General features: G+C 38.3%; 3 protein-coding genes across 3 annotated transcripts; 2 read left to right on the plus strand and 1 right to left on the minus strand.

Moving 5' to 3' along the window:
• Window positions 1-3434: 3434 nt before the first annotated feature.
• Window positions 3435-8676, minus strand: LOC141605163 (uncharacterized). Its single transcript, XM_074423833.1, has 4 exons — window positions 8350-8676; window positions 7271-8242; window positions 4564-4641; window positions 3435-4002 (listed from the first exon to the last, which is right to left on the minus strand). The coding sequence occupies exons 1-4, from the start codon at window positions 8503-8505 to the stop codon at window positions 3670-3672; spliced, it is 1539 nt and encodes a 512-aa protein (XP_074279934.1). The 5' UTR covers window positions 8506-8676; the 3' UTR covers window positions 3435-3669.
• A 23142-nt stretch (window positions 8677-31818) lies between these two features.
• Window positions 31819-39159, plus strand: LOC141605172 (uncharacterized). The gene is made up of 14 exons (XM_074423847.1): window positions 31819-31963; window positions 32087-32411; window positions 33597-33688; window positions 35003-35022; window positions 35187-35421; window positions 35504-35599; window positions 35688-35803; window positions 35886-35966; window positions 36583-36706; window positions 36865-36914; window positions 37985-38075; window positions 38337-38372; window positions 38667-38764; window positions 38856-39159. Exons 2-14 carry the CDS (start codon window positions 32089-32091, stop codon window positions 38970-38972), a joined length of 1479 nt encoding a protein of 492 aa, XP_074279948.1. The 5' UTR covers window positions 31819-31963; window positions 32087-32088; the 3' UTR covers window positions 38973-39159.
• Window positions 39160-49576: 10417 nt separating this feature from the next.
• Window positions 49577-50232, plus strand: LOC141607117 (uncharacterized). The gene is made up of 2 exons (XM_074426476.1): window positions 49577-49830; window positions 49914-50232. The coding sequence occupies exons 1-2, from the start codon at window positions 49577-49579 to the stop codon at window positions 50230-50232; spliced, it is 573 nt and encodes a 190-aa protein (XP_074282577.1).
• The last annotated feature ends 21857 nt before the right edge of the window (window positions 50233-72089 follow it).

Genomic DNA, 72089 nt, shown 5'->3' on the forward strand with positions numbered 1-72089 from the left:
GATAATTTGGTAATGCTGTGGGCCAAATAAGGAATGTTACCATTGGTGTGATACGGTCTTATTAGATAAGTGTTACCATTGTTCTGATACGGAGGGAGTACTTAATAATTTTCATTTTCCACATGTCGAGTACGGTTTTAGCATATCCCTTTGTGAGGGTTAGTGTAGATACCAATTTATGGACTATACAACTAGTTGTATATGTTGTACGGGTAGAATTTGAGTTTTGTGATAAAGTATTCGAGCTGTTGTTTTGCACCATAACACGAGCTTTATGTTAAAGAATAATATGAGCTTTATTAGAAAGTATTCAACTCATCCATTTAAACATTAAAAACATGAACTTTGAATCAGTTCAAAAATGTATACATATAAGCTCGGATTTTTATACCTTGTTTGTACAATGCTTATGGCCACAACTAGATATATAATTCTATTTGTGGTGTAAATATCGTTATTCAATTATGCATTAATAATGCATTAATGTGATCTTTAGAGAAGATGTATGGACAACTACTCTCTCTGTCCCTGTCATTTATTTATCGGCACAAAGATCAAGAAAAGAGAAAAGATATGCTAAACAATTCACTTAGGCAAAAGACGCATCAGTTACCATACTATATTTTTTTGGTGTATACGTTACAATTTAGTTTGATTTCGAGTTGAATAGGACTATGTGAAGAAATCCAAAATTCCACATGTGAGGGTTGTCCCACATTGATAAAAGAGGAGAAGAATTACCACTTTATAAGATAAGGGGCTACTCCCTCTATTGCCAGTTGGTTTTGAGTGGAACCCTCTTGGGCCTATTGTATGTGGACTCTTTCTCCTCCGTTTGGGTGCGGTCCAGGCCCGTTGTTGGATTTAACAGACTATTAAGGGCAATAAAACTCTATCTCGTAAGTTTTAACTAACTCGAGACTTTGACTAAGTTAGAACAACCTTACACTCAAAAAGCAATCTACTAAATAAACTATTATGCTGACGTGTGTCCTTAGGGCACACATTAAGAGGCTTCTTAATGTGTGGCCCTAGGGCACACGTTAGAAAAACTCAAATATATTATAATAGCTTAGATGTAAGGAGTACCGTCTTCCTGAAACATTAAGAGGCTTCTTAATGTGTGGCCCTAGGGCACACGTTAGAAAAACTCAAATATATTATAATAGCTTAGATGTAAGGAGTACCGTCTTCCTGAAGGACATAAGAAATTTTCGTAATGTTATGCTCCATCTAAAACTTGCCATTTTTGCCCAAAAAAATATCAATAATGTACGTACATAAGGGGCATAGAAAACGCGATTTAGCTCTTTGTTCTTCATACCTTAACCAATAGGGCAAGCAATATGTTGTAATATATACACGCACTTAAATATATAATATTTGAAACTGACAGCAGGTTAGGGTTGACTTTTTTTATATTTAAGCACTAAACTTAATCATAGAATTTCGCTTGATCTAGTTGTTAGAGTATGAATCATAATGCGGTGAAAAGATTGGGTTGAATGCCGCCTTAATAGGGATATAAATGGAGTATAAGTTTAGCTCTTGTAAGTTGCAGTTGTAGTTAGTATATGGAGTAATGTACGCATACTTATTATGAAATGTGTAAAGCATGCAATTCTTATCAAACATATTCTAATCTAACAAAATTCTTCTACTTGGGACAATGTCTAGGCTGATTCTTGTACCGATTTTTATCGCCTGGGAAATATGATTACTTCTTCGAATCATCGACTTACTTCTGGGAGGGAAACATAAGTTGTTAAAGTTCGAAAACTTGAGTATTCGGCTCTGTTGTACATAATTCACCACACAAAAAAGAGATTACTCCTTCTGATTATTGCGACCAATTTGGATCCTCTCTATTACATTCCCTCCTCATTACCTCTCAATGTGTATTAAAATGACCAATTACAGGTAATGGACCATCAAGTACTTTTGAGGTAATGGAGGAGATCATAAGGCTCCGTTTGGCACGACACTTCAGGTAGCTTATTTGACCAAAGTAGCTTATTTGACCAAAATTTCAGCTACCTGATTTTTTTGCAAGTGTTTGGCAAGTAGCTTATTTGGTCAAATAAGGTACCTGAAATGAAATGCTACCTCAGGTAGTATTTGAGAAATCAGGTACCTAAAATAACTTTTTTTTTTCCATTTTGTACCCCTTTATTCTATAATATTAAATAATTTTCATATCGTTTTACGCCATTTTACCAAAATCAGCTACCTTTTCAGCTAGTTTGCCAAACACATTTTTATATAATCAGTTACCTTATCCGCTCCTAATTTTCAGCTAGTTTATCAGTTACCTTTTCAGGTTTCAGTTAGCTTTTCAGTTTTCAGCTACCTTTTCAGGTACCACAAATTACAAAATATGACCATTTCTCGGGTTAAAACGCTGCTGCAGATGTCGACTAGCTTATTTGGTAAAATCATAGGAGATCATATTCATAACCTAGGTTCAAATCCCATCAACAACATATTCGCCCTCTAGACCCAGGTTTAAAACGCCCCGTTTATTAAAAAGAAACTATCTCAAGCTATAAGACCATCTCACGCTCTTACACGTTAATTACCACGTACTCCCTCCTATTCGGCCTAATGTTCCCCTTTCATTATAATACTCCTCACATATATTAAGAAAAGGTGAATATTAGGTTGAATAAGAGGGAGTATAATTTAACAAATTCATTCATATTTGAATTAAAGACACAATGTGAGCACGAGTGCACGACTATATGACCTACCTATTTTTAACCTTCGATTTCCATCTCAACCCGCCTGTCAATCTAAATCGAAGAACTAAGGGTGAGATTATCAGTCAGACTCACCAAAGTCTTAAGACTCTGCCACATCAGTTTTTCACTAACTTTTATTATTTATTTATTGTTCAGACTCACCTCAGACTTTATACATTATCAGTCAGACTCACCTCAGACTCTACTTTTTCACTTTACTTGAGAAATTTTTCACTTTACTTGAGAAAATGTGGGGTTTAAGAAAAAAAAGAACAAAAATAATATAACACTTGTCATTCTTTCATTCGATGTCTTCTTTTAATAGTGGGGTCAAGACTCATGTAGAGTTAAATTGAGTCTTGGATTTCTAAGACTAATTAGGACTTTGTCAAGATTTTATTAAAAGTATGATAGATTATATGTAGTTTTGAGTGAGTCTTGTCTTAAGACTCACCAAAGTCTTGTCTCAAGACTACCAATAATCTTACCCTAAAGAAAGTCTTTCAAGTTTCAACTTCGTAATCTTCTAGTGTTTCCCGAATATTGTTGAATTGTTCAACCATACCCAAAATGACAAAACAATACCTCATAAACCAAAAATAACCCAAACCAGACTATAGTAATCACGGACCCGAATGACCCATGTACTAGGTCTTTAAACACAACCCTTCGGTATGAATAACAGTTGCAAGATACTGAGTAATAACAAAGTTTTACTCATCGACTCACTAATACACCTCTGCTACCAAATACAGAATTCGGGAAATTGTCGCATAATTCAAACACTAAATGAACATACATTCCATCTTAAACATCAATTACAACATAAACAGTTAGATAAGGTGTCCTCTACACATAAATGACTTCCCATTTAAATGAGCACTAACCCTAATTAACATAACCTCGACAACCTTCACGATTGTGTTTATCAGGATTGGATCCAACTCATTGGCTGTTGATTCTCGATGCCAGGACCACTCATACTGAAAGGCGAGGGCATGCTCATTTCCGGGGCTTCATCAAAGGCCATACTTGGAGCTGAAGGAGGAGCTAAAGGTTCGGGCTCAGATGTACTTTCTGGTGGGGCCACCATATCTATAGGCACAGTAGTCATCAGGGGTGACTCGATAAGAGCTGTAGATGCAGTTATATCCATAGCTGAGAGTTCTTCAAGTTGTTGCAGTGCGGTTATTGCATTAGGCTCACTCTGACTGGCTACTACAGGCTTGAGTACATCGACAGCACCTCTGATTTTCAATTGCTGCATGAAAAAGTATGTTTATTTATGTAGCTAATGACTAACGAGTAGAAATGCTAGCAATTAGCAAATTAGTTATTCGTGTTGGGTTGGGTCATCGCAGGCTCACAGCCTTGTTTGGATAGAAGGGCTTGGAAAGTTGGAAGGGAAGGAACGAGAAGGGGAGGGAGAAAGGACGGGTAGTCATCACACGCAATGTAGGAGGGAAACGGAGGGATCCATTTTCCCTCCCCTGATTCCCCTATAAATCTCTCATCCATCTTGCTAACCAACAAACGAAATTACCCCCCCCCCCCCCCGGCAAATCCTTTCCTTCCCTTTCCCTCCAAATTGCCCTGCGGCCCCGCCCAATTTAGTTTAAAAGTCGTTTTGGTGACGCTCTTGTCAGGTCATTTTGGGTTAAAATAATTTCAGGTTGTTTAAAGATTGAGTTGAGTGATTACAAGTTTCGACTATTGGGTTTATTAATATTTTTGTTTGAGGTCGACCCACTTTTCGGCCAGCTCATGCACGTCAGGAGGTTTGTTTTATCAGGCATAAGAATGACGTTAAAGGAAATATTACCATATCCTCTAGTTTCTTCAGCAGATCTTCATTGGCCGTCTCTTGACCCTGCCCATCTGTGCGCTTCACAATAGCCGTCTAGCAAAAACATACAATAAATGGAACATTAATATAAACTCTTTTTGATTCTAACGGAAGGCAAAACATGTTGGCATCACGTACTTCAGAAAAATGGAGGGAAATTGCACCTTGTGACTTGCATAGTTGCATGCACAAGGTAAGCACTTCCTGACATCATATATTATTTACGCTGACCATGAAAATAACACTTACGTATCTATCATAGTACTTGGTAAATGGTAATAGTGATTTTCAGGACTTTGATACGTAGCTTAGTTTTAAAAGTCATGAGGCGCTTTAGACAGCAAACGCAAGTGGTGACAAGGCACGAGGTGAAAGTGAGTGCCTCATAGAGACATAGACACAAGACAAGGTATTTTCTTACGCAAATCTGTATTCTCAATATAAGGTCACGAATTTGTATTTTCAATATGAGAAATTGTGGAACAATAACGTTTTATTTTAAAAAGATTTAACATGTGATAAATAAGTAAAAGTCAGAGATATGTGACAATGGTAAGGGGTTATTGTGATTGTATGATGAGGTTGTATAGGTTGCCTTTACGATGGAAAGATAGAAATTAAATCGTGATGATCAATTCTAGGAATTGGATCAAGCCTAAGATAGAGATATGAAATCTTGCATGTACAAAAAGATAATACTCCAAAATAAACTCAGGTGCATTTTTGAGTGCTATGTACATTATGTGATTGATACATCCTACTCTTCAATTCTCCACGGACCCTTATTTTTCGCACTAAAGAAGGTTTATGTCTTAATAGAAATGATAAAACTATCCACAATGGTGAAGTTAACATGAATATGATGTGAGGTGCCCGTACGTACTGAAGCTAACAAACCAAAGCAACTAAATTTCAAATTAGAACAGAGCGTTCGTTTCAATTTCTACTTAGAAAGGTAGGTTACACTTCTGGCATACAAATATACAATGGCCAAATAAATATGGAGTAGCATAAATATAATAAAGGTTACACATAACAAATGAAAATAACAGCACAATTAATTGCATAAAAGCACGTTTAAGACTTTCGACACATTAGAAAGTGCTTACACACATTCTAACATGAGACGGTCTCGTGATGAGATTCTCAAGAGACCACTTTACTCCGACACTAAGGTTAACTGAAATTTTTTTTAATACCGCCAATAAACATTGTATTGACAATTTTTCATATTGTTTGGTGTCTCATCATCAACGATGAACCTTTTAGTTGGCAACACAATTTTGATCATTATTGATCATTTGACAAGTGTAAGCGATTGTTTTGGTAAAAGAGTAAAACTAAAATGTGGTAATTCAATAATTGATTACTCCGTATAAGACTTTCCAACGAGACCACTCAAGTTTCTATTCTAACTCTTCAAACACTCACACAAATCAAAGAACTCAAAAATTGAACATAATTTGCCAAATAAGAATTATCAAGTCCACAATGAAAATACTTAAATTTATGGCTAGATTTCAGGACAGCGGTATGTTAAGGCAAAGGCATCCATAGAGTAGACGGGTATGAATGTACACTGCTTAAATACGACAAAGTTGCATGGAGTTTAAAGAATTCCAAGCAAGTAGCAATAAATCAAGAGAGAATAAGCATGAAATCCAATGTACCAATTACTACCAAACACAGTCTCACCGTCTCACAAATGTAAGCACGTTATGTCAAACACATCATATCTAGTCCTTCGAATAATTAGTGAAGAATAAACAAATAAACACTACACATCTACTCCTTTTAGATAACGAAATTCATGAACATTAGCAAATTATCAAGTTTCCAACAGAATATTAGCAAATTCATAACCAGCTTCTAGTAAAAAAAAAAAGTGAAATAATTTGCATGCTATCCGCCTATGCAATTCAATTTTACAGGTTTTTGAAATTCATAACAGAAGATATATTATTATCTTGTGTAATTCGGAGACTCTGTGAAAAGTACTAGAGTCACCCAAAAAAGAAATTTTGAGCGAAAATGTACAATTATACAAAGCTAAGTAGAATAATACTTAACCAAAATTAGCATCCATTCATATAAACCCTTGGAAACATACTCGTAGTAGAATAATACTCACACACATAAGATATTTTGACAACACACAGCAAAGCATTCCATTAGTTAACCTAAATTAGCATCCATTTTCAGAACTAAGACATCGATAAGAAGCACTAATATAAAATCTGAACCACAAAATATTTGCAAGGCACGAGTTCATCTTTTTTTAGACAGAAAACAGAAATACCGCAAATCAAATTCAAATTTTTCACATTTACTACAAGTGAGCCGGTCACTTGGAAGATTTTTACTCCATTGCTTATCGCTACGCAAATTTATCTGGATTTTTTTGTCCATTTTACCACTCCAACTAATTCACCAAAACATAAAATTACTAACTAATTTAGCTCGCCAAACAAAGAGCCGATATCAGTGTATCACTAATATTGAAATCAACAAATGACCGTTCATCCGTGCAGCCATGCATTGCATGAAAGTATGAAACAAAAACATTGCACACACACACCACCTTATTTGAGCAATTTACGAGCTAATCACATATTCGAAATCCAAAATTCAAACATAAAACCAAAACACAACACAAGGATCGAAAAAATCAAGGGACACTAACCTTCTTAGGCCTCCCTCTACGCTTGCCATTATACACCTTCTTCTCCACCTTACCCACACTCACAACCCCAACCCCTTTCGGCTTTCTCCCCCTCCGCTTCATCACACCTCCCATCCCAACCCCGACACCAACACCAACTCCAAGCCCAAACCCTTTCGGCTTCCTCCCACGCCTCTTCACCACACCCACACCAGCACCAACACCTTTCGCCACACTCCCATTCACAACCCTCTTCCCCCTCTTCTTCCCCTTAGGCCACCCCCTCTTCTTCTCAACCGCCACGACCGCCATCACATTACTACCCCCAACCTTCATCCCAAGATTCCCAACACCCTTTGGTCTACCTCTCCCTCTCCCAACCCTCGCCGCTGCCGCCACTCCCCCATTCACCACCGCCTTCACCTTAGCCGGCCTCCCACGTCTCTTCCCCACCTGTCCATTACTCACCACCGCCACGTCAGCCACCGGCGCTACAAACGGTACGACAACCTCAACCGCCGGATTCCTCTCCTTCGCCGGCCTTCCTCTACGCCTCTTCCCCAAACTCGACCCATTCTCCACAACCTGATCCAAACCCGGACCCAAAACAGAAACCGGTTCCGGTACAAATACCGGTTCAGACACGGGTGTTTTAAGCTTAGGTGGACGACCCGGTTTACGCTTCGGCGTAACCGTACCCGTATCCGACTGATCAACTACAGAAGGTGCAGCATAAGGTGGTTGTGATTCATAAGGTTGTTGTGGTTCAACAGATCTGGGTAAATTAGTAGCAACAGAAGGTAGTTGGTAAGAATTTTTAACCATAACGAGTTGACCCGCGGTTTTTAACCGTTTCAGGTGGTGAGTCAACAAGGCCGAGTGAGTGGGTGGAAGATTAGTGTAAACTCGGTCAATATACTTAGCTATAGCTCTCTTACTTGACCCACTTTCTTTTCCTTGTGAATTCTCCCAGGATATCGCCGCCGTAATCATCTGTAAACAAACAAATAAACAAATAAATTACGAGTCGAAACAAAGAATAAAAAAGGTAAACAAATGAACGAGATCTGGGGTAATTAATTTAATTAATAATCAATTACCTCGGCGTAAGAGGGATGGGAAGGAGTGGAGTTGGCCACCGGAGTTGGGTATAACTCGGCGGAGTACGGTGATTGTTGCGGTTGTTGGTACGGTGGTGGTGGTGGTTGGTGGAATTGAGCAGCGAAAGCAGCTGCTTGAGCCACTGATGGGTCCATTGATTATAGAGAGAGAAACAAAGATTGGGATTTTTTTTTTTAGGGTATTTTTTTAATTTGGGAAAAATAATATTTTTGTGATTAGATTTATTGATTGATAATATATTATTATTATAATAATATAATATAATATATAATATTATGATATTAAGGGAAATAATTGTATGAGGTGAAAGAGGAGATGGGGATGGGGTTATTTATGGAGGAGATGATATTTGTTTGTTTGTGATGGTTGGATTGGAGTTGATCCAACGGTAGGGAATGGTGGGTTAATGATGTGTATGAGATTGATGAGTTGGAATTTTGGTTTAGATGTGTTTGTTTGTGTGCTAAGGCCTAAGGGGGATGAGGGTTATTTATTAGGGTGGAAAATTCACGCGATATTTTTGAGGTTTGACATTTTACATCGGTTGTTAATGTGATTAATTTTTTTTTCCAAATTGTAGTTCTTGGAAAGATGAACGCTTTGAAAAAACAATCGTTATTTTCTGAGCTCGTAAACACGAGTTATGGCCTCTTAGAGTTTTATGGTTCAAAAAATTGGGTATTTTGCACAAAGTTTCAGTTGGGTACAGCGTGAATTTTCCTTTATCAATCAATCAATCAATACTATATTAATTCCAGAAATCAAGGGACTTCAATGTAATTAAATAAATTTATACAAATTAATTATACTATATAGTTTTAAATCAATAGCACTGTGCGATGGACCTGAACAAGGGACTTCAATGTAAATATTATATAGTTTTGGTTGAAGTATAAATTTAGAGAACACGGAGTATGGTAATTTTCCTTAAAATAAACATGGCCCACTTATGGTGTTAATTAGTATAAAGATGTTAGTTATTTTAACATAAACAAATATAATATAAGTATATTATATTTTGGAAACTATTAAAAAGTAAATAAATCAAGCTAGATTTCCAAAAAAAATAATATTCCATAATTATTTCGACTTAATTAATTTAATGCATATATGTAATATATTTAATGTATATATGTAATAATATATTTATTTCGAGTAGTGAGAGTAACAAAAGTAACAAAAGTAACCTTAATTGGATATAGTAATCACTCATTGGATACTTAAAGAGTAAAAGTAATCCTGTTAGTAGTGAAAAGAATTGTAGTAACATTGGATATAGTAATATGATAGTAATCACTCATTTGAATAGTCAAAGAAACAATATTAGCAGCGAGCGGGAGTAGTGAAAATAACAGAAGTAACAACGGGAGTAGTGAAATTATCAATATTAATGTACAAGTAGTGAAAGTTACAATAATTACGGCGGGAGTAGTGAAATTAAAAGTAATAATAACGAACGTAATAAAAGTAACAATAATTCTAAGAACAAAAGGAAGTATATATGAAAAATTAGCTAAGCAATCGATTTAAGTAAAATATTAATAGCGGGAGTAGTGAATTTGTCTCATAATTTATTTCACTGTAATTTTAAGATATACTCCGTATCATAGAAAAATATATTAATGATATTTATGAGTTATGCAACTTTAAAATAATTTTAGTTAGTTATGATGGGGCATATTCTGCACCGCTGACCAAGTCAACATATTGAGCAAGGTCAAAGATATACACAACTTAACCTAAGAAACACTATTCATCTGGTATTATCTTCATTATCTCTCTACAATATACATTCAGCCAAGTAACAACTTATCCCTTAAGTTTACTGATTTGAGCGTCGGAGTGAGTACGCTTGGCACAAAGCCAAGCCCTCAGTTCGTTCATTGTTGCAGGAGAGGCCGAGAGGAACAATTAAGGAAAGAAGAATTCAACCAAAGACGACATTCTACAAGCTACGAGTGGTAACGAATATCTGCTCTGGAATTACACCCGGAACAATTGGCGCCGTCTGTGGGGATACGCTACTAGAAGCTAGTCACATTCATTCCCAAACAAAAAAAAAAACAACAAAAACCCACCCAAAAAGCTAAGAAGATGTCGAAACAACAAGACGCAGTCGTGACCGACGAAACCGCATTCTACCAAGATGATACCTTCAACAATTCTGGAGTCGTGCAGCCCTTCACCGGCGGAGCAATCCAACCGGAGTTCGGGATGCCAATAATACCGGACACGCCGCGCCCGAAACCAGGTCACCATCATGGGACATGTGGTTGACGTAGCAAAACCGAAAATGCTCCGGACTTAATTAGTAATTTGCCCGCTCACACCGTCACGCCGACAAGAGCGGCGGAAACCGTCCAGAGACCGGGGCCGAAATGTGACTCCGAGAAATTTGAACGGAGCACTAGGAGAAGCTGACCCAGTCAAGTCGCCGGGGGAGCCCAAAGTGGGCGTGGTAGACCTAAGTCCTTCCCGTACTCATGGGAGGACAGCGTCCCCGCAACACGAACGAGGCTTACCCCAAAGGAGCCAGAGGAGTCCGACTCAGCAGAGTTGGAGGAGAAGTCCGAGTCGAAGAAGGAGCCCTTCCCGCTACGAGGGGAGGAGCCGGATTAGGAATGCGAGGAGTCGATCGCCGCGTGTCGTTCGACACGTGGTCGGGCACCCCTCGGCGCCTACGTCCTAGAAGTCCAGGTGCCAACTAAGCTCAAGTTGCCACCCATATCATACAAAGGAGATAGTGATCCAGCCGACCACGCCGAGGCTTTCGAGTCTTACATGTCGGTATGGGAGCAGCCCGATGAGGTCTGGTGCCGAGTTTTCCCAACAACTTTGCATGGGATGGCCCAATGTTGGTACAAAGGGCTTCCCGACGGCTCGGTATACTATTACGCCGACCTAAGGGACGCCTTCTTAGCCCAGTACTCTTGCAATAAGAGGAGGGCCGTGGAGACGTCGGACCTCCTAACTATCAAACAGGATGGGGGCGAGTCTCTACGAAGCTATGTGAAGAGGTTCGACGGAAAAGTCCAGCAGATTCGAGAAATTAATCCCAAATTGGCGGCTTTCGCGCTGATGAAAGGCCTCCCAAGGGGAGACTTAAAAAATGAGCTCATCAAGTGCGGAGGCCTGGGCTTGGATGCCGCCGGGAAGATGGTGCGACCAAGCCATCAAGGTAGAAGACTATCACAAGACCTGGTAGGCCCCAAACGAGGCCGAGCACTCGAAAAGAAGAGCGCCGGGAGGACAACCCGGATGAAAGACGCCGTGACAACAACGGGTCACGGTCCGATGAAAGACGCCGTGAGAGTAATAGGTCACGGTCGGACAAGTCTGCCCGGGAAACGAACTCGGCGGATGCGGGGAGCTCGGGAACGTACTACAAAAACGGTGCGATGATCACACCCCCCTAGTCGTATCGGCCGCCGAGGTCTTCGCGTTGAGCAAGAACGAGGGCCAGAAGTGGGAAAGACCCCCTAGGCCGAGGAGTGACGGTGACACGAGCCAGTACTGTGAGTACCACGGCCACACCGGACACTTAACCAACGATCGCCGACATCGAGGAATGCCATTGAAGAACCGATCCGGAAGGGGAGCCTCGGCAAATATGTTGCGGAGGCCAAAAACCGGATGCTTGGCGGGTCAAATAGCAAGTCCGTCTTTGAACGGATAGGAGTAATCCATGTTGTCATCAGGGGCAACGGGAACGATGGGTCCGCTCATGGGCACAAACGGCACCTGAATGAACCATATCAGGCCATCAACTTTGTGCCCAACACAGCCACCCCCGCTCCCAACATCCCCGATATGACCATCGGGCAGGAGGACTACGAGGGAGTCATCGCTCTTCACAGCGACCCACTTACAGTCCACCTGGACATAGCCAACCACTTGGTGAAGAGGTGCACGATTGACACGGGCGCCTACACGAACGTTATGTACGAGAGAATGCTTTCTCGGCCTCGGTCGAGGGTTGAAGATTTGAGCCCCGCACCAACCCGTTGTACGGCTTTTCGGGGCCGGTCTGGTACCCACAGGGTCGGTCAGTTGCCGGTGAGGTTCGGCGGGGAGGTGCGACCAAGAATGTTATGTCTGAATTCATAGTCATCGACGGCACGTCTGCCTACAACGTTCTCATAGGTTGGGTCACTTTGAGCGAAATCGACGCTGTGATATCCATCCGGGCCCTGACATTGATATACATCTCGGACCGGGGGGAAGCACATAAACTCGTCTCGAAGAACGAGAAGGATCCCGGCGTATGGGAGATACACACTAACGGCCCTTCCACGACGGATAGCTCGAAAGCCAGCATCGTTATTTTTAGCCCGAACGGAGACGTGTTTGAGCACACCTTGAAGCTTACCTCCTTGACCTCAAACAACGAATCCAAGTACGAGGCGGTGATAACCGAGTCAAGCTAGCCGAAACCGCCGGGCGGAGCATGTCGTGGTGAAAACAGATTCCCTCTTATTGACCAACCAGATCAAAGGAGAGTACAAGGCTCGGGACTATAGGACGACAAGGTATCTAGAGAAGGTGAGAGCCGGCGCTTCAAAATTAAAATCCTTCCAGATACAGCACACTCCCAGGTCCGAGAACGACCGAACCATCAGCATGGTTGAAGGAGCAGAGACAGAGGAGGTGGAGATTGATCCAGGCCGCACCGTAACCGTCGGTGTCAACCTGGAACCAAAATTCCGGGCCGAACTCCTGGACTTGCTAAGGAAGAATAAGGACGTCTTCGCCTACTCAGCGGCCGAGATGCCGGGTGTGAGCCGGGAGGTAATTACTCACAAGCTAAACGTACTTCCCACCGCTCGCCCCGTCAAGCAAAGGATGAGGAACTCCTCAGTCGAGAAAGATGAGGCCATCAAAGCCGAGGTAGATAAACTACTTACGGCGGATTTTATTATGCCTTGCACTTATCCTGAGTGGCTAGCCAATGTTGTGATGGTAAGGAAATCATCGGGAGCATGGAGAATGTGTGTAGATTTTACCAATCTTAATAAAGCATGCCCCAAAGATTGTTATCCTTTGCCTCGAATAGATAGCTTAATCGACGCCACGACGAGGCTACACCATGCTTTGAGCACGCTAGACGCCTTCTCGGGGTATCACCAGGTATTCATGGCCGAGGAGGACATGCCTAAATGCGCATTCATCACCGCTAACGGCACATACATGTACAAAATGATGCCGTTTGGTTTGAAAAACGCCGGCGCAACGTATACAAGACTGGTGGACAAAGTGTTCCAAAATAAAAAAGGACAAAACATTGAGGCTTACGTCGACGATGCTATTGTGAAAAGCAAGTCTGACAGCGAGCACCTGGCCGATTTACACGAAACATTTTGTTCACTAAGGAAATACAAGATGAAGCTCAACCCAATGAAATGCAACTTCGGTGTCCGGCGGGTAAATTCCTCGGTGTACTTGTCGGTGCGGAGGCATCGATGCAAATCCGGACAAAATCCAAGCAATCCTGACCTGCGGAACCAAGGAATCGAAAAGAGGTTATGATGCTGACCGGGAGAATGGCGGCTCTCGCCCGTTTCATCTCTCGGTCGGTAAACAAGAGCACCCCATTCTTCAAAGTATTGAAAGGGAATAAAGACTTCAGCTGGGGGGAGGAACAGAGCACGGCTTTCAAGCAACTGAAAGCTCATCTTCAGACTCTCCCAACTCTGTCCAGGCCGATACTGGGGGAGACGCTATACCTATACATAGCAGTTGCCTCGGCCACGGTGAGCGCCGTGATCATCAGGGAAGAAGACAAACAGCAACACCCAATCTACTTTGTCAGTCATACGCTGTTGCCCGCCGAGAGAAATTACCCACTAATTGAAAAAGCAGCCTTCGCCGTCGTCGTTGCCACAAGGAAGTTAAAACCCTACTTCGACGCACACCCCGTGACGGTCCTAACCGATCAGCCATTGGAGAAAGCTTTGGAAAAATTCGAACAATCCGGCAGGCTCATCAAATGGGCAGTGGAACTCTCTGGTTTCGGCATCCAGTACAAACCAAGGCCTTCGATAAAGGGGCAAGCACTTGCAGATTTCCTGGCCGAATGCACATATCAAGAAGAGCCAAACCCAGGCATATGGGAGGTTTACACCGACGGCTCCTCCACGACGAACAGCTCAGGAGCCGGCATCCTTATCATCAGCCCAAACGGGGACGAGTTTGAGTACGCCTTGAAATTCACCTTCTCGGCCTCGAACAACGAATCCGAATACGAGGCAGTGATAACCGGAGTCGAGTTAGCTAGGGCTGCCGGAGCAGAACACATCGTGTTGAAGATAGACTCACTGTTGGTTACTAACCAAATCAGAGGGAGTTTGAGGCTCGGGACGACGGAATGGTAAGGTACCTAGAGAGGGTAAAGGCCGACATAGCAAAATTGAAATCTTTCCAAATCCAATGCGTTCCCAGATCCGAGAACAACCGGGCCGACGCTCTCTCCAAACTTGTCAGCTCAACCATCAAGAATGTCGGCCAACCGTCTTGGTAGATATCGAGAATGCGAAGAGCATCACCGAGACCGTCGGCATGGTGGGCAACATAGAGACCGAGACAACGTGGATGACTCCGATAATGAAATACAAACTTACAGGTGAATTGCCGGAGGACCGCAATCCCTTGGCCAAAATAAAAAGGATCGCCGCCAGGTACTTGGTGTTCGAAAGGGAACTGTACAGAAGATCCGTAATAAGACCACTCTTGAAGTGTGTCGGTCCAGCCGACGCATAACTGATACTGACAGAGATTCACGAAGGCATCTGTGGACACCACATGGGGGCAAGAACACTAGCCCACAAAGCTCTCCGAGCCGGCTACTTCGCCCACCATGCTTCAAGATTCCGAACAAAGACCAAGAAGTGCACGAATCGTCGGATGCATGCCCCGGTGATACACGCTCCCTCCCGGGACCTACAACCGGTGCTTAGTCCCCTTCCTTTCGCACGATGGGGGATGGACATGCTAGGGCCGTTCCCAACGGCCTTCGGAGGAAGGAAGTTCTTAATCGTCGCCGTTGATTACTTCACCAAATGGGTTGAAGGCAGTGCGATCCCAAAAGACCACGGCCGTCGAAAGGTAATCTGGGAAAATGTTATAACTCGCTTCGGGTTACCCCAAGTTATGGTATTTGACCACGGCGAGAGTTTTGGAGCGACTGATAATGAACTGGTTAGAAGAGCTTGGCATCAAGTTTGCGTACTCCTCCGTCTCCGCCATCCACGAGCAACGGGCGGAGGCGACCAACAAAACAATCCTCAACGGTTTGAAGAAGACAGTCGAAGACCTTAAGGGAAGGTGGGCCGATGAACTACCCGGCGTCCTGTGGTCCCTTCGAACCACGGAGAAAGAAGCAACGGGGTACACCCCCTTCCACCTAGTCTACGGTTCCGAAGCAGTCCTACCAATTGAAGCAACGGTGCCAACATTCAGAACGGCTACCTTTAACCCAGTTGAAAACGAGGAAGGCCTGAAAGCCTCCCTAGACCTGGTCGAAGAAAGCCGAGATACAGCACGCCTCAACTTGGCCGTATATCAAAACCGGATGAAAAGAGCTTACAACCGAAGAGTCCACAAAAGGGACTTAAAAGTGGGAGACCTAGTCCTAAGGAAGTCGGCTGCCACCAACAAAGGAAATATTCATGGTAAACTGACGGCCAACTGGGAGGGTCCCTACAAAGTGGTCGAAGAGATGAGGCCGGGTACATACCGGCTGACAGACATGGGAGGTGTGCCTTTGATGAGCTATTGGAACACCGATAACTTAAGAAAATACTTTGTATAGCGGCGGAGGTGTCCAAACCCATTGTGGACACCCCAACGCACGATCATAACAAACAAATGAATCACCCAAGTTTTCCATCAAAGTGTTTGTCCCTCCACAAATTGCCACCAAAGCGGGCACTCAAAGAGAAGAATTGCTATCGAGCCATAATCCCGATTACCTCGGCCTTAGCCGAGAGCGACGGGGATACAATGACCGATACGCTAGAAGAATTGCTATCGAGCCATAACCCCGATTACCTCGGCCTTAGCCGAGAGCGACGGGGACACAATGACCGATACGCTAGAAGAATTGCTATCGAGCCATAACCCCGATTACCTCGGCCTTAGCCGAGAGCGACGGGGATACAATGACCGATACGCTAGAAGAATTGCTATCGAGCCATAACCCCGATTACCTCGGCCTTAGCCGAGAGCGACGGGGATACAATGACCGATACGCTAGAAGAATTGCTATCGAGCCATAACCCCGATTACCTCGGCCTTAGCCGAGAGCGAGCGACGGGACACAATGACCGATACGCTAGAAGAAATGCTAAAGACGTTACGCAGGTTGAGATATGCATTCTAATCCGACTCGGCCATGCCGACGGTAAAAACGAAGGCACTCAATTAATAACGCAAGAAGATAAGTAAAGGTTCGTGATCAAAGTCCCGGCCAAGCCGAGGACCCAAAAGATAAAACTTTATTGAAAATGATTGCAAGGAGAGTACAGACGACGGCCGTCCCCTTAAGGATAGCCTAAACTCTACCTACCAAAGCTTTACAAAAAGCTAGGAAACAAAAAACAAAAGGTTACAGACTTGGGATTTGAAGCGCCAAAAGATGGCAGGGAGAGAAGGCTCAATAATTGGCCCCCGAACAGCTAAAGCTATCCGAGACGCCGGGTGAGTCTGGTGATGACCGCCCGTCTCCCTATGCCTGTTGCTGCCCTCCATCAGCAGCAGCAGCATCTTCGGTGGCCGGCTCAGAAGAGGGCTCGACATTTTCAAGTGCCTTTAGCCTGTCACCCTCCTTCACCTTTGCATCATAGGCCGCCTTGGCCTCAGCTATCTAAGCCGCCTTCGCCGCCTCCGCCTTCTCTGCAGCCGCCTCCTCCGCAAAGACATCGCCATCTCGTCCGTAAGGCCGGTCAAATTTATCCCACGGGAAAGAGCCCTCGGGGACGAGTCTTTTTATTGCCTCCCCGGTCGCCTCCTCGACCTGGTCCCGAATCACAAAAGCACATTTTAGGGAGAAGATCATCTTGAAGCATTTCAATATCCTTCTCCTTTTGAGCAAGGGCGACTGCGCGTCCCTCGAGCGCCTCCGCCTGGTTGTGGAACAGATCCTTCCACTTTTCCTCCTTGGCAACCACGGCGTCATAAGCACCCTTGTACTGTCCCGCTCCTCCATCATCTTGGCGGTGGCGGCATCGCTTCCTCAACTTTGGCCCTCTCGGCCCCTAGCGACTTCTCGATTTTCCTCCACGCGCTTCTTGGCGAGCAAAGAGATCCGATTTAGCCTTCCCGGCTTCCCCTTTGCGCGAGAGAGATCAAGTTTAAGCTTTGCGATCAGTGGCGCAGCTTGGCCCATGGTCTTCTCCTGCTCCAAGATGTAGCAGCCGGCTTGTTGGGTCCACTTGGCCATCCTCTTATATAATTTCACACCCTCTCGCCACAAGCTCGGAGGGAGGAATCTTCCGAGCCGAGGAGTCAACGATGACATTTCATCACCCGCCTTCTCAATAGCCTTCTCAGTGTCGCTTCCCTAATTGCCGTTCAGTGAGAACGGCGGCTGCCGAAGGAGGATCTACAAAAATTTACACAGAGCATCCATGTCACCATGCATTGACACATCAGAAAGCCGGTCATCTGGGATGTCCAACGAACCAGCTAAATCCGAACCACAAGTTAGATCCGTACCAGTCTGGACCCTCTTCGTTCGAGGGCGGGTGAGTCGATCTTCTCCCGGCAACGATGGAAGCAGACGGAGGCTCTTTTCTCTTCTTCGGAGGAGAAAGGGCCTTAGCAACGGTCACCGCCCCATCAGTGATTTCGATGACCTCCACAAACTCCCGAACCACCGGGGTCGAAGAGGAGCGCACGACGCCGCCGCCAACCTGGACGCGCCTTCTTTGTTCTCTTTGGCACACCCCGAGAACCCTTGCCTGGCCGCCGCCGGATCCGGTGACTTGACCGCTTATCCATAAGTTCGTTGGGAGACGGTCTACGATCACGCAAGTCGGCCCGTAGGATCTTTGTTTAACGACCTTCCTGTCCTTGTCAAGCCCTAACCTCTGCAAGGTCCTCTCGGATGATCCTGGCCAAACCGGTCAAAGAAATCAAACAAAGGTTACATAAAAGAAGTAAAACAAAGCTCTGAAACAAGGGCATAACAGGCAAAGATGGGCCTCACACCGACCCCACTCACCCCGGGCCGAGGGCCGGTATGAGGCCGACGTGGCGAGCAACTCATCCTCGAAGAATAATGCGAGTCGGGGCGACCATCCCTTCTCGGATCATCAAGCAAGCAGCATCGCCCGCTTCTCATCCTCTCGCAAGAGGGACCATCGAAGCGTCCATTTTAACTTTACCCGGGAGGTACACTCCTCATACTCTTCCCGATTCTCACACCGCAAGTAAACGGGGTTCGGAAAGACCGAGGCAGGGGGTAGTCCTCCGGCACTTGAACATACACCCATCGCCGTTGCCGCCTTTGCAAGAAGTAAGTTTGGACACGGAGACGAAGCTCGCTCCGCTTTGCACGCTATACCATCCCACTTTACCAAATATTGACGGCCGTAGATGATGAAGGCGGCGGAATAAGTTGACTGTCGGGATCTCCCCCTAAAAAGACAGAGCCACACAAAGCCAACTATCGTCCTCATGGCCGGCGGATGTAGTTGGGCCACGGCGACGTTCATAGCTTTGATGATGGCCATGACGTATTTATTCGAGAAAAACCGCAGCCCATACTCCAGTGCACGATGTACACGCCGGTGTGACCCGGTGGAGGGCAACAGACCGCCTGACCCTTCTTAGGGATAACGATCTTGTACCCCTCACCGAAGGAGAAATGGCCTCCGAAAAATCTCTCGCCGGAACAATCGGCGAACTTATGGGACCAAGCACGGTCAAGACCCGGTCGTGCGGGGCTCGCCATGATCCAGATAGACAGCCTCCCACCATCGAAGGAGTCCTCTCATCCTCATCAAAGATCGTCATCCTCATCCTCCCGTTCCTCCAAAATTGGTGGATCGACTACGGGAGAAGGAGACCTAGGGCCCCCAAACCTTATCGGGATGGCGTCTAATATCCCCTCCCCATCAACACGCAACGGGGAACCCTCCGGCGCAGAAGTGCTAGTCCCGGCGTCAGCAGAAGACATAATAGCAATAATTATTTAACAAAATAAAAAGTGTGAAGAAATTTGTTTGTTTACCTTGAAGAAAAACACTCGCCGGAGTAACAACTCTGAAAATTAGAAGACAAAGAAGCCCTTGAAAGTTTAGAGAGAAGAAAATTTTGGAGAATGAAATTGGTGGCCAATTTCACGGAATAACTTCCCTATTTATAGGGAAAAGCCCATGAAGAAGGACCAATCAGAGCACAGCCCATGAAGCGTCATCCAATCAGCGAACAGACACGTGTCGGACATGCAACCACGGGATGTCAATCGTTGCAACAGTTGAACGTCAATCAATGCAACAGTGACCAAGCGTCTTCAGCACGCTCATTCATATCTCTCCGCCTATTCACCTTCCTCAACAAATTCCCAAGCATCTGTTCTCCGCCGGCCACATGATCAACCAAGCTAAGTAGCGCCGGCCGGGGGCAATCAAAAACAACCGGCACTCTCAACCCTGGTCTCGGCAAGCGTCACTTTCTTTTCCACATCGGATGCCCTTTACACATCCATGTGGAGGGGGGATATGGTACGGCCTAAGAAAGACCAGGCCGAGGTAAAAGAAGCCGCCGCAGAAGAAGCCGATGCAGAAATTTTTTTACAAATTACTTACGCAGAATATACGCTCAAACGTACATCGGAGCCCATACCACGGCATAGACTACGCTGGGGGCAAATTGATGGGGCATATTCTGCACCGCTGACCAAGTCAACATATTGAGCAAGGTCAAAGATATACACAACTTAACCTAAGAAACACTATTCATCTGGTATTATCTTCCTTATCTCTCTACAATATACATTCAGCCAAGTAACAACTTATCCCTTAAGTTTACTGACTTGAGCGTCGGAGTGAGTACGCTTGGCACAAAGCCAAGCCCTCGCCGTTCATTGTTGCAGGAGAGGCCGAGAGGAACAATTAAGGAAAGAAGGATTCAACCAAAGACGACATTCTACAAGCTACGAGTGGTAACGAATATCTGCTCTGGAATTACACCCGGAACAAGTTAAAAATATATTTTAATGCTAAATACAGGTAGCACGGGCGAAGCCGGGCACCCATACTAGTATATATTAATTCCAGAAACGAAGGAACTTCAATTTAATTAAATAAATCTATACAAATTAATTATACTATATAGTTTTTAATCGTTAGCGATGTGTGATGAACCTGAACAAGGGACTTCAGTGTAAATATTATATAGTTTTGGTTGAAGTGTAAATTTAGAGAACACCAGAATATGGTGAATTTTCTTAAATAAACAGGCTTTACTTATGTTATTAATTAGTATAAAGATGTTAATTATTTAACATACACAAATATAATATAAGTCGTTATATTTTGGAAACTATTAAAAGGTAAATAAATCATTTTAGATTTCCAAAAAAATATAATATTCCCAAAATTCATTATATTTGTAATTTAATTAGTAAATAATAATGATTGCTCTTAAATAATATTCTTATATAATATTTCAAATTTATTTAGGTATATAACTTTAATACAACTATATAATCATCAACTAATATGATAGTAACCACTAATGTGAGTAGTAAAAGTAACAATAGTAGCAACAGTAGTGAAATTCATACTATCAGCGACGGGAGTAGTGAAATTAACAGTAATAATGCGGGAGTAGTGAAAGAAAAATAATGACGGCAGGAGTAGTGAAAGTAATAGTAGTCACAACATATGCAATGAAAGTAACAATAGAAACAACGGAGAGAGTATGGAAAATTAATTAACAATTCGATTTTAGAAAAACTTTAATTTATTTAAATATACGAGTTTGATAAAACTAACAGATTAACAGTAAAAATAGTAGGAGTACTAAAGAAACAGTCGTAACTGAAAAAGTAGTGAACATAATAGTATTAACAGGTGAAAGTAATAATATTAACAGCGGGAGTGGTGAACGTGTCTCATAATTTGTTGATTAATTTTACATCTCATCATAATTTCAAGATATAAATTGTAAATGCATGTGTTAACCAAATTTATGGAATCATATTTCATAAAAAATAAATTTTAAATGGTAAATAAAGTTAGTCTGGGCGTAGCCGGGCATCAAACCTAGTTAGGATGTATTTAAGAAACCAAAAGAGGAAATAAATTTTTAATATATGCATTAATTGTATTGGTTAATGTGGGTTGTATTTAGCATTACCCAAATGGTGTTTATTTTATCTGGTCTAACAATGGTCGTTGTGGAACGAACTGAATTGTTATTGGTTTTAAAATGAATCGTCTTCTTTAGTGGTAAGTGTTAGAATGTCTTTCTCAAATATATGTACTCAATCTAACCATCGTTAAGAGTAGCGAATATGTGGTATGACAGTCGTTGCACATAAAGGAAAGGGAAAATGCACGCGGTGCCCTTGAAGTTTTAAATTTTGCCCGAAATATCCAATTTTTTGTTCCGGAAAACTTTAAGCGGCTATAGCTCGTGTCTACGAATTCAGAAAGTGATAATTTTTTTTTTTCAAATCGATCATCTTCCCGAGAACTACGATTTGAAAAAAAAATTGGCGTATTTGGATCCCATGGCTAGGAGTTTTTGTACGTCAAAGTTTTTTTTACCGTACAAACTTTGAGTGACCATATCTCTTGGTCACGAATTCCAAACACGACAATTTTTTTTTTTCAAGTCGTAGGTCTCGAAAATATAATCAATTTGAAAAAAAAATCGTTACTTTCTGAGCTTGTAAACACGAGTTATAGCCTCTTAAAGATTTCCGGATCAAAAAATTGGGTATTTCGGGCAAAATATCAAAGTTCAAGGGCACCGCGTGCATTTTCCGTAAAGGAAATTATGTGTCTTAACAAAATTATTTAACAACAAAAACATGATTCACTTAGTAAAAATCCTCCACTTAAAATGACGGTTTGCTTTTAAAATCAGCATAAGTAATGATGGTTCGTCTATTCGATAGCTTTGCAAGACTGGTCCGTTGTTAGGGATGCCAATTTCACCTGCATCCATCAAAATTCGATCCACCCGATCCTAAAAGATGGATGAAAACCCGATTTAAATGGATGATGGATGGATGACGGATGAAACGGATGATGGATGACGGATGGGTTGGATGAAGAAATTCCACCCGTCATCCACCCGCCATCCATCCATCACCCGATTTTATTATTTTTTATTTAATTTTTTTTACATATAACACATTATTAAGATATAAAATATTTAAATTTTTATATTTTTCCACTCTCAATATAAATATTTTGTGAACCTACCCACTAGAAAGTTACACTAAAATAATTATCTAACTTTATTTTTGTAGCGAAAAAAAATCTTCATTTTTTTTAACTTGAAATATATAAATACACAACACCCGTTTATCACCCGATTCACCCGTTTCATCCATGGATGATGGATGGATGGATGACAGATGATATGTTTCACGGATGACGGACGGGTTGGATGAGATTTTAAAAGGACGGATGAATTACGGATGAGGCTTCACCCGACCCGAACCCGATCCATTGACATCCCTATTCGTTGTAGATGTCATTGTTTTCTTCTGAATTAATTTATTAACTGCTCTCTTCTTTTTTGTGCCGTTTTGAAAAAATTCTCCGACGTTACGTGTCATGTATTTTAGATTTCATCATCTTTCTTCAAAATTAAAAATTGTCAAACGTATTTGAGTAAAACTACTCCCTCCCTTCAACTCCACTTTGCAAGTTTGCTTTATCACGTTTGCCAACGCAGCTTTTACGCGATAAATATCATTAGCTACGAATTTGCAAAAATTATAAAAGTTAGATATTTTTAATGCACTCTTAAAGACGAATCTAATAAGATCCCACATGAATATATTTTCACTTATGTATCGAGAGAAAATTGAAGTTGAATGTTTGCTTGTGAATAGTGCGCAAAAGAGAAACTTGCAAAGTGGAGTTGAATTGAGGGAGTATGACTTAACATACTTTTATTTTGGAGCTTTTTACTTGGCTTTGGTGGTACATTATGTTTTCGGCTAAGTGATTTCAAGAACTTTTTTAAAATTAGTTATATCAAATATTATAAAGATCTAATCAATTTTTTGAGAAAGGTTTCTCAAGTATTAAGATAACCTAGATACTTGATAAAACAAATATATAAGGTTATCAAACATTAAAATAAATTGGTAGGAAATATTTAAAATGTTTTGAATATTGATGTGAATTGTTACTAGTTTTTAATGTCATTTAAAAGGTGTAAGTTTTAGCCCAACTTAAAATATAAATGAAAGATGATTTCAAAAAAAATATATAAATGAAAGAGATCTAAACAAATAATTCAAGAGTCGAAAATTCATGATTGCCCAATCGTAGAATATGGACTACATTAATGTTAACGAGTAGTTTACAAGTAACGTAAATCAATTGCATTTAGTCTTTACTGACTTCACGGGAACTTCACGTAGTAAGACTTTTGTTATTGTTGTAACCCTCGTGAATAAACAGTTTCAAATGATGAACTATGTTAGCTAACCCCAAGTACGGTTTTGGGATTGTGCTTTGTTGTTATTGTTGCTCTGATAGTGAATATGAATGATATCACTTTAAAGTTGTTGGTTACCCATGATTTTAAATTCACAATTCATTCTTTCTCGATCATAAGAACATAAAAATAAAAATATTAAAGAGCGATGCTATTATTGTCTGAAGGTAAATTTTTTTTTTTTTTTTAATTAACAATCTATTATGATGTTGGAGATAGGAAAATTCAAATTACTCCAATCATTTTAAAAAAAAATATTTAAAATTTATCCAATTTTTTCTAAAAACCATTGTAATGAAGAAATTGTAATTCCAATGATAAAATATATTGAATTTACTAAATAATGTGTTTACTCATCAATAAGTAGTCAATTTAACAATTAATTTTCTTACTTATACAGTTATTTTTCTAAATAAACTTTTGTTCTAAAATGGAGGGAGTATTAGATTGATCATCCATAACTATTTATATATATATGGTATTTACTATATAGTAGATTGACAGGTTAATAACATTTTAGAAGTCTTAAACATATCAAAAAAATAAATTCAAAGATGTATTTACCAAATGGGGTACCTACCATAGTTATTATCTACTTAACATAGTTAATCCATATTTCACATGTAATATGCTATAAAAATTAAGAGCATGTTTGGCCTAACTTGTTGAAAATGAGTTGTTGTTTTTTAAAAGTGTTTTTTCAAAAACAGAAGCACCAAATTGTTGCTTCTATTTTTATGGGCAAAAAGATGGTTTTTTAGCTTTTGAGAAATTCTTGTTTAGCTTTTACATAATGATGTGTTTGGCCAAAAAGTGTTTTTAGGTCTAAAAACACTTTTAAGAGTCAGGCCAAACACACACTAAATACTCTTTCACGAAGACAGTCGATAAAATTGATTACATTCATTGGCAAATATCATGAAAAAAAAAGTTATATTCTATAGTTTAATTTCGCATAAGTGACAGTTTACCCTTTTAACTTTGTTCAAAGGTGAAATTAGACTCCTTAAGTTTCAATTGTAGCAATCAATCGCCTTAATTATAACCAAAAGTGAAATTCAACTCCGATTTTTATTTTTCACTTAAATCTGAACAAAAAATTATTTTATATATATATTATACAACTAGCTAGTAACACATAAATGTTACTAATATTTACTTTATTAATTTATATAAATTTAATTAATCATCAGCAGAATAAATTTACATTCATCTATAATAAACAAAATATAAATGTGATAAAATTTTATTAACTATTCTTACATTTATAATAAATTGTCTATTACAATTATATATTGAATAAAAGTAATAAGATTATAAAAATTAAATTTTGTAAGTATTTGATTATAAAAGTAATAAGATTATAAAAATTTAAATTTGTATTTGATTAGTTGGATTATAAAACGTATTTTGGTGGAATTTAATGGGAGGTTTATTTCACTTTTGACTAAAGTTAAGGGGGTTTGAACTTTGAATGCTACAATTATCAAAAAAAAAAATCTTAAGAAAATCTAAGTAAAACTGCGACCACATCTATTTTTTAGAGATTTTATAAAATTATACTCCAATCTCTCAATCACGTATTTACCGTATTATTATTTGTTAGAGAAATTTTAACTAAAGTTAAATAAATGATTGGAATTGAGTAAGTATTTTTTAGTGCCTATTTTAAAAATGATAAAATATGTAATGGCCTAATTTTAAAAAAATTCATAAAATCTCATAACCTATATTTGTATGTCTTAACAAATCCTAGTGAGTAGTACCTAAGGGGATTCAAACTTTAACTTAGCATCCACAATACGTTTATCTTAACTACGAGTACTGGACTAAAACATATTTAGATATAAAAATGTTTAAATTTGTGAATAAAAGCAGAAAATACTCCATGCCACAACTTAAGTTTGTATGAATTTTTTTGAAATTTATTTAAATATTGATACGAGTGTTTTATAGCGTTTGCAACACTATAGGTATATTTATGCGTATAATGAAAACACAATTTTATTGTTCTCATACCAATTGGTTTAAAACGTAAGTTTTATGAGTATTCAACGGAGAGAAGTAGTATTTGATTTAAATTATGGTAACTTACAGTTTAAAGAAACGTAAAATAATTGCATGAGGACTATAGTGACCTCACGAAAACTTTGTGTGAAGTGAGGACTTTTATTATTCGCTAAAAAGGTTTAACTGAATGTCAAATCCTCGATATATGTGATACGTTAGTCATTTATGAGAGGAATAGTTAATCTTTCGGGATATGTGTTTCACATAACTAATGAATTACTCGTTAAAGATAATTTAATGTTATTCGTATTGTCTGGGGTATAAAAATACTTAATTATAATTACATATACACGCGAGACTCGTGATGATTTCAATAATAATAATAATGTTAAGGTTGGCTCGATGCCGCTTCCTTAGACGTTTGATCCGTGGAATGATTTCATCCTCTCGGTCTATACCTAAAAGCAAGAACAAATCTAGTATAAGGGGTACCGAGGAAAGCGCCCCCTCCCCCCCCCCCCCCAATATGCGAGTCAGATTCCCTTTAGATCACTAGGTTAACCAGGTTCATTGTGAGGAGTCACTTTAGCCCGACTATTGTAGTGAGATAAAGTGCTTAGAAAATGGGGATTAGGTTAAGATTGGATACCTTGCCCTATGAACAATAACACTTATTTTTAGAGAGGAGATAAGAGGCATGATTTTTGAGGTGCTTACGTGGGCATTCCATGTGGGTTTCGTCCATTGTTGACGTTATTCCCACTCGAGGTTATATTTATTTGGCATGAGGTCGACCCTCGGGGCTCGGGTCGAGCTTGGCGGCGAGCCTATGTTGTGTCATTTGATGGCGATTGATATTGATATTGGCTTAAGTAGTTTTAATTTAGGCTTGGGCCTCGAGATTAGCATAACAATATTTTCATGGGCCTCGATAAGGATTTGAGTCTAAATTGTCCACCCCGTGAATAGGCCCAACCAAAGATGACCGAGAGCGACGGGTTGGCTTTGGTTCTTTCTTTGCGCACAATTCTAGGCTAAACTTTTGGTGGTTGAATTGTCTTTTCACGTGGGGCCCAACCTGGTTGAGGTGATCGGACTTAGCATTCCATACAATAAACTAGATATTAGAATTTTTTTTTTTGTGTTTTCTAACGATTTCAAGGTAGAGAAGTATATAAAATATAATCAACAACATCTATCTCCTTTTATAAGTTTTTAAAGACTATGTCCATAAAGTCTCTTAAAGTTTGAATATAATAGCCGTAATAAAGGATTAGTAGAAGAGTAATTGGAATCCAATGTTGTACCGCTCCTAGCGCCTTTTTGCCGCTCCAAGCAGCTAGAGATCAGGATGTTTTGCCGCTCCAAGAGACTTTTCCCCTGCATGTCAGTTACTCTTTTTGCTTGCTTTCGTGCTTTGACTTTGATGTTTTTGGCTTTGACTTGCTTTAAAACCAACAATCACATAACTTCATTAGCCCAATACCAACCTCTGTAGAAGCTCTCTCCACATAACAAGAAATCAATTCAATTACCCCACAAAAACACATAAGTCCATCACAAAACCAACATCAAACACATATGCAATAAAATCCACGAAAATGCTTACCAATCTATCAAATAGCCATCAAAATGATCTTTATTAACCTCTAATAATATAGACTAATCACTCATTCCTCATAAGCATGCACCATCGCTAGACTTTTGAAATATGGAAAATAACTCAAAAAGTTTGGTTTATATCAAGTCAATTTTAGATCACTTAATATGATTGCTTGGGGTTACTTTGAGGTGCTTGTTAAACTTCGAGTTAGGTTAAGTCGTGTAAACTCGAATATGTAATTTGTACATTTTTATAATTATGTTTGCATAATAAGCTATCAAATGTCCATTAATATCCATATCATTTTCCAAAAATTACCTTGTAAGACCGTTATGAAATAACTGTAGAGACGGTTTTACGATATTATAAGGTTATTTAACAAGATTAATCCAAACTATTAGTGATATTATGAAAATAATCTCAACTTCATTTAATCTCATAATAAGTCATAATATTAACCTCATCTTCTCATACTACACTCGATAACCGCAGTTTTGTTAGTCAGGTCTCTCAAAAAATATCATTAAATAATGATGAGTCTAACTTAATCCCTTTCACCTCCTTAACTCCTTATCAAGAAATCACGAATCACCAACCACAAAAAACCATTAAATTCCATTGTATGTCCTCCATCACCATTAAACCACCTAAGCATCACCGCCACCACTACTTTCACACCATATTTGCAGGACCACAACCCTACAACCTTTTTTCGCTTATTCCATGTTCAAACTCCAATCCTCGCCATCACACCCACTTCCTTCCTTCCCCTTCGCACCCACCTCCCTAGCTTATCTCCGCCGCCAATGCGAACGCCTCTACCTTACTTATCCCGCATCACCGGCACATCCAAAACAACAACAACAAAATGAACAACAAACCTAGGTCTATTGTGTGAAGGAGTGTTTTATTATTATTGTTGTTGTTGTTGGTTTGTTATTAATATTACTACTAGTATAGGTCATGCGTAATGCGTGTTATATATAGATTATATTTTTGGGGGTTTTATTTATAATAGAAAACTGAAGTTATGAAAGGTGTATTTTTATGAAATTTATATATTTTTTAACCATAAAATTAAGGATTTCATTTTATAAATTTTCTCCAATTATTTTAATGATTTTTCTTGTCACAAAGTTAATGGTAAGTATGTGTCAAGTTATTCTCTAAAATTCTAATTATTGCATTTAATGAAAATTTTACCAACTTATAGTTAATAGTTTAACATCAATTTTATTTAATTTTGAGGAAATAATCATAATTTTGAATTTAGTTATTAGCTTAAAGTTTAATTATAAGATTATATTTTAATGAAAAAATATTAATTTAAAGAAAGAAAGTTTTACTTGTTTCTTTATTTAGATACAAGCATTTGAAAGGAAACTAAGAGAATTTTTATCCTCTTAGTAAGGGGGGTTATTAGCACCACATTTACGACAGTCAACTTCACATTATATGTAACATGATATAATAGGTTAAGTAAAAATTAAGTGATTTTATTTTAGGTTACAGAATAATTTGGCTTATTAAATATGAGTAACTAGTTTTGAAGCCCGTGGAAACCACGAGATCGCTAATAATTTATTGTTTTAATCGGCTTAAAGATTATGGAATATGAATTGTTTTCTTGACCAACAAATACTTAAGCGTTAGTTTAATTTCTCTTTATTTATTGAATGAATCATAGTTTTTAGACCTCTAATTATAGATGAGATTTTAATGTCCCGCGTGACAACTTCATAGTGCCAATAGCTTCATACTTGACCAATAAAAAGTTGATCAAGGTAACATTTTAAAATTATTGTGTAGGTGTTGCAAGTACGTACTAAATTTTCAGTACCTAACAACGGCTATACTTCTTGTATATTACAATAATTTTATATTCCCTCAATTTCAATGGATTTTATGTTCTTTAAAATTATCTGTTATATTTTAAAAAATATGTAGAATACTCTACAACATCAAATAATTAAAAATCAAATATTTGTGTCCCAAATTATTCCGAGTACGTTGTACGATTATATTTATGCAAAACAGAAAGAGTAAAGTAAAAGAATATATAACTTCAGAATTTTGAACAATTATTAGTATAAGAGCAAAGTTAATTATGTATCTTATGAATGACACAAGTAACAAATATTTACGTATATACAATATGTTACATAGTTGCTTTCACTTTGTTCAACCAAAGCTATAAATAAATAAACATTGTTATACTTTGTAAAAATTATTAGTTACAACTCTAAAATATCTCCTTAAACTATATTGGAAAAAATCTCTAAGCTTATTGACTTCCTCGCATAATGTTTTACACACTTTGAGTTATTTGGTTTAAAACCCATTGACCTCTTGACCAAAAATTAAGGAAAAAAATGTGTTACATGCAAAATTATTGCAGCAAAGATAATCCGGGTGTATTCACAAAATTTTTGGCAATAAATCTTCCAAGAATTGTCAGATGTAATGTTTTATGTCGCTTCAATGCAAGAGAATATAATTGTAGACAAAAATATGGCAATGTGTATGAGTAGTATAAATAAGGAGAGGAAAGCTAAAAAAAAATCATTATTTAAGAAAAAGAATTCGATGTTAAATTAATATGTAGAGTGAAATAATTATTGATTATTATTATATCTATAAAGACGAGAGAAATCTAAAAAGTTTATTAATATTAACATTTTATTGTACAATTTAAATTTTATTTTATTTTCTTTAATTACATGCATGTGACACAAGAAAATTCAAGATGACTTTTGATAGGAGATATGGCTTCGTGAAATGCTTAGTTTTATATTTTTATAATAATGTATAGATTTACCATTTTACGTTAAAATTGGTCGTTTTAGGTACCTTTAATTTATATTGTAAATATTAATTTATAGATTAATGAATTAAATCAATGCTAATTAACTATAAATTGAAAATCCATGTCACATTAAAATTTGCCACATCACATTATAATTTGTCAAATATAATAAATTTTCACGAGATTTTTAAAATAAATTGTGCAAACGACAATGGGTATCTACCCGTCTTAAGAAACTTGACAAATGGATAATGGTACAAACAACGCATTTTACATGTTTGTGTGCGCGACAAAAAATTTCATATGGGTAAGGTATCAAAGACACATGTACGCTATCAGTCGTTATCATATGAAAATAATAGAAACTAAAATAATTGAAAGATCTAGCATGCATACCAATAATTGAACATTATCTTAGAGCAAAATAAGTCGTTGAACATGATTAGATAAAAAATTATGAGTGAAACTTGTAATTTAGATTGAAGTCTATGGTTGAACACGTAAATTTCACCTCTTCTCCTCCATTTTACCTAGTTTAACTCCTCTCTTCCATTGTATTTTCTTTCTCTTTTCTCTTCTTAGAATATTCTGCATTTGCATATTCATCTTTTTCAACCTTAATTTCCTCAACTATTTCATAAGTGACAGAAATATGCAGCAAAATCATCTTCAAACTTTTAATGAGAGGGGGTGGTTATCGCAAACCCTAATTATTCGAATATGAGGAGAAATGAGAGGGGGTGGTTGAGGATACGAGGAAGAGAGAAAGATGAGTACAAGGGAGAGGGCGAGTCATATATGAATTATTCTATAAATACTATCATAGTTTGAATAGTTAAGGATAACCACATTCCTAATGAATATAGTTACCCAAAAACAGCATATAAACTATAAATCAAATTGCAAGTATATAGCGAATTAACCATCTAAGCAGAAAGGCGGTTATAGTACAACATTAATACCCCAACAAAGATACTAGATCTTTACGTATGCTTGTCATCTTATTTGCAATCGATTCAACAATCACAACAATATAATGCCAAAAAAAGATTTGTTGGAATCGCAACAAAAAATTATACAAAGCCAAAACAAATCTGGATACGCTAACATGCACATGAAACGTAAATCGGTAAATAATTGAAATATCTTGGGGAACCGTGCGCGTACCAACTAGTAAGTGAAAATATATTCACGTGTGATCTTGTTTGATTCATCTTTACGGTACATTTCAAATATCTAACTTTTATAATTTTTGCAAAAACGTAGCTAACGATATTTACCGCGAAAAACTATTTGTGTTTTCTAAATTTAAACGGGATGATTTAAGTACAAAAGAACATGACATAAATGACATTTTCCAAGTTTTTGTGTTTTGGCACACCCTCGGTTGCTCGATCAGTTCACCTTAAACAACGATCATCAATACTCGCAATACTGTTGATCAACTGCCATGAAATCCTCCATTAATTTTCTCAATCAATTGGTAAGTATCATCAATACTTTATTTGCACTTTGTTCAATTTAATCAATTACAATCGTCAATTACATTTCTATAATGTTATCGCAAACCCTAATTATTCAAAATCGAACATACAATCAATCGCAGATATGAGTTTGTGGAAAGGATTAATCGACTCATTGAATTCAATCTTCGCGTATTCGGAACCCGTAGACGAAACGCACAATATCGCAAACCCTAATTCTTCAATTAATCGATCAATGGAAGTAGGTGTAGATGGGAGTAAGGTTACGAATGAGAGAATTGCTGGTAAATTGAAAGGATACTTTGATTTGGCGAAAGAGGAGATAGCTAAGGCAGTTAGGGCTGAAGAATGGGGTTTGATTGATGATGCCGTTTCGCATTATAGAAATGCTCAGCGTATTTTAGCTGAAGGTGCTTCGACGCATGCTCCTTCGTTTATCTCGTGGAGGTATATCTGGTTGTCTCGGTTAATTTTGCTGATTTTTGCATATTGTCAGTGATCATGTTATTAGTAGATCTTTATTGTATGTAAATCGTATTAGTTATGGTAGAATATATGTAAATATATTCGTAATTATTTGTAGCCATAGCCTTGTAATTACGAATATATTTACATATATTCTACCATAAGTCATAACTAATACGATTTACATACAATAAAATATCTACTAATACTTGTCATTGTTTGGTTGGTAGCTTGGTACTTGACAACTACTGTGTCTGTATTGTTGAGGTATATGTGATCAACAACAACAACAACAACATTACCCGAGTGCCTCAATGGCTCCCGCAAATTGCGGGGTAAGGGGGGGTCGGATGTACGCAGCCTTACCCTTGTGTTAGAAACACAAAGAGGCTGTTTCCGAATGACCCAAGATGAAAATTGCGTCGAGAACTGCATCGAAGGACTGCTACTTCACAAAAGAAAGAAGCGCTGCCACTTTAGTAAGCCATTTTGCTTTACTCCATCATAATCCAGAACCAAAGAGTAATGAGTCTTTGGCTCCATTGGAAATATGGAGAAAGTTGAGGTATATCTGATCGTCGTATGGAAATTGTGTTAGCTTTTGCATACCATAATTGATCTTTTGTTGTATTCCTCATGCCCCATTCATTTGTATTCTTTTTTTTATTTTTTATTTTTTGTGAGGGGTGTTTTAATCAAAGGTAAACAAATGATTGAGACGGATGGGGTAGTTTAGTTAGTTACTCAGCTTAATAATCACGTGGTTGGAGAGTTTATGGAGATTCTTGTAATGATAACGCGGCTTCAGTTTTCATATTGTAGGTTTGCAGTAGCATAATGATTGCAAGTTCAAGACTAGTGTCTGTAGTTAATCTCTTCTTTTAGTTGGCTAAAAATGTGATATGGAGTATTTTATGTTTGTCCCTTTATTTTTTTATTGCTACAAACTACAAAAGGTGTTTTTGTCACTTCACTCCCTGTTCGTGTTTGTATTTCTTATTTAGTGGTTTTGCCGTCGCTGAATGTTGATAGTAGTCCCTTTTGGCTGTTCACGGAACGCACTTTCAATGTTGGATATGATTTTTGTGTTTTATTTATCCTGTGATTTTGATAGCGTGTGATAGTTCATAGTAAACATCCTAATTTGTTTATCCTTTTTTTCCACAGTGAGAAGCAGAAAGTGAATTCATATCATCAGAAAATATCAAAATGGCAGAGTGACGTTTCTGAAAGATTACAAGTCTTGAGTGCTCGAACAGGTTTGCATTTTGTATGTTGTATTTCAGTCAACAATTCGCTAAATTTTGGGAAATTATCCACGGTAACTCGGAGCTTGAACTTTGAACTATTCACACATGCAGCACTTACACTCAAGTGTTTTATGAGATGACCCTTATATTTGTACAATTTTGGCGAAAAACTTGTTTAAATCATGTTTTGAAGTAATATAACAAATTTCTATTGCCAAACCTTTTTCTCTCTTCCTCACTTGCTGGCTACCTAACTCTTCCAAAGCACCCCTTTCTCAAGAGGTTGAGTTAATTAACATTAATTATCATGCATGAAGTAATATATTTATTACACTAAATATTCTCTTTGCACTTCCCATTTTGAAGCAAAACCACGAGAAGAGTAGGATGGGATGTATTATGCTTTACTGCATCAATCATGCTTACCAGATTCGTAATACGCTTGATACGAATACACAATTCCCTCAAAGTAGAGCAATTCAATAAAATTATAGCCAAACACCATAATTCGATGTAATTCGAATTTGTAATTTTTTCGAATTGATTGGCGATTCTTTAGGCAATTAACGGTATCCGGTAACTCAGGTTTCAATTAAAGTGCAGAATGAAAACAAAAACTACCAGTCACATTGGGCCTTCTGTTATGAGTTTCATAGTGAGCCATGTGCGACGAACCAACTCACCATTGCTTAGGGCCAGGGCTTTAAAAGGCGAGGTTAGGAGGGAAAAAGAAGCGTTGTGGGAGGGAGGGGCTAGGAAAAATAGTTGAGACTTATTGGGAGGGGAAAAAAGTATGGAGGTAGCGGTGGGGACTGGGGAGGGGTGTCGTTGGTTACACCACAGAGAAGAGATGAGCAATACTGGGAGGGTGCGATGGGAGAAGGGGAGGGGTGGGCTGGTTCTGGTGGGAGGGGACAAGGGAAGGTTGAGGGTATTGGACTTGAGAGATGGGAGAGCTAAACAAAAAGGGTTTGCTAATTTTTTCATTGATAAAAATAACGGGTTATCAAAGTGAAAAAATGGTGGTAATTTTTTTGTTAATAAAACAACAGGTCTTTCGTATTTAATAGGGATTTTAGTTTATGGTAACTGAAATGGTTAAAAGAAAGAGATGGTCATTAGTAGCAATGTTATTTTGGGTACCTTCTCATCATATTATTGAGAATTTGAAAATTGCTCAAACATGGCTGTTACATTTGGAAAAATGCGTAACTTTAGGGTTGTCAACTTGTCATAAATAATTTCCCTTTTTGTTATGTATGCGATTCTTTATTTTTTTTTTAAAAATGTGGTTGTTAATGTATTCTTTTTGTTGCTTTTCAGGTGGCACAACGACAAACAAGGTAACACTGATTCACCTTTTTGTTTATGGAATATCTTCTGTGTGTTTTGGGTTGTAAAATGCTACTATATCATACTCATACTTGTAAATTAGTAATGCATTATGTATTTTCTCGGTTACTTTACTGCTCTCTTAATTTGAATTGGTTTGCTCATTTATTTCCAGATAACTACTTCTCGGCCACAAAGAGCTAAAGTTTTGCCTAAAACAACAAATGCTGTGAGTGATGTGCAACAAAGACCAACTATCACCAGGAGTAGTTCGTTAGTAAATAATCGAGCAGATAAACCCACAACTTCTAAATCAAGCCAAGATACTGGTGGTTATGATGCTAAGCTTGTAGAGATGATAAACACTGTGATTGTGGACAGAAGTCCTTCTGTCAAGTGGGATGATGTAGGTACGTAATTCACTTTTGTTTCCATGTTTTCTTTATGTTTTGTACGTGGAAGAACGCTTAGTTTTTTTTTCCTTAATTGCAGCGGGTCTTGAGCTAGCAAAACAAACTTTATTTGAAATGGTTATCCTTCCTACCAAAAGGAGAGACTTGTTCACAGGTCTTAGAAGGCCTCCCCGAGGTAATTTATATGAATGTTGCAATTAGATTTACTAATCCTATATATGCATGTTGGGAGTTAACTTGTGGGCCTGTGGGTTTCTGTCCAGGTCTACTGCTTTTTGGTCCGCCGGGTAATGGAAAGACAATGCTTGCTAAAGCAGTTGCGTCAGAGTGTAATGCAACATTCTTTAATGTGTCTGCATCTACCCTTACATCTAAGTGGGTGGGTCTCTTCGCTAGAGGGCATTCTGTTTACTTATTATATTCCTGGATAGCATTGAATATAATATTATAATGCTGACCAGGTTGGTGAGGGCGAAAAGCTTGTGCGGACTCTTTTCATGGTTGCTATATCGAGACAGCCTTCTGTAATTTTTATGGATGAAGTAAGTTTCTAACTTGGCCATTTGTGTTATCATTGGACGTCTTTTTGTTTTCTTTAGTTTTTTTTGGTTTTGATGGGGTTAGTAGATCTCTAGCATTCTTTTCTTCAAAATGCTTTATTGGCTTTGAAAACTTACTCTACTAAAACCGTAAAACCCATATATATGCTGGCATCTTGTCCTGTTTGGAAATTTTCTTCAATACTCGTATTAGTTTTAGAACATCCATGAGTTCACTCGATTCTAGGTGGTAAACCATTGGTGGGATGCTTTTGGTGGTATAGTGACGTAAACAGTTAAACGAGAGTTACTTAGTTGCACTTTTAGGACGTTTTTTCTCTATGTATGAATGATTTACTAAAATTCAAACCTTACGGTTGGCTGACAAACATGAGACTTGGTCTAAATCGCTTTGAGATCTCTGGTAATGGGAAGATCACTTGTCTTTTTGATTTAAAATTCATCTTGATAACTTTATGACTATCATCTCTAGTTGTTGATGTCATTAGTCTTGCTAACTCTTTTGTGTGTTCTAGTTCTTTCATATCCTATTATCTGTCAGATTTTGCGTTTCTCCACTTGCTTGATGTTCAATGGGATATGTTTTGTTTGTTTGAAGATTGATAGCATGTTGTCCGCAAGGGAAGCCAATGAACATGACGCCAGTCGGAGATTGAAATCAGAATTTCTTGTACAGTTTGATGGCGTCACGTCTAATTCCAATGATCTTGTGATAGTAATTGGTGAGCGTTTACAATATTAATAGTACCTGTGTTGGAAGGATGAGTTCTCCACTAAACAATACAAACTTAGTACCTGCGAAGGAGGATGCTAGCATATCTTTACATTTTTATGACTTGCTCTATTCTGTGTTCTTTTTTCCTTTGTTTTTTTTGTCTAGGTGCGACTAATAAGCCTCAGGAACTTGACGATGCTGTTCTGAGAAGATTGGTGAGTGTGCCCCCACCCCCGCATAAATGCCCGATTAACCCTTTTCTCTCTTTCTTTATTATAAGTTCTCAACAGTTTTTAAGTTATATACTCTTATCGTTATCTATAATTGTGAAAAACTAAAGCTGCCTGATGACATAATGACTTAAGACTTCCATATTGCCATATTGTCTGACTACAGATTTGCTTAAAATGTTCTTATGAGTTAATGTTAGTTTTACGGCGAGGCTGTTGCAGTTTTCTTATGTTTGCATATGTATAAGATTTGCCGAGAACTTCGGGGTTGAGTATGATTTTACAAAGGGCTGGAAACTGAGTCGAGTTGTGTCAACTGCCGCTCATAGGACTCTTCATTTTTGTTTGTTTATTTGAATTGAATATAAATCAGGTGTTCATACACTAGCTGTAATAATCCTATCGAAAAAATGATAAATACAGCAACTGTAATATTCATGATGATTGATGAGTTGCAATTTGCAACATGTTTTCATATATAAAAGTTGCTGTAGACTTTACAAGTGAAAAATGTCCAGAGACTAGAGTTCAAACTTTTTAAATTATATTATTAGTCCCGAGATTCGAATACGCTTGAGCCAAAACTGATCAAAAGTTGGTTTGCACGTACTTATTTGTATCTTGGCTTTTGATGTGAAATACATGTTCATGCATGCACCTTTTTGTTATTTGACCAAAATTTGACCTAGTTCGATCCTCAGTTAACACATTGGTTCATTTGCAGTCGTAGTTCTATTTCGATCTTGCCTGTTTATTAAAGTTGATTATCTATGGTTGCATGTCACACTGGCTTTCCAGTATGTTTTTTTTATACTGTATACCTTGCAGCTAGTCAATAATTTGTTACAATGGTGGTTTTAAAGACTTATTTGGCGTATTATTTGGGCTGGAGAGGTTTTCTACTTCTGGCCTTATGCTTTACTGATTCATCTTTGACTGTGGCGGCGTTGCTTGGCTATTTATTGTTTTACTTGAGATTTTTCAAGTTCAGTTCAGGTATAATTTCTTACATCTTCAGTTGCTTCTGTAACCACTTTGTTGAAACTCATGGTCAGGTAAAGAGAATCTACATTCCGTTGCCTGATGAAAATGTGAGGAAGCTTGTTCTTAGTCAAAAATTGAAGGGCCAAGCTTTTTCCTTGCCTCGTAAGTGTTTCTGTTCTGTGTCCTTTTGGCTGACTGTTCTGGAAATTGGTGTTGGCAGTTTCTTATGCATTTCATGGATCGTTGCACATTTATTACTACACGTACACTTTTAAATGACCAAGTGTCTAATGAACTAGGATATTTAGTTATTTACTTCAAAGCCTTTGTTTGTGTCATCCTTGAGACTTGTTCGACATGCTATTGTTCTTATTGATGGCCTTGCATAACCTAAGTACTGAATTTTCTTCTGCATTTTGATAGGCCAAGACTTGGAAAGACTTGCGAGAGTCACAGAAGGTATGATGTACTTGAATCTCAAGTTCTCATTTTAGAACGGTCCCATGAGAAAAGTTATATCATGAAACTGACATATTGTAGGGTAGTTATATATTGATTTCAGTTTCTAGCTGGTTAATGGGTGAGATATTGTTAAATAGGCAGTGCCCAAGTTATATTAATATCTGAGACTGTTGAGTAATAAAATAGAATAAAATATCTCTCTTCCTGAGGGCCTGACCACCCTTAAATGAGCGACGGTTTTGTAACTTTGTTGTCTCGATATTCTGCTTTTAAATGGTTTCTATATCTTAGGATACTCTGGAAGTGACCTACAAGCATTGTGTGAAGAAGCTGCGATGATGCCAATAAGAGAACTCGGTTCGAACATACTTACTGTCAAAGCTAATCAGGTAGCTAACTCGGTTCTATCATGCAGTTTATTGTGCTTCATAATTTTTATTTTTTGAGCAACCATTGTATCTACCTATAATATGATAACAGGTTAGGCCCCTGAGATATGAAGATTTCCAAAAGGCAATGTCTGTAATTCGACCAAGCCTTCATAAGAGTCGATGGGAGGAGCTTGAACGATGGAATCAACAATTCGGGTCAAACTAACTTTATTGTATCATTCCTCTTCCCAAATTGTAATTTTGCTGGGAAAAATATGCATCTTTTTTTTTCCTTGGAATGTTGAGGTGGGTTTGTGCGATCTTACCCTGATTCTATTCGATTGTAAATATAGTCATCTGTAATTAAAAAGAAACAGTTTGTTTCTTATTTAAGAGAACTTTCGCGGACTCCATATGTTACTCCACCTTACTCCGTAGTAGTCGATATTAATTCGAATAGTGGATCTAAATGGAAACTGTTAGTAATAAAAAATGAAGGAGCATGTTAGCTTTGTAGCACACCATCTTCTGAATCCCGGTCTGAAATCTGCCTACACTTTAGGCCTCCATTGATTTGGGAGCGTGCTCTGGTTCATGACTCACAAGGGTCATATTGTAGAAGCCTAGAGGGTTAGATCCTGCTGGCTGCATACGGAGTACGAACTACTATGGAAAACAAAAACTGAACAGTTGGTCTTGCTTGGGACGGTCTCTTCAAAGAGAGATCCCTTCATGCAAAAACAAATCTTCAAACAAATCCTGCTGGTGTCGCATACCCTATACCAAAACACTGCGTTCCACTGATTTTGCACGACATATATTCAAGTGTCATAGGAAAATTGAGTATTCCGATCAAAAGAAATTATTAATTATCCTCGAAAATTGTAATTAGGAGATTCAAGTGTCATAGTAAAATTGAGTATGGTGCAGCTATTTTCTGTTTCATTAGTTTGCAGAAAGCTACGTATTTTGTTAGTCTCAAACTCTACAGCTCGTATTCTATCTATGTATTTCAATCTCTGCGAAAGTATTATCAAGATTATTAATTAATCTTAGTAGAATATATTTTTTTAATTATCAAGATTATATTTTATTATCTTTTAGCTCAATTAGTATTAGTAAACACTCTATCTTTACTGCTGCCAAAAAAAAAAAAGTATTAGTATACTATCATTCTTGTTTTTGTCAAACTCTTCTACTACTCCTATTCCATGGACTTTTTTTGTAGATGTATTATATTAATCTTGCAGAATCATTATTAACATTATCTTTCTTTATCAAAATTAATCTTAGCAGAATAATAATATTATTATTATATAACCAATCATCAACGAAAACATATGTAAAATTTTATCTAATCTTGTAACAAATTAATGAACAAAAGAGTATTAGAACACCAACTCTTGTGATTATTAATTAACATAAAACTTGATCTCAAATACTCCCTTCCGATTACTATATAAACCCCTCTAACCCCTTCATTCATGCAATCATCCCAAACCCTCTGCAATCAACTCCGATCCACAAAGCCCTCAAAACTCGAAAACAAAACAATGAAGACCATAATGGTAATCCTGGCTATTCTAGCTTTGTCATCAGTTGCTTTCGCCCAACAACAACAACAAGTCGATGCACAAACACAGAATGATTTATATAATCAACAAGAATGGTTTTTCCGACACCACCCTTATTTCATTCCACACCCTTATTTTCATCATCCTCATTTCCCGTCTCTACCACCAACGTCAGCTCCTCAAGTTCCAGCCCACGGTAACTTGAGTCCTTGCGTGGATGATTTCCGTTCGTTCTTGTCGAGTCACAAGTACTCGATGAGTTCTGGTTGTTGCTCTGCTCTTAAGGATGTCAAGATCCCTCCTGTGCAAAGGCTTGTCTCACAATACTGCTCCGGCGCTGCAGCTCCAAGTTCTTAAGCATCAAATTAATATACTCCCTAGTTTATAATCTAAATTTAGGAGTTTATATTATAGGATAAATAAATTTGAATAAATCACCTAGTTAGTGCATGGTGATATTAGGAAAAACAGTTGTTATTAGTTTAGCTTGATACTATGGAATAATAATACTTATTTAATTCCACAATATTTTTTTATGGATATTTACTTCTGCTATGTTATAATTTAATTTAATTTAATTTTGACCGTCTTATTAAGCTAATTTTAAAATGAACAATGATATGTCCATATACTATATTTCCTGTGTTCCATTGATTTCGGAGTATGCTCTTTGAGTCATGGCTCATAAGTCATGACTAGGGTCGTATTGTAGAAGCCTAGACAGTTAGATCATGATGGCTGCATACGGATTATTACGAAAAACAAAAAGTGAAAGGGAAATGAATTCATAGCAAAAGCTTAAATTAGCCTTCTAAAGAAATACAGTAAAACAAAAAATAATCTACTGCAGTTTAGTAGTTGCAAATTGTACAATTGTTTTGGTAATTGGCTAGTGGCTCATTATACAATAAATCTTCAATTGTTGTTTGAATTTGGGATTTGTTGTATTGTCCTTAGTAGGACAATCTTAAAAAAATTTAACCATTAGACTAAGACTCGTTCTATTATGTTATCTTGAGTTAGAGCATAGTTTTATAAATTGAGTTTTTTTTATGGTTCTACACTGGTCATTACCAGATTCTTGTTTTGGTTAAATTACACAAGAACTAGTTTTTGTACCGTGCACAATTTTCATTTTTTAGAATAATATTTATTATTTTTATTGTCATTTTGGTGTATTCTAAAAACTTTGACCCTATTTTTATCCGGTAAAGAACGAAAAGATGGACATCAAATTTTATTCTTTATTAAAACATATTCCAGTGTTAAGAGTAATAATTTAATGTAAACACGCAAAATCTCTAAATAAATGGATTGTAATTATTTTATCTATAAATTTTAATACGTAGAAAGCGCTATGTTAAAATACAGATTATTTTATCTTACTAATTAGGCTACAATTACAGGTTTATTTTCTTAAGTGCAATGAAGTTTGCTAAACTTCTTTGACAAATACATTTACAATTTTTCGCAATTCGTCAGTTTTGAGACATTTTCGTTGTGAATTCGATGGATTTCCAATGTATTGGCAAAAATATTAGAGAATGACTTTTGTATATCCTTTACTTGGATGAAAGTATTCATATAACTTATCGACTCACTGGTGGTTCAAATAATATATCTATAGTCTATTTTGTCCACTTTTTTATAAGCTTGTTTTTCTAATTATTTGTGTCATTTGCTATATATGTGTATACATGTCACCAACATGTTATATACTCTTGTCGCAACTTTTTTTTTATGGGAATAAAAAACAACGAATAAAAGTAAAAATATCATATGTTTTTTTTTTCTAAATGACATTATCAATAGTGATTTAAACATATATTATTTAAACAACCATTTGAACTCGTAAGAACTCTTATCGCTCTTTCTTAGTTCATGAAAAAGGAAAATATACGCAAATCAATACAACAAAAAACATTTCTCGAAGAAATATTGTGAGCGTTCGAAGAACATATTTGATGAAAAACAGAAAAACTGATTTAAAGGCTTGAAACAATCAAAATTTGAACAACGAATTCGAGAATAAAACATTGGTTTCCAACCAATAACCATGCAAAATATTTCCTCTACATTGACACTATTAAAAGGTCAAATTAACATCCTTGTATCATACTTCAACAATTCCACCCAGGCATTTGATTTATTACTGTTTTACAAAATATAAATGGAAGAAAAATGTTACACGAAAATTTAGTTGAGCGAAAGAGTGAAAGAAAATCTAGTACAATTTACAAAATTTGCCAATTAATATTTCAAGGTAGAATATATTATGTACCACATATAAGAGATTCATACTACCATTTAAATTTAACATACACACCATAATAAAAGGGGAAAACCGACAAATATTCAAACCAAAAGAAAAGTTAAAAGAAAATTCATAACCATTATTTTCCAAATTCATGCAATGTTGTTGATACGTGAGTATGCATGTCATCCTCCTGCAATTTTAATACAAACACAAGAGATTAAGTAAATAAGATTCTAACTATTAATTCAAAATATAATAAAGATAAAAACGAAGTAATTCATTTAGTTCTCTATGTATACTACCAACTTTTTGAATACAAAATGAAAATTAGGATTATTGTAATAGTTATATAAGAACATAATTCTCGCATTAATTTCAACAATTTATTTGAGGTAAGAAAAAAGATTTTGTGATAATAAAAAGTAGTATTAATTTTTGTGATAATAAAAAGTTATAATGGTGATGGAAAACCAAAAAGTCATCTTATTAAATAAAAAGATTCATTTTTGTGATAATAAAAAGTTATAATGGTGATGGAAAACCAAAAAGTTATCTTATTAAACCAAAAAGTCATCTATTACGGATGAATGTAGAGAATGTAAAGCTGTTGTTCTTATTATTGTGTGGAGATATACATACGACTTGATATATATACTAAAGTACAATGGTATAAACAATGGTATCAACAATGATATGGAATATATCCAAATATGGCAAAGGAGATTGATTGCCATATTACTTCTACTAGCCGTTGGATGCTTATGGGTAGTGTGTATTGGGTCGGCCCATGTTACCCCCCCTCAAGTTGGTGCGTGTAAGGTAGAGACGCCCAACTTGGATAATAAATCTTCAAATGGTGTGCGTCCAAGAGCTTTAGTTAGAATATCCGCTAGTTGCGATTTCGTGTGCACATAGCTCGGTTTGATCAATCCTTTGAGAATCTCGTCTCGTATAAAATGACAGTCAACCTCTATATGTTTTGTTCTTTCGTGGAAGACCGGATTGTTGGCAATATGGAGAGCCGATTGATTGTCACATAGAAGGTCAATCGGGTCTTTGATATGGACGCCCAGAAATTGGAGAAGGCCGATGAGCCATTTCAACTCGCAAACTGTGTAGGCCATGGCCCTATATTCGGCTTCGGCGGATGATAGGGAGACGGTTGATTGTTTCTTTGTTTTCCATGAGATAGGCGAACTTCCAAGGAACATGATATAGGCGGATAAGGAGCGTCGGGTGGTCGGACATGTAGCATAGTCGGCATCGCAATATGCATGTAAACGGAGATCGTTATCAGCCCGTAGTAGAAGGCCTTGACCCGGATTATTTTTGAGGTATTTTACCACTTGAAGGGCAGCGTGCCAGTGTTCGAGCTTAGGTGAGTGCATGAACTGGGCAAGAATATGGACGGAGTAAGTAAGTTCGGGCCTTGTAATGGTTAGATAAACCAAACGGCCAACGAGCCTTCGGTATGGTTGTGGGTCGGCCAAGGGAGCCGTGGTCGTGGATGCAAGACGGTGGTTAGGTTCCATGGGTATGGAGTGAGGCTTAGACCCAAGTAACCCAGATTCGGTGATGATGTCGAGAGCGTATTTCCGTTGCGATATGAAGAGTCCGGTTTTGTTGCGGGCAATCTCTAGGCCCAAAAAATATTTTAACGGACCGAGGTCCTTCATATGAAAGCAACCACTTAAGTAGTCTTTAAATCTCTTGATTACTTGAGTGTTATTCCCACAAATAACCAAATCATCAACATATACTAGAACATGTACCTCGGATGTGGCAGCGATTAGGGAGAAAAGGGAATGATCATATGGAGATTGTTTAAACCCGTAGGAGATCAATGCCGAAGGGAGCTTGGCGTACCAACACCTCGGGGTTTGACGAAGTCCATAGAGCGATTTTCGAAGACGACACACTGTCCCATCGGATGTGGCTTTATACCCGGGAGGTAATTTCATGTATACCTCTTCGTGAAGATCACCGTGAAGGAACGCATTATGAACATCCATTTGATGAATCATCCAATTCTTTGCTGCGGCGATCGTGAGAAGGGCTCGAACTGTTACCATTTTGGCGGTTGGAGCAAATGTTTCTTTAAAATCAATGCCTTCGACCTGTCGGTTGCCCATAACTACGAGACGAGCTTTGTAGCGTTCGATAGTCCCATCCGCATTATATTTTATCTTGTAGACCCATTTGGATGCGATAGCCTTTTTGTGAGGTGGGAGATGTTCGAGAGTCCATGTGTTGTTGCGTTCGAGAGCATCGATTTCACTTTGCATTGCATCACGCCATTGAGGTACCTGCATTGCTTCTTTAAAAGAGGAAGGCTCGTGATTGTCGGTCACAGCCGCTAAGAAAAGTTTGTGGTTAGTGGAAAATTTGTCGTAATTAAGAAAATGTGAAATAGGATAACGCGTACCAGATGACGATGTGGAGACAGAGAGAGCGTGAGTCGATGGATTGATAGGCGGTCGAACATAGCCGGTCATGCGGGAGTTAGGGAATTTGAGTCGGTGTCCTTTGCCCTTAGGAGGGGAAGTGGGTGTCGTGTTTGTCGTGGTAGGTTGGGAAACGTCGGGAGTGTCGTGAAGGGGGTCAGAAGTGGTGGTGGGTGTTGTGTGGATGGGAGTGTCGTGAGGAGGGTCGTTTGGGGTTGGAGTGGATGGGGTAGTGTCGGGATTAGAGGGTGTGGTAATCGGGGTAGTTGTTGGATTTTCGTGAGATGTAGCCGTGGGTGTAGTAATCGTTATGTGATCGATAGGAGTAAGGGTGTCGTGGAGAAATGAAGGGTGTTCGATGTCGTGGATGTTGATGGATTGGTAGGGAAACTCGTGTTCGACGAAGATAACATCGCGAGAGGAGAAATGGACTCCCGTGTCCAAATCGTAAACCTTCCAACCCTTTTTGCCATATGGGTAGCCTAAGAAAATGCACTTGCGACCCCGAGGAGCAAATTTGTCATTGGAGCGATTAATATTTCGTGCATAGCAAAGACACCCAAAGGTTTTGATATGGGTCATGGATGGGAGTTTCTGAAACAACATTTCATATGGGGTTTTCCCATTATGGATAGAGCTCGGTGTACGATTTATAAGGTAGACGACGGCAAGAATACATTCACCCCAAAAGAGGATAGGTAAACTTGCTTGAAAAAGAAGGGCCCGTGCAACATTTAAAATGTGACGATGTTTGCGTTCAACACGGGCATTTTGTTGTGGAGTATCAACCATAGATGTTTGAAAAATTATCCCATTTTCATTAAAAAATTGTTCAAAACAGCGAAATTCAGTGCCGTTGTCGCTTCGAAAAATTTTAATTTTCTTATTAAACTGTCGTTCGATTAAAGCAAAGAAATTAAGTAAGGTTTTTCGAGTATCGCTTTTCCGTCGAAGTAAGTAAACCCATGTGGATCGAGTAAAGTCATCAACAATGGTTAAAAAATATGTTGACCCACATGATGCATTTTCCGAGTAAGGACCCCATAAATCACAGTGTAGTAAATCAAAACTAGCATTAGCAATACTTGAACTGTTCGGAAAATGTGACCGAGTTTGTTTAGCACGGAGACAAACGTCACAATGTTTACTATGAAATGAAGAAACAGAAGAGTTTGATTTATTGGAAATAGGCAAAAAACGAGAAATGGCAGTTGAAGGGTGTCCCAACCTACGGTGCCACAATTCAATAGTGTCGATGGCGGTGGTATTATAGGCTTGGACCGGATCCTGGAGCACTCTTTTTAGAAAATATAATCCATCGACTTGCTCACCCGCTCCAATCACCGTCTTCGAGGAACGGTCCTGAATCAAACAAAGTTGTTGAGAAAATTGAATAGTAAGAGACGAGTCAAGTAATAAGCTTGAGACGGAAATTAAATTGCAATTTAAATGTTGAGCATATAACACATTACGTAAAATAAGACGAGGTGATAATTTAATATCACCACTTTGAGTGGCCAAAGCTACGTTTCCATTTGGTAATCCAACACTCAAAGGGGCGATATTTCGGACATTAGAAAAATGAGAAAAACAGCCGGACATATGATGTGAAGCACCTGTATCGATTATCCAAGTTAAAGAAGAAAAATTACCATTGAGACGATCAGAGGGTTCGAATTTTCGGGATTTCCACCATTGAGTTATTTCAGCCAGGTCGTTGGGATTTAGATTATTGAAGTCCAATTTATCAGCACCTAAAGACAAGCTTCCACGAGAAGATGAAGCAGCAGCAGTACCGTTCGAGACCGGTGCACCCGAGGCCATATGGGCCTTCGGTCCAGGCCCTAAAAGACCAGCACCCGAGGAGCCTGAACCGGTATTACCGCGGGCAGGAGCAGACCCGAACGTCGCAGAAACAGAGGACGAGTTTCCTTTGATTTTGGCATATCTTGCACGGCCTTGTTCATCGGGGACGAACACGGCCTGACTAAGGTCAGTTGCACCAGGGGGTAGATAAATACGGTCCCTAGGGCGGTCCCCCCACCATTCTGGAAATTCACCAGTGACACGATAACATTTTTGCCATAAATGACCATTACGTTGACAAGCTAAGCAAAAAGGTCGAGTGCCTAAGTTATTGGAACGGGACTGATCCCGATGTCCCCCATTTCGAGGTCCATTATGGACCTTAGCAGCAAAGGCCATAACGTCAGGGCGCTGTTCGGTTTTCGAAGTGTGAACGTCACGGATACTCTCGGCCTGTAAAAGGCGATTGTATGCAATGTCTAGACCAGGAAGGGGATTTGTTCCAAGAATATTGGAACATACATTATCAAATCTATCATCAAGGCCTAAAAGAAAATCGCATACCCGTTTTTTTCCGCGTCTAGCATCCATAATAGCCACCCAATCACAGCGACATGGGTTACAGGAGCATGACGGCAGCGGATCGAAAGCAAGCATTTCATCCCATATCGTGGTTATACGGCCGTAATAGGCCATAAGAGTTTCGGTGGGGCCTTGACGACACGCAAGTAAATCTGCCTGCAGACGATATACACGAGCATCGTTACTTTGACAAAAACGATTTTTAATATCGTTCCATACCTGTTTTGCTTCAGGCCTGGTCGAGATCGTACGACGAGTGGATGGTTCGATTGAGTTAAAAATCCAGCCGGTTACCAAAGCATTGGTAGAACGCCAGGAGGAGAATTCGGTCGCGGTTTCAGCAGGCTTTTTGATTGAGTCGTCGATGTATCCGTCTTTCCCCTTTGCAAGCAGAGCAAGTTGAAAAGATCGTGCCCATTCGTCGTAATTGGTGCCGTTGAAAATGATATTCGTGATGTTTGTTCCGGTGTTTTCAACGTGGATGATGGAGTAGTTTGGTGGAGTCGGATTTTCGATGATTTGAGTATCAGAGTTCGTCATTGGGATCGAAAGAATGAAGGAGATTGAAGGGAGAAGAGGAAAAAAAATCGATATGTCGGGAAATAACCCTAGCTTGATACCATATTACGGATGAATGTAGAGAATGTAAAGCTGTTTTTCTTATTATTGTGTGGAGATATACATACGACTTGATATATATACTAAAGTACAATGGTATAAACAATGGTATAAACAATGATATGGAATATATCCAAATATGGCAAAGGAGATTGATTGCCATATTACTTCTACTAGCCGTTGGATGCTTATGGGTAGTGTGTATTGGGTCGGCCCATGTTATCATCTTGTATTAATTTTTGTGATAATAAAAAGATTTTGTGATAATAAAAAGTTATATAAAAATTATGATAACATAAATACAAATAATAATAATGGTGATGGAAAACCAAAAGGTCATCTTATTAAATAAAATAAATATAGGTTAAATAAATGTGATGATAAAAAGTTTATATTAATTTTTTTTTGCTTGCAGCTAGTATTTTTTTTAAAATTTGTTGTACTTATAAGTATGTCACACATGGCATTTCGAGATGACTTTTTAATGGCACATTAAATTTTGTACCCGTGAGAATCACGATATATTAATTGTACTATACTATTAAAGTACTTGAAGACGTTATATGAAAATAAATAAATTAAAAGACATTATTTTTTAAACTATCTCTATGTATCCAACCCATTTAAATTGAGAACTATATAGCAAAAGAAGGGATAAAGTTTATAAATAACGACAATATAAAAGTGATGTAATTGTTATAAAATATGTATAGTGGATGACCATGATACCCTTACATCCCCAACCATTGTATCTATTCCCAACCATTGTATCTATTCCCAACCATTGTAACTTTCCATCTCCTTATCTTTTAGGAACCATTGTTACCTTTCACCAAGAGGCATCTTTGTAATCTATATATATATATGTATCACATGTACATGGATGAAAATATATACAACAACAATACTCACTTTCTCTTATATTGTTTTCTCTCTTTAATCTTCTTTTATCAAAGTAGAATTATAATACGTTATCAACACGATTCTCTATTCAAGATCGATAACACTTTTGGGAGAATCATCAAATTTAGGTGTGTTGCGAACTTATAGTTTTTCGTCTTTGATTTCGATTTTTTATCCTTGCTTAACAAATCTACCAAATTAATTTGTAAGTTTTCTATCTATACTAAATTTATATTATTGTGATTATGACACAAGTTTTTACGCATTCACTTGTATATATGAACTCTTTTGTTCACATAATCTTTGCATGTACGTAATCATACATATAACCATAGTTAATCCCTTCAATGATAAATAATTGATATTAAAGATAATGATATCTTGCATTATGAGACTCCATTTACATATTACACAATTTGTTTGATAAATTTGTTGACTTTCATGTTACACATCTATATACTATATTCATTCATACATAATTAATTTAATATATTTGGTCTACTGTATACTTTGTATACAGATTACCGCTAACCTTGGTGTCGACTATACACAAAGTTTTATTTTATTTAATTTTTTTTTGTTATTTTTATTTCGTGATAATTTTCATGACCTAATTTAAATTATTATATTGTTAATAGTGAAAATCATGTCAAACCTTGCAAAACTTGAATTTGCGGCCCTTGAAATTTCGGGAAAGAATTATTTACCTTGGGTGTTAGATGCTGAAATACACCTAGATGCAAAAGGGCTTGGTGAGACGATAAAAGATGGAAATAAAGCAACATGTCAAGATAAGGCTAATGCTATGATATTTCTTCGCCGTCACCTCCACGAGGGTCTTAAAAACGAATATTTGACTATTAAAGACCCACAAATCCTTTGGAGCAATCTAAAGGAAAGGTATGATCACCAGAAAACTGCATATTGCCAAACGCTCGCTATGATTGGATGCATTTGAGGTTACAAGATTTCAAATATGTCAGTGAATATAATTCAGCCATGTTCAAAATTACTTCTCAATTGAAGTTATGTGGCGAGAAAGTCACAGATATGGATATGTTAGAAAGAACATATTCTACTTTTCACGCTAATAATATTGTCCTGCAGACACAATATCGTGAAAAGGGATTTAAGAAATATTCTGAATTAATATCTTGTTTGTTGGTGGCTGAGCAAAATAATGAGCTTTTGATGAAAAATCATGAATCACGTCCTACTGGTTCTACCCCATTGCCAGAAGCAAATATTATGTCCTATAATGAAAAGGGGAATTATAGAGACCATGCCAGCAATAGTGGTTAAGGTCGTGGCCGTGGACAATGGCGCGGCCGTGGGCGTGGACGTGGACGTAGATTTGGTGGTCGTAATGGAGGTCGTGGAGGTTATTTCAAAAAGACACATTCCCACTTGCAGTGGAACTGAAAAGATAATACGGGTGAGAAAGATAAAAGCGAAACTGTGACCAATATATGTTATCGTTGTGGTGCAAAAGGGCATTGGTCACGCGTTTGTCGCACACCCAAACACCTTGTTGATCTTTATCTTCAATCAGTAAAGCAGAAAAGAAAGAATACCGAAACAAATATGGTGATTGAAGATGGCGAAGGTGACTTTGATTCAGGCGATACAACTCACCTAGAAGTGGATGATTTCTTCCCGACCCCCGAAGGGAATTAGATAATAATTATGAACTTTTAAGACTATCAAATTATCTGTATAAATTCGTGTTAGGACGTTTTATGCTTGTTTTATCATTTATATGGTGTGTTTAGAATTTAAAGGATCCTATGTATAGTTTATATGGATTATTCAATATGGTATTTTTATTTAAATCTATATTTATAATTCTTATTATATTTATGTTTGTTTTAGTGACGCATATTTTATTTCCTTGAAGAAAATGAATATCCCACGAATTCGAATGGGAATAAATGTAACACTACGGATTTTCTTTGGCGACTACTCGACCGAGTAGAGCCTACTCGGCCGAGTAGTGCTGTTGTTGTGAGTTGTTTTGGTTCTGCCGATGAATACTCGGCCGAGTATAGTGAATACTCGACCGAGTAGAGGATACTCGGCCGAGTATAACTTTACTCGACCGAGTATTCGGTCTGGCGAGTGTTATTTTGACGGTTTGATTAGGGAATGTTTAAGATTATTTTATATCCCGCGTCAGTTTTCAAAACATCATTTCAACTTCATCAGTTTCTACGTTACCCTAATTACACCCTAATCATTCCCTAATCTTTCCCTTAATCATTCCGTAGCATCGTCGTGTGGGTAATCTTCGTGACTCTTGCGTATAAGTTCTCGTTGCACTGTTGGTAAGTCCTATCTTTATGATTATTTGTACTCTTTGGGGTTACTGTACATATATGGAAATGAGATTTTGGGAATTGTGCAATGTGTAATTGTGTTACATGATTATTGTATAGGAGAAGACTTCGTAGAGGAGCCTTTTTTATTGTCCGTGTTGCATACTACTGTTGGTTGCTAAGGTAGGGTTTCCTACTCGGTTCTTCGTTATTGTAAGACATGTTGTTATGATTATTGCTATCTGTTGATCATCGGAGTATGGAGATTGTTGTAACGATGTTGGTGTAAGGGTGTTGAGATGGCTGTGTTGTATTGTGATTGTGATTGTGGTGGAGTCACTTGCGGGAGTGGCTTCACACCCTAGTTCGCCCTCCGTGGAACCCGCCACGGGAGGGGATGTGCACATTAAGGGACAGGGATTACTGTCGCTCGTTGAGGAGCTGGACTAGGTGGGATCGGCCGCGGTCACCCACTGGCGGCGAGGATTACCTGTTGCGATGGGTAATCTGGCAGGGCTACACACTTTAGTGTGTAGTCGGTTACTGTGTGTGAATTGAGGATTGGGGATTGACGATGATAAGTTGATTCCTCCGTTTGTTTGTCTTAATGTTTGAGTAATACTGACCTCGTGTTGTTTGTGGAATTTGCGGTGATCCATTCGGGGATGGTGAGCAGGCTTGACAGGTATTGCTAGTGTGAGCTTGGGGACTGTCTTGGGAGAAGTGCCATCACGAGTCATAGCATCACCGTCTGAGTCTTAGTTGGATTTCTTTTATTATCAGACTTTGAAGTTGTATTTTGTTAAAACAGTATTTGAGTTTGGTTGATGTAAACTTTACATTTTACAGTATTTTAATAAATGTGATCAGTTCGGACGCTTTTTGATATGTACTAACCTCGGGCAACCGAGATGGTAACACACTTTCATGGTAGGGTGGTCCTGGTAAGGCACCTTGGTATGAGGGGGTGTTACAAAGTGGTATCAGAGCCGAAGATTCCGGCACCTAAACAAATGAATATAATGAACCTAGGGAGTCTAAATAAAATGAACCCGGGGAGAGTTGTTTGGAGCTACCGCAAAGACTCGGGAGACGTCCCGGAGTCGCAAATTGGCCCTCACTAACTCGAGCCGGTAACATGTGGAAGTGTGATGAGAGTTAGGTTTTGTATGTACATGTATGTGAAGATGCATGTTGGTAAAAGTTGATAGTTGAAAGTATGTGTGTTGAAGTTCGTACATGTTGTGATGGGAGGAATGGTGGATGTGACGGGTTGTGAATGCTGGTCATGTTGGATTTAGCATATGCATGAATTGTATGCTGATATGACTATAATGTGGCATTAAAGTTCTTGATGTATGAATTGTATGCTGATGTGATTATAACATGGCATTTAAGTTCTTAATATTATGTGTTTGCTGCGGGGAATAGTGAGCATGATAGGGGAACCTTATACTCGTATACCCGTCTATTCCGTGACTCGGCCGAGCGGGCGGTGCACTCGACCGAGTAGGGAGCACTCGGCCGAGTAACCAAGAACTCGACCGAGTATTGATTTGCGTGAGTAGCGGTAGCTATCGTATGTGATAACTCGACCGAGTAAGAAAGCGTACTCGACCCAGTAGAGGATACTCGGCCGAGTGTTGTTTTACTCGACCGAGTGATGTTTTTGAGTTTTTGACGTTCGCTTCTGGAGTCGAATACTCGACCGAGTATCTAAGATACTCGACCGAGTAGTCGTTACTCGACCGAGTGTTCTTTTGGCGGAAGATTATTATGTTTTGAGTCGTAAACTTTTGTGTTTACGTTTCCGTCTTTCTTGTCAGTTCAGTATGCCGCCCAAAAGAACTCCCGCGCAGATCCAAGCTTCAGAGATGACTCTTGATGAGGTTGCTCGCATGATTGAGCAACAAGAGGCTCTCCTTGAAGCTCTCAAAAATGTGGGAAAAGGGAACGAGAAGTCAATGGATGCAACACAGCTTAGCATCAACATTGCTCGTTTCCACCCTCCCACATATGACGGGGTAGGTGAACCAAAGCTACTCGAGAAGTGGCACCGTGAGATTGAAGCTCTCATGGAAATGGTTAAGTGCCCCGAGGACATGATTGTTGAACAGGTAGTGTACTACCTAAGAGGTGAAGCTGCAGTTTGGTGGCAAAATGTCAAGGATGATGCTAGAGCTTACTACCAGGCGGAAGGAGCTATTCCTTGGTCTGGGTTGAAGAGTGCTATGAGAGAGCAGTTTGTGCCGGAGCATATCCGACACAAAATGAGATCAGACTTCGATTCCTTCACTATGACCGAGGAGATGACAGTCACAGATTACTATCATCGGTTTTTGGAGCTATCTCGTTATGTGGAAGACATGCAGCTAGGACAGAGAGGTTTGGCTCTCCGTTTTGAGAGGGGTTTATCTGCTAAGATAGTGAGTCGTATGCCAGCTGGGGTTGCTACTGACCTCAAGGAAGTGTACCTGAGAGCGGGTCAAGCTGAGAGAATGGTAGATCTCTCAAAAGAGATCGATGAGAGGACTGCTGCAGAAAAGAGGAAGGCTGATGGTGGAAACAACAGTCAGCCGACCAACAAGAAAGGGAACTTCAACCATGCTAAGGCTTTTTCTGGTGGAGCTGGTTTCTCGGGAGGATCTCGTGGCTGGGGAAAGAATGGGGGTCGGGCTGTGAGTGACAACACCAACCTTACTTGCTTCAACTGTGGTGGGATAGGCCACAAAAGACGGGAATGCACGAGCTACAAGCCCGACAATGGTTCAGGAGCTCGGTCAGGGAATTTTTCTCAGGGGCCGACTCAGAGTTTTGCTAGTAACCGACCGGGAGGTTCATGGGGCAAATGTGGGGACAGGGCAACCAGGGCGGTTACAACCGCGGTGGTGGTGGATCTTATCGGCGCCGAACAATAGCGTCACTCGATTCGGCAGCCAAGCCGAGTACCTCCAATGCTTCAGATTCAGGTGGAGGACAGAAAAACAAAGGAAAGCTCTTCATGATGGACAAGCAGGAAGCACAGGATGATGCTCATGTAGTTACCGGTACCTTTCTTGTTCATAATGTACCGTCCTTTGTTTTGTTTGATTCCGGGGCTACACATTCTTTTGTGTCTAAGGGTCATGCTGTGTCTATGGGTTTGGGAAAGTTTGAGGTTGTAAAAGATGATGTATTCATACCTTCTGGGGAGTCTGTGTCGTGTTTCAAGCTGTATAAGGGAGTATCCATGGTAGTTGGAGGGGTCGATTTACCAGTAGACCTGTTAGAGTTTCCTATGGATGGGTTCGAGGTGATTGTCGGGATGGATTGGCTGGGTAAGTATGATGCCAGGATAGATTGTCGGCAAAAGAGGGTGTCCTTAAAGGGTCCCAAGGGTGTTAGAGTGTCCTATAGAGGGTTTGTGGTAAAGCCTAAGTGTAGGTTCATAGCTGTGATGACTTTAAAGTCATGTTTGAGGAAGAAGTGTCCCTTGATTCTTTGTCATGTGAGAGATCACCGAGTAGAGTCACCGACGCTTTTCCGAGATATCCGTGGTGAGAGAGTTTGAAGATGTTTTTCCTGAGGAAATACCGAGGTTGCCTCCCAAGAGGGATGTTGATTTCAGCGTGGAGCTCAAGCCGGGAACGGGTCCTATATCTAAAGCACCTTACCGTATGGCACCTAAGGAGTTGGCAGAGTTGAAAAAGCAGATACATGAGTTGCTAGGCAAGGGTTACATCAGGCCTAGTGTGTCACCGTGGGGAGCTCCAGTTCTTTTTGTAAAGAAGAAAGATGGAAGTATGCGATTGTGCATTGATTACAGAGAGCTCAATCGTGTCACAGTGAAGAACAAGTATCCGTTGCCGAGGATTGATGACTTGTTTGATCAGCTAAGTGGGGCAGGTGTGTTTTCCAAGATTGATCTGAGGTCGGGGTATCACCAACGGAGGATAGCAGATGAGGATATTCCCAAAACAGCGTTCCGATCTCGATATGGTCACTACGAGTACGTGGTGATGCCTTTTGGGTTGACCAATGCGCCAACAGCTTTTATGGACTTGATGAATCAGATCTTTACACCGTTTTTGGATAGGTTTGTGGTTGTTTTCATCGACGATATCTTAGTCTATTCTAAGACTAAGGAGGAGCATGAGGAGCATTTGAGGATAGTTCTGCAGACTTTGAGAGATAATCAGCTTTATGCCAAGCTATCCAAGTGTGAGTTCTGGTTAGAGGAGGTGGCTTTTCTGGGCCATGTTATATCTAAGAAGGGGGTATCCGTGGATCCTAGTAAGATTAAGGCCGTTACCAAGTGGGAATCGCCGAAGAATGTTGCTGAGATTCGGAGTTTCTTAGGCCTTGCAGGCTACTACAGAAGATTTGTGAAAGATTTCTCTACCATAGCGCGGCCTATGACATCCTTGATGAGGAAGGAAGTCAGATTTGTTTGGGATGAGAGTTGTGAGACGGCGTTTCAAACCCTAAAGGAACGCTTGACCACAGCTCCTATCCTAGCCTTGCCAGAGGGTTGTGAGAACTTTGAGGTATATACCGACGCTTCAAAGAATGGTCTTGGTTGTGTTTTGATGCAGGGAGGGAAAGTCATAGCCTATGCTTCGAGACAACTGAAGCAATATGAGGAGAACTACCCTACTCACGATCTGGAGCTGGGTGCAGTTGTGTTCGCTCTTAAGATTTGGAGACACTACCTTTATGGGGCAACTTTTAAGGTGTTCTCTGATCATAAGAGTCTAAAGTATATCTACACTCAGAAGGAGCTTAATATGCGACAGAGGTGGATGGAGCTGATTGGAGATTATGATATGGAGATCATCTATCACGAGGGTAAGGCTAATGTTGTTGCAGATGCATTGAGTAGGAAGAGCGTTCATTCGCTATGTACAGCTATGTCCTTGCTGAAGTTGAGGGATGAGATGTCTAGTTTGGGGATCTTTATGATTCGAGAAGGGGATACCATCGGGGATTTGACGGTCGAGCCAGAGTTGTATGAGAACATCAAAAGTAAGCAAGAGCTTGATCCTAAGATTCAGGAGTGGAAGTCAAAAGTAGAGAGTGGAACGGCTTCCAGGTTCTCTATCCATCTAGACGGGAGTGTTCGTTTTGATGGGAGATGGTGTGTTCCTGAGGATGCAGAGTTGCGGAGAGTGATCTTGACGGAGGCTCATTGCACTCCCTATTCAATTCACCCAGGTGGTGACAAGCTCTATAGAGATCTTAAGAAGACTTTTTGGTGGCCAAACATGAAGAGAGATGTAGCTGAGTTTGTAGCCAGATGTTTGACCTGTCAAAAGGTCAAAGGTGAACAAAGGAGACCACAAGGTAAGATCCAGTCTTTGGATGTACCAGAGTGGAAGTGGGAGTCGATCTCCATGGACTTCATTGTGGGGTTACCTAGGTCACAACAAGGTAACAACATGATTTGGGTGATTGTTGATCGGTTAACCAAGTCAGCCCATTTCGTTCCCATGAAGGATACTTGGTCTAAGATGCTGCTGGCATTGGGTTACAGGAGGCATGTGGTTCGGTTACATGGTATACCCAAGGATATCATTTCCGATCGTGATGCGAGGTTCATATCCAAGTTTTGGCAAGAGCCGCAAGAGTTGATGGGTACGACTTTAAAGATGAGTACACCTTTCATCCGAACCGATGGTCAGACAGAGCGGACCATCAAGACCTTAGAAGACATGCTGAGGGCATGTGTTATGGACTTTGGGGGCAGTTGGGAAGACATGCTTGATCTGATCGAATTTTCATACAATAACAGTTACCATACAAGCATTGGGATGACACCTTTTGAAGCTTTGTATGGCCGGAAATGCTGAAGTTCAGTTTGTTGGGATGATAGTTCTGAGACGGTGGTTTTAGGGCCACAGCTGGTTCAAGATATGGTTGAGCAAATCCAGTTGATTCGGCAAAAGATGAGAGCAGCTCAAGATCGTCAGAAAAGCTACGCCGACTTGCACCGCAAGGACATTGAGTTTATGGTAGGTGACAAGGTTCTTTTAAAAGTGTCACCTATGCGAGGTGTTATGAGGTTTGGGAAAAAGGGTAAGCTAAGCCAAAAGTTTATAGGTCCTTATGAGGTTTTAGACCGTGTTGGCGAGGTGGCCTATAGATTAACGTTACCACCAGCTTTGGATAGAGTACACAATGTTTTTCATGTATCTCAACTTCGGAAGTATGTGAGCGATCCGTCGCATATCCTTGAGATGGAGAACATCGAGCTTGATGAATCCTTGTCCTACGCCGAGATTCCTAAGGAGATTCTTGATCGCAAGGTTCGTAAGACCCGGAATGGTGAGACGGTCTTACTCAAGGTCCTTTGGTCTAATCATAATGTGGAGGAAGCCACATGGGAACCCGAGGAAGCTATGCGAGAACGTTTTCCTAACCTTTTCGATCAGGTATGTTTGGTTACGGGGACGTAACCGTTGTCCTTTTAGGGGGGTAGGAGATGGTCGCGGTCGTGTTTTGTTTTGTTTGTTGTTTTGCTCTGAGTCGGGGTAATGACTTTTGTGGTGACTTATATAGTTCCTTGGTGTTGTTATATGTGGTTAGTATAGTCTTGTGGTGTAGTGTTGTGTTTTATTTTATAGTACATTGTGAACTTCGGGACGAAGTTCTTTTTAAGGGGGGAAGATTGTAACACTACGGATTTTCTTTGGCGACTACTCGACCGAGTAGAGCCTACTCGGCCGAGTAGTGCTGTTGTTGTGAGTTGTTTTGGTTCTGCCGATGAATACTCGGCCGAGTATAGTGAATACTCGACCGAGTAGAGGATACTCGGCCGAGTATAACTTTACTCGACCGAGTATTCGGTCTGGCGAGTGTTATTTTGACGGTTTGATTAGGGAATGTTTAAGATTATTTTATATCCCGCGTCAGTTTTCAAAACATCATTTCAACTTCATCAGTTTCTACGTTACCCTAATTACACCCTAATCATTCCCTAATCTTTCCCTTAATCATTCCGTAGCATCGTCGTGTGGGTAATCTTCGTGACTCTTGCGTATAAGTTCTCGTTACCGTTGGTAAGTCCTATCTTTATGATTATTTGTACTCTTTGGGGTTACTGTACATATATGGAAATGGGATTTTGGGAATTGTGCAATGTGTAATTGTGTTACATGATTATTGTATAGGAGAAGACTTCGTAGAGGAGCCTTTTTTATTGTCCGTGTTGCATACTACTGTTGGTTGCTAAGGTAGGGTTTCCTACTCGGTTCATCGTTATTGTAAGACATGTTGTTATGATTATTGCTATCTGTTGATCATCGGAGTATGGAGATTGTTGTAACGATGTTGGTGTAAGGGTGTTGAGATGGCTGTGTTGTATTGTGATTGTGATTGTGGTGGAGTCACTTGCGGGAGTGGCTTCACACCCTAGTTCGCCCTCCGTGGAACCCGCCACGGGAGGGGATGTGCACATTAAGGGACAGGGATTACTGTCGCTCGTTGAGGAGCTGGACTAGGTGGGATCGGCTGCGGTCACCCACTGGCGGCGAGGATTACCTGTTGCGATGGGTAATCTGGCAGGGCTACACACTTCAGTGTGTAGTCGGTTACTGTGTGTGAATGGAGGATTGGGGATTGACGATGATAAGTTGATTCCTCCGTTTGTTTGTCTTAATGTTTGAGTAATACTGACCTCGTGTTGTTTGTGGAATCTGCGGTGATCCATTCGGGGATGGTGAGCAGGCTTGACAGGTATTGCTAGTGTGAGCTTGGGGACTGTCTTGGGAGAAGTGTCATCACGAGTCATAGCATCACCGTCTGAGTCTTAGTTGGATTTCTTTTATTATCAGACTTTGAAGTTGTATTTTGTTAAAACAGTATTTGAGTTTGGTTGATGTAAACTTCACATTTTACAGTATTTTAATAAATGTGCTCAGTTCGGACGCTTTTTGATATGTACTAACCTCGGGCAACCGAGATGGTAACACACTTTCATGGTAGGGTGGTCCTGGTAAGGCACCTTGGTATGAGGGGGTGTTACAATAAATGATGAAGAATTATGTATTGCTGACAGTGCAACGACCCATACAATACTTAAGAATATGAAATATTTTTCTCATTTGACGATGAAAAAGACTAGTGTGAGTACTATATCGGGTAGTACAAACATTAAGGCTCCGGAAGAGCAGGTATGTTATTACCTTGGGGAACTAAAATTGAAGTTGTTGATGCATTATACTCTCCTAAGTCTCAAAGAAACTTGTTAAGCTTTAAAGATATTCGCCGAAATGGATATCATATTGAGACAATAAGTGAAGGGAATAATGAATTCCTTCAAATCACGAGTATAATCCAAGGCACGAAACACGTAATAGAAAAGTTGCCTACGTTCTCTACTGGCTTGTACTACACGAAAATTAATACGATTGAAGTCAATGCTATTTTAAACCAGAAGTTTAGCGATAACTCTATAATTTGGCACGACCGGTTAGGCCATCCCGGTTCAAAAATGATGCGAAGGATAGTGCAAAATTCATGTGGACATTCTTTGAAGAACCGGAAGTTTCTACCTAATAATTTTCCCTGTGCTGCTTGTTCACAAGGGAAACTTATAATTCGTCCTTCACCAGTTAAGATAAATTTTGAATCAATTAGTTTTCTGGAACGTATACAAGGGGATATTTGTGGACCAATACATCCATCAAGTGGACCATTTAGATATTTTATGGTTTTAATCGATGCATCGACTAGATGGTCCCATGTATGCTTGTTATCAACTCGAAACCTGGCGTTTGCAAGATTACTTGCTCAATTAATAAAATTACGAGCACACTTTCCAGATACACCTATCAAGAATATTCGTCTTAATAATGCTGGTGAATTTACTTCTCAAACTTTTAATGATTATTGCATGTCGATTGGGATAAATGTTGAACATCTTGTAGCCCATGTTCATACACAAAACGGTCTAGCTGAATCTTTAATCAAACGACTTCAACTAATTGTTAGACCATTACTTATGAGGTCTAAACTCCCAATTTCTGCTTGGGGACATGCTATACTACATGCAGAATCACTTATTCGCATCAGACCAACGAGTTATCATAAATTCTCCCCGTCTCAATTGGTTCATGGTCAGGAACCAAATATTTTCCATCTTAGAATTTTTGGTTGTGCGGTTTATGTACCAATAGCTCCACCACAACGCACAAAGATGGGTCCCCAAAGAAGGTTGGGAATATATGTTGGATTTGAATCTCCTTCAGTAATTAAATATCTTGAGCCAACCACAGGGGATTTATTTAAGGCTCGTTTTGCAGATTGTCATTTTGACGAGTCAGTTTTCCCATGTTTAGGGGGAGAAGACAAACAGTTGGAAAAGGAAATTAAATGGAATGAATTATCACTATCTCATCTTGATCCTTGTACTAAACAATGTGAACTTGAAGTTCAAAAGATAATTCATTTACAAAGCTTAGCTAATCAACTGCCAGATGCTTTTACTGACCCAAAAAGAGTGACTAAGTCACATATTCCAGCTGTAAATGCTCCATTTCAAATTAAGATCCCAGAAGGACAAACTAGAATTGGTAATGAATCTTGTGCACGCCAGAAGCGTGGAAGACCAATTGGTTCCAAGGATAAAAATCCTCGAAAAAGAAAAGGAGCAAAGAATGAAAGTGGCCCGTTCGAGGATGTAAATTTACACAAATCTCCTGAAGAGACTATGGACATGATTGAAAATTTAGTTCCGGAAGAAACTCAGGTACCTAAAAACAAAGAGATCTCAATAAATTATATCATGTCTGGTATTATTTGGAACCGAAATCAAATCGACGTCGACAATATTTTTGCATGCAATGTTGCATTAGATGTTATGAAAAATGAAGAGGATCATGAACCAAAGTCTATTGATCAATGTAGACAAAGAGATGATTGGCCAAAATGGAAAGAAGCAATTGAATCAGAATTGAAATCTCTTGAAAAGAGAGAAGTTTTTGGACCAGTAGTCCGTACACATGAAGGTGTAAAGCCAGTGGGACACAAATGGGTCTTTGTGCGAAAGAGAAATGAAAATGGTGAAATTGTGAGATATAAAGCTCGATTAGTTGCACAAGGAATTTTACAAAGACCCGGTATTGATTATGAAGAGACATATTCTCCTGTGGTGGATGCAACTACTTTTAGATTTTTAATCAGTCTGGCAGTGAAAGAAGGTCTTGATTTACGCCTAATGGACGTAGTCACAGCTTATCTATATGGTCCACTGGATAATGATATATATATGAAACTCCCAGAAGGTTTTCAGTTGCCAGAAGCAACCTCATCAAGTTCTAGGGAACATTTCTCTATCAAGTTGAATAGATCTCTTTATGGATTAAAACAATCTGGGCGTATGTGGTATAATCGCCTCAGTGAGTACTTGACAAAGGAAGGATACAAGAATGATCCTATTACCCCCTGCATTTTTATAAAGAAATTTGGATCGGGATTTGTTATAATAGCGGTGTATGTTGATGATTTAAATATCATTGGAACACCAAGAAATTTCAAAGACAATGAATATTTAAAGAAAGAGTTTGAGATGAAAGATCTCGGGAAAACCAAATTTTGTTTGGGTTTACAAATTGAGCATTTAAATAATGGAATTCTCTTACACCAAGCAACATACACGGAAAAGGTACTTAAAAAATTTTTTATGGACAAAGCACATCCTTTGAGTGCTCCAATGGTAGTACGATCACTTGATATTGATAAAGATCCATTTCGCCCTAGAGAAAATAATGAAGAGATTCTTGGTCCTGAAGTACCTTATTTAAGTGCAATTGGCGCACTGATGTATATTGCAAGTCATACTAGACCTGATATATCATTTTCCGTTAATTTATTAGCGAGGTTTAGTTCTTGTCCAACCCGAAGGCATTGGAATGGGATTAAACATGTACTTCGTTATCTTCAAGGTACGAAGGATATGGGTTTGTTTTTTCCTAACATGTCCAGAGAAAATCTAGTTGGTTTTGCAGATGCAGGTTATTTATCAGATCCTCATAATGCCCGATCACAAACTGGATATGTGTTTACCTGTGGTGGTACTGCCATTTCTTGGCGCTCTATGAAACAAACTATAACGGCTACTTCTTCTAATCATTCTGAGATTTTAGCAATTCACGAGGCAAGCCGTGAATGTGTATGGCTAAGATCTGTAATTTAGCATATACGAGAATATTGTGGTTTGTCCTTCCAGAAAGAAGCACCCACAGTTTTATATGAAGACAATGCAGCATGTATTGCACAACTAAAGGAAGGTTATATCAAAGGTGACAGAACAAAGCACATATCACCAAAATTCTTCTTCATTCATGATCTTCAAAAGAGTGGCGATATTAATGTTTAACAAATTCGCTCAAGTGAAAATTTAGCCGATCTATTTACTAAAGCTCTTCCTACTGACACATTTAAGAAGTTGCTTCATCAACTTGGATTGCGTCGTTTCAAAGATCTTCAGTGATATACTTGTCAGGGGGAGTTTTTGCGCGCTGTACTCTTTTTCCTTCATCATGGTTTTTCCCATTGGGTTTTCCTGATAAGGTTTTAACGAGGCAGCATTCCATGTGCATCACCAGACATTATGTTATTTTAAGGAATGGTCATCCAAGGGGGAGTGTTATAAAATATGTATAGTGGATGACCATGATACCCTTACATCCCCAACCATTGTATCTATTCCCAACCATTGTAACTTTCCATCTCCTTATCTTTTAGGAACCATTGTGCAGTGTAAACTAGGGGGTCTTGACAGAAATGAAGAATTCTGACAAGAACTCAAATGACACTTCTTCAGAATGCAATGAACTTTATAAATTTGATAAAAATAGCAAATGATCTCGAAAATTCATGAAATTTGGTGACAAATTAGATCAATGACTAAACTAATTCTGTGCCAATTTTCAGGACTATCCAAGTAGTCTAGGTATTTTAAATAAATTAAAAACCAGACTGAAACTGATGGAATTTCAGATAGTTTTCTCAGGAGAGTTGTGTGACTGTTTTTGTTTGATTTTTGTAAATAAAAATGGGATATAATTAACAAACTAATTCCCAAGCAAGCACAGGAAATCAATTTGATAATTTGGGGGGTTTTAAATTAAACCAACTCAAGCAAGCACAGAGTTAAATCTAATTTAAACAAACAACAAGACTCAAAACAGTCTAAGCAAGCACAAGACTGTTTGGGACTTGCCACCAGGTCCTTAATCAACCCCTAAGCAAGCACAAGGAGTCACTAAGCCTGACTTTCAACTAGGCCATTTGCTCAAGTTGATAAGATTTCATTTTTGAGTGACGACTCAACTTTTTTCATTCAACATAATCTGAATATTACAATGGAGAATGGCTCTTTATATAGAGCTTACAAATGCAGCAAAATAAAACCCTAAGAAGAAATCTAGCCATTGATGTAAAACTACTTTAATCTAAGGGTTGATTTTGAATAAAGTAAGAGGACAAATTGATAGGATCTGAATGTCAACTATTAAGACACATAAGAGCTGTTGTAGTGTCTTCTTTTATGGCTCAAAGCTGGTCCTTGCAAGAGAGAAACGAAAAAGAGGAGACAAGGAGAAGAAGAGGACAAGCTGTCACTTTCATTGTGTCTCCTCAAAAGTAATCTGCTTTTGATCACATGTGAGGGTCTCCTTTTCTTGTTTTCTGATGCTCACACACTTGGAATCATTTAGAGATCATTTGGCATTCCTGGACGTGCCACTCAAGCCATGTAATTGGACAATAATGCCCCTGCTGCACACATTATGCAAAACAGACATTTTAGTAACATTCAGAAATCATGCCTTCCTTGCAGAAGCCATAACTTGCTGCACAGGATGAACTAGGGTGTCTCCCTTATACCATTTGAAAGCTAAATGAGTTAGCTTCCTCCTCCAATTGGAATCATTCAAGAATCATGTCTGGATCTTCGGTTATGAGCCTTTGAGTGAGTTCAGGTCAGGATTGAACTGTACAGCAACTTTCACATATATGTGTTGTATTCAAAAAATCATATCTCTTGCCTCAGGATGAAATAAAATGCCTCACAGGTGCCAAATGAAAGCTACAGGAATTAGATTTCATGCCCAAAAGGAATCATCTAAAAATATGGCCTGGAACTTGAGATATAGATTTTTGAGTAAGAACAGGTCAGGAATGAATGTTCAGCAGTTTTCCTCTGCAGCATCAGAAACTTTAAAAATTCATATCTTGCAACTCAGATTGGCTAAAAATACCCATGATAGCTCAAATGAAAGCTAAGGGAGTTAGCTTTCACCTCCAAAAAGAATCAACCAAGAATAGCCAGTAGATTTTGAGTTATTAAAGTTTTAACACTGACAGGTCATTTCAGAAAACTGAATTGCATTCCTGCGTGACAGTCTTTGAAGCTTGATTGTGAAAAATCTGCTCGATGAATATTGCTGATTCCAAAGCCATTAGAAAGTAGACTTCTTCAAGATTTTATACATATAAAGAACACGAATTTTAAGCAAGTAAAACTCCTGATATGATAATCTGAAGTTAGACCTGAAATTCTGAGACTGTTGTGAGTATTTTAGGTTTCCTAAGCTTCATTTGATCAAAAGAAAATGCATCCAAATTTGTCATTGCCTTGCACAAATTCATGGAATGTATTCTTGGCTTGAAAAATGAAGGACCCTCATCCCTAGCTCCTGCTGCACATTGTTACCTTTCACCAAGAGGTATCTTTGTAATCTATATATATGTATCACATATACATGGATGAAAATATATACAACAACAATACTCACTTTCTCTTATATTGTTTTCTCTCTTTAATCTTCTCTTATCAAAGTAGAATTATAATAGTAATATGTTTTTTTTAATTGTCCTATAATTTATATAACAATAAAACGCCACAATTTACAATTTAGTATTTGATTTGATAATTATTTTTTAGTTTTCTTTAAATTGTCAAAATTTAATATTTTTTGTGTTCTAGTGTTTAATGCAATAAATAGATTTAACTTTTTTTTTTTTAATATATGGATGAAGATGTGGTTTGATGAAATACTAAAGAATAAGGGAATGGTGAAATGTTAATTATTTTGCAATAAATGGATTTAACTTTTTCTTTTTTTAAATATATGGATGATGATGTGGCTTGATGAAATACTAAAGAATAAGGGAATGGTGAAATGTTAATGCTTTGGTTTGTCTTTTTATATTTACTAGTATTGGTGCCCGGCTTCGCCCGGACTACTTTTACTTACCATTGCTTTTTTTTTTCATTAAATAAATTACTTAAAGTTGTATAACCTATAAATTTATCATTAATATAATTTTTATAACATAGCCTAAAATTACGATGAAATAAATTTTGAAACAAATTCACTACTCCCGCTATTACTATTTTACTCTTATTAATGAAACAATAGTAATAAAATTTCACTACTTGCCCGTAATCATGGTTACTTTCACTACTCCCGCCGTAATTATTGTTACTGTCACTACTGCCGCATTTGATAATTTCACTACTCCCGCGTAATTATTGTTACTTTCATTATTACCGCATTAATATTGATTATTTCACTACTCCCGTTGTTGTTTCTACAACTCTCGCTAATCTCGTTGATAATATTGTTACTTTTACTATTCAAATGAGTGATTCTTTTCTTTACTAACGAAATTACTTTTATTACTTAGCGCATGCAATTTTAAGAGGATTATATATTTATATAAATATATTACATATATACATTAAATCAAATCGAAAGACTTATGCAATATTATATATTATGGAATCTAACTTGAATTATTTATAACCTACTTATTATATTTTTGTATGTTAAATAATTAACATATTTATACTAATTAATTGCATAGATTTTAAATTTAATTTATAATTTTATGATGATAATAATTAATACCCTAAGTGTGCATGTTTATACTAATTAATTATTTTATTTTAAGGGAATTGACCTTCTTTTAGTCTTCTATAAATATATAGGAAAATTATCAGGCATCTTCTTTCTTTTAGTCTTCTAGAAATTGTCCATCTTAATTAATTATTTTATTGTAAGGAAATTTACCATCTTAACTAATTATTTTATTTTAAGGAAATTGACCATCTTAACTAATTATTGTATTTTAGTGTTTAGGAAAATTACCAAACTTATATATAATTTAATTTTAACCCAAACTATATAATATTTGCATTGAGATCCCTTAATCAGGTCCATCATACGGTGCTAGTGATTTAAAACTATATAGTATAATTAATTTGTATAATTTTCTTTAATTACATGGAAGTCCCTTGGTTTCTGGATTTAATATATAGTATTGATTGATTTTAAAAAGGGTAATTATGTAGTAGTACTTACATTATTCCAATCCTTGTTTCCTTGATCCAACCATATTGTGGATAGTTTTAAGGGTTTGAAATGTAGGTGCCTTGTTTGCTACCAAAATAAAAATAAATAAATAATTGTAAAATGTTCACCATTGAGATGTAGTAGAATGATAGCCTGATTTGGAACCCCAATCCGTTCCAAATTCAATAGTTTGAAATTAACCACTAATTTGAAACGACTTCAATGACTTATTGTTTTTTCACACTAGTTCCAAACTTCCAAATATGATAACTATGTAAAACTCGATACTGATATGCTAGGAATTATTCACATAGCGAATGATGAAAACCTAGAACACACAAAGGTATAACGTCGATGGTGGATAAATTTGATTGCCAGAATTTTAGCTCAATGTGGGATTATTATCATACCCTACAGATTTTGATTTGTTTCTTTGTCATGGAAAATATAATTATTTATTTTTATTTTTTTCTCCATTGTTAACTGTTCAAGCTACAAATAATATTGTGATTAAATTAAAGAGTACTCCATAAAATATTGTGATTATGAAATACGGTGTATAGGTGCGTTTGACATAAAATCTCAATTAAGCTTTACATTTCTACCCTAAGGATTGGCTCAAATTGAACCCGTGGTGCATATTTTCTATATTATACTTTTTATAAATTAGGGTGATACTGATTTTTGGTACCATTAGTTTACTTACCCATATACATTGTGTATTGTGTAGTGTGAAACATATAGATGTTCAGAAGTTGCGCTGATAACTCTTGATCCCTCATCCTTGAACTCTGAAGCGGTTGAAGCTGGTAGTGTCATTAAACAAATGAATATTATTATTCATGGCGGGTTTTCTATCGATGGCGATGACATATCAAATGATGACTCTTGGCGTGCCTTTCTTACCGAGGTAGAACTGTTAAAAATAATAATAATCCTCCTTAGTTTATTTTCTATACTTTCCCAGTTTGTATATTCTATTATTCACGTATTTTCGTTTTCTAGATTATTTATATTCCCTATTATCTTTGAAATCTTTGTAGATCTTTCCTGTATAGGTAAGTTAGGTTTTCAATAAGCTATTGTTTGTATCTTGTATAAATATCATGTTTCATATCAATAATACTCAAGATTTCAATTATCAAAATAATTCATATCTTACTAATTAAAGTTTCATTGATTTTATTTAGAAATTGTATGAAATGAAAAGCAATTTAGACAACATTAATACAAGGTACGCTAAGAGAGTCCAACAAAAAGAGCTATGATGAACTTCCCAGGGTAAGAATTGAAGTCAAACCTACAAGGATGTCAAAGATAGAGTTTTTATAGGTCACTAGATCAACCTTAAGAGAGGAGCAAGATGAAGCAAGGAAAGAGAGGTATGAACGACAAGGCATATGGTCAAAGAAGAAAGGGAATTAGACAACAAGGAAACGCCAGGTACTCAAACCTCAAACAACAACATTATCCTAAACGGTTCCGAAAACTTTCTAGCAACAAAACTTATAATCACAACACTCCCAAGGATTTCCTCAAAACACTCATGTTACTTCATCCTAATCTATTCCCTAAAATAAGGTACTCCACTATAAGTGTGATCTCATCACTCCAAATTCCCAAACATCCACAAACAACTTCCACAAGATCAAGGTCAAAGTTTCCAACAAAGCTATACTCATATCCAACTAGTGTCAACCATGGGTTTCTCAAAGGGGTAAAATCCTAAATCAGGGATCCTAATTCCAAGCTCTAAATTTCCAGAAAAGGTTTCTCAAAATTTCCACAAGGTCCTCATTTCAAAACAAGGTAGTAACATGCCAACCCAAAGTCTGCAAAATCAATAGGATCTCGAGTCCTTCTATCCTTTTACTTATTACAGATTCCCCAAAAGCGGAACTACACTCAACCACAACATCATCCCATCATATCAAGTACTCAATACAACCTCAAAGTTTATAAAACTATAGGGTTAACAAATACTTCTCAATACTAAGTCTCTCTCAACTGAAGAACTCTCAAGGGCTAACTAATATAAATTCACATTACCAATCCTTTATGGTCATCAACATCCCAAAGTATTTTCTTTCGAATCCGATATCCTAGAACTTTACTTACCATCGAGTTCTCAAGAAACAAGATCTTAGTAGTAACAACACTTTACCACCTCATATTTCCTCATCCTAACACCAAAAGTTGAAACTATGTCCTTTAACTTAACAATTGGCGCCAACCATACCATTATCTCTTCTAGCTACTAAAACAAGCGCCAAAACCTTCCAATAATGTAGCTTAGTCTCACTCTCATACCATACTTCAAGTAGTAATCGAGATCACTCACTTAGACCAACTAACAATCCCACAATTAGCATTTTTCATATGGTAACGTACACATTATCAAACCCTCATATCCATAGCGACTACGGAAGGCAATCACAAACTCGACTTACTTAGTCAATCCTACATTCTCAAATCCACCATTCAATTTCATCCATTTAAGTCAAGTACCAAGCACTAGTATCTCAAGACACGTCTCACAACACTTCCCGGCCAAGGCTTTCAAATCCTAAACATAAACAACAAAGTCAAGTTCTATAACCTTAGTAACAAATACAACTCACACTCACTTTATCAAGAAACTAGGTATAAGAATCATTAAGCATGTCTCATCACACCACCTAAGTCTTTCCAACATCACAACCTCTCAAAACCAGGGTTAAGGGTCAGACACAAACAATCTCCTCAAAAGTCAAATTTTCCAACCAAGGTCAACATTCTTCAAAAGAAAGAGTACTATCAAAAAGGCATTAAGGGAGGATAAGCAAGGAATAAAGGACAAGTTGGAGGGTATAAGAGTAGCTTCCAAGGAAAAGAAAAGAGAAAAGAGTTTAGAAGAAGAAGTAAGCATCAAGAAGTAAAAGAATGAGGTAAGGTACACAAAGAAGGAAGAATATCTTCGAGGAAGAAGAAGCATTCTTCAAAGGTTGAACAAATCTTTAGTTTCAGGCACTAGGCACCAAGTCTTGATCTCCACATAGGTAAGCTCACGGTCATTGATCCAAGGGTACAAAAATAATTGACAATCAACAAACATGTTAGAACCTAACAAAGAGCAAACACACTACAGACTACCACCTTAGGTCCTTAAGTCTACCCATCTCTCATTCATTATTTAAGGTCAAGTTCAAGATTAAGTTTGGGGTACACGTGTGTGCGTCGGGAGGAACATAGGCTCTGATACCAACTGTGACCCCCTGCGATAACGCGGAAAACATAACTTATAAATTCAAGCGGAATTTAGGAGATTTTTGAAACTTTTCAAATTTAAAGCGCGGGTTCATTAAAATTCAAAACATAAATAAAGAATGCAAAAATAAAGATTAAATTATACAAACGTTATAGTCAAAGGTGAAGGAAAATATATCCCTCGAATGACAATACGGTAAAAGGTGAGTCTAAGGAATCCTAATAAACCGACTACAAGGCCAAAGTGCTCGCTAGCTCACACATGTCTTCACCCCATAGATGCACCAACTAATACCTGTCATTCATGTAAACATGAACGCCACAGTCAGTGGGGAGTAACTCAAGGTTCTCCCAGCCACAAATTGTCAAAATGAACATAACAAAGAACTAAAACAGGTAAATCTTATAAGATACTTACAAAAGATATGAATATCAAGTTTATATTTAAATATGGCAATTTAATTTGATGAAACAAGATAGATCAACATTAGCATGATAACGGTTGAACTATTCATGTGAGTCAATTAAATAATATGGAAGACAAGAATACGCTAATCTACACCAAGGCACGCATTTCTAGGAAATACAACATAAATGTGAGATTAGAATCCGAATCATGTGAAACAGTTAAGTAGGGATCAATCAATGCAAATTACAAAAATAGGAACTGTAGCCATTATTTGGAAAACCACTTAGCAAGCATTGCACGGGACGTGGCTACTAATGTCACATTCATACTTATGGCTTGCATCTCACCATAAGAACGGATGGGAATATAAATCCCGACGATCATATCACAACTAGAGGGCATATAGGTCACCCCTAGTGTCCGATAGGACCAATACAAACAACACAAGGCATAACTCTTGCCTTGAAAGACAAATACCAATATCTATAACCAAGCAAGACCTTTACTACTCATATATCAATATATAATTCCCCTGTTAGGACGACAATGGTACTCCCAAGACTCAGTCCTAGTCTAAATCTGGCCACACTCTCGAGATAACACAGTTCCCGATTCGACATGCGGCAGGACAGTCCGCATCCAAGACCCGAACCCTAAATCGAAAATCGAGAACCCACAATCGGCAGGACAGTCCGAAAGAGGCGGAAGATATGAGCTAAACCCACAATCGGCAGGACAGTTCGAAAGAGGCGTAAAGATAAGTCAAGCAATACGTTATAGCATAAAGACATTATCAAACGAATACGACTCAACCAAGCGATACGAATCAACTTGGAAAGAGATTACTACGTGTAATGAACCGATGATAATCCAAGTGAGACATTTCATGCCAAATCATAATCATGAATTTGAATAAGTAACCCATTTCTTCACTATTTGTCACTTGAATAAAAATGTAAACAAACGGAGATGAACCATATATAATAAGCAAAACAAGCATCCAATTATAAATGACTCAATTTAATTAAACAAGTAGAATAATTCACTCATATTTGAGATACGATAAATAAATGAGAATGAACGGATTAAAAATTCATATTATAGATAAATGAGGCATTTCATCAAATTTTGACTTGAATAAATAATAAATTCCACATCTATGATTAATGTGAGAAAATATATGAATAAATGATATTTAACGAATTAAGTTATATAAAACACGATACGACATTTAGACATTTCAAATGACTCGGAATTGGCACCAAAACACCCATAGCAAGTGTGGCCCAAAAACATAAAATGCAAACAACCTAATCAAATGAACATTCCAAACCCAACTAATAAAACCTAACAAGCCTCATTGATGAAACATAACAAGTCCAAAAGATAGAGCATGACAAGCCCAATTACCAAAACCACATAAATCACTAAGTGGTGAAAGAAGGGGAAACAGGATGGCTACTCACTACTCAACCCGTGACCACCCTAGCCCGTGACCCTGCTGCCACTCATGCTAAAACGGGTACTAACACATCCATTTCTCGTCTTCAAACACGCAACAATACCGTCCCAAAAACAGCTCGCATAACACTCATAAAAACCCGTCCCACAAATAACCCATGTTCATCATGGGAATTGCTCCAATCCCGTCTAAAAGCAGCCATAACTAGGCTGTCCACAAACAGTCCCAAAAATATGCATATGGTCCATCTATCACGGCTCCAACAACACTCCACAGTCCAAACAACCACCCGACAACCACCCAAAACAAACCTAACCAGGCCGTGACAGGCCATCCAACGACCACCAGTTCGACCACCAAAGATAGAGTATAAAATGTCCCAACAC

The sequence above is a fragment of the Silene latifolia genome, chromosome 10 (assembly GCF_048544455.1).
Source record: "Silene latifolia isolate original U9 population chromosome 10, ASM4854445v1, whole genome shotgun sequence".
Taxonomy (NCBI): Eukaryota; Viridiplantae; Streptophyta; class Magnoliopsida; order Caryophyllales; family Caryophyllaceae; genus Silene; species Silene latifolia.

Excerpts from the sequence above, each read along its gene's own strand:
- LOC141605163 (XM_074423833.1), bottom strand. The coding sequence starts at position 8,505 with ATGGACCCATCAGTGGCTCAAGCAGCTGCTTTCGCTGCTCAATTCCAC. Across the intron at positions 4,642-7,270 it reads GTAGAGGGAGGCCTAAGAAG|ACGGCTATTGTGAAGCGCAC; the intron begins GTTAGTGTCCCT and ends TGTTTTTGCTAG. Across the intron at positions 4,003-4,563 it reads TGAAGAAACTAGAGGATATG|CAATTGAAAATCAGAGGTGC; the intron begins GTAATATTTCCT and ends TTTTTCATGCAG.
- LOC141605172 (XM_074423847.1), top strand. The coding sequence starts at position 32,089 with ATGAGTTTGTGGAAAGGATTAATCGACTCATTGAATTCAATCTTCGCG. Across the intron at positions 32,412-33,596 it reads CCTTCGTTTATCTCGTGGAG|TGAGAAGCAGAAAGTGAATT; the intron begins GTATATCTGGTT and ends TTTTTTCCACAG. Across the intron at positions 36,707-36,864 it reads TGATCTTGTGATAGTAATTG|GTGCGACTAATAAGCCTCAG; the intron begins GTGAGCGTTTAC and ends TTTTTTGTCTAG.
- LOC141607117 (XM_074426476.1), top strand. The coding sequence starts at position 49,577 with ATGTCAAACCTTGCAAAACTTGAATTTGCGGCCCTTGAAATTTCGGGA. Across the intron at positions 49,831-49,913 it reads TGGAGCAATCTAAAGGAAAG|TGAATATAATTCAGCCATGT; the intron begins GTATGATCACCA and ends CAAATATGTCAG.